The sequence below is a fragment of the Paramormyrops kingsleyae genome, unplaced genomic scaffold (genome assembly GCF_048594095.1).
Source record: "Paramormyrops kingsleyae isolate MSU_618 unplaced genomic scaffold, PKINGS_0.4 ups66, whole genome shotgun sequence".
Taxonomy (NCBI): Eukaryota; Metazoa; Chordata; class Actinopteri; order Osteoglossiformes; family Mormyridae; genus Paramormyrops; species Paramormyrops kingsleyae.
In genome coordinates this window covers 107065-179153 of record NW_027326004.1, presented here as the reverse complement: position 1 = coordinate 179153, position 72089 = coordinate 107065, and the positions used below count along the sequence as shown (strand labels likewise).

At 42.4% G+C, this 72089-nt stretch overlaps 1 protein-coding gene across 6 annotated transcripts; it reads left to right on the top strand.

The window, feature by feature from the left end:
- The first annotated feature begins 11974 nt into the window (after window positions 1-11974).
- LOC140586467 (integrin-linked kinase-associated serine/threonine phosphatase 2C-like) lies at window positions 11975-47959 on the top strand. 6 transcript variants are annotated; one of them, XM_072708303.1, is made up of 11 exons: window positions 11975-12287; window positions 12693-12754; window positions 12898-13015; window positions 22999-23105; window positions 23340-23433; window positions 23635-23722; window positions 24650-24783; window positions 44989-45045; window positions 46733-46852; window positions 47142-47223; window positions 47586-47959. In XM_072708303.1, the coding sequence occupies exons 3-11, from the start codon at window positions 12951-12953 to the stop codon at window positions 47724-47726; spliced, it is 888 nt and encodes a 295-aa protein (XP_072564404.1). In that variant the 5' UTR covers window positions 11975-12287; window positions 12693-12754; window positions 12898-12950; the 3' UTR covers window positions 47727-47959. The 6 variants fall into 6 exon arrangements, with proteins under 6 accessions (XP_072564404.1, XP_072564401.1, XP_072564400.1 ...); XM_072708300.1 differs by having other exon boundaries at window positions 12693-12800; XM_072708299.1 differs by having other exon boundaries at window positions 12693-12806.
- The last annotated feature ends 24130 nt before the right edge of the window (window positions 47960-72089 follow it).

Below are 72089 nucleotides of genomic sequence, written 5' to 3'. Positions count from 1 at the left end.
CCGGTTTCCACCAGCGGGTTCGGGGATTGCCGACGCGACAAGCACCGACCACCTTACGGCCACAGCTCCGGTCAGCCGTGGAGGCATGGAACATGGCCCATTCGGACTCAATGTCCCCCGCCTCTCCCAGTACAAGGGAGAAGTTCTGCCGGAAGTGGGTGTTGAAACTCCTCCTGACAGGGGATTCCGCAAGACGTTCCCAGCAGACCCTCACTATACGCTTGGGCCTGCCAGGCCTGGCCGGCTTCCTCCCCCACCAGCGGAGTCAACCCACCACCAGGTAGTGATCAGTTGACAGCTCTGCCCCTTTCTTCACCTGAGTGTCCAAGACAAGGGGCCGCAAGTCTGATGACACGACTAAAAAGTCGATCATCGAACTGCGGCCTAAGGTGTCATGGTGCCAAGTGCACATATGGACACCCTTATGCCTGAACATGGTGTTCATTATGGACAATCCGTGACGAGCACAGATGTCCAACAACAAAACACCGTTTGGGTTCAGATTAGGGGGGCTGTTCCTCCCAATCACGCCACTCCAGGTCTCACTGTCATTGCCCACATGAGCATTGAAGTCCCCCATCAGAAAAAGAGAGTCCCCAGGAGGAGTGCTCTCCAGCACCCCTTCCAAGGACTCCAAAAAGGGTGGGTATTCTGAACTGCCGCTTGGCACATAAGCGCAAACAACAGTCAGAACCCGTCCCCCCACCCGAAGGCGAAGGGAGGCTACCCTCTCGTCCACTGCGGTAAACCCCAATGTACAGGTGCCCAGCCAGGGGGCAATAAGTATGCCCACCCCCGCTCTGCGCCTCTCCCCGCGGGCAACTCCAGAGATGAACTTTCTGATTCATTCGAAAGGTATTCAAGCAAATTTGCCTCCAGAAGTTAGTGTCTGGGTTGATGAGTAAATCCCTTTCCAGTTTGTGGGTAGGGAGTGAGAGTGTTGTATCAGATTCTGCTAGATGCAAGTAAATCCTAGACAGTAGTTTTTAGTTGGAGTTATTAAGAAGTTTGCTATTTTAGGTGAAAGCTCCAGATCTAATTGCTTATGGCACCATGTATTATGTATTATTGATTTAAGATATTCTAAGTATTTGTTTTTCTCAATGCCATAAGTTTCTGCTATTTTGTCAAATGATATCATGCAATTGTCTTGGATTATACAGTTGTGTTCAAAATAATAGCAGTCCGACATGACTAACCTGATCAATCACCGTTTTTGGTAGAAATTATATTTCTACATGGCAAATAATTTACTAGTAGGTGTAGTAGAGTAATGGAAAACCAACAGACCCAACAGTCATGCATGCTGCTGATTATGTGTAACAGGATCATTACTTGAAAAGGGCGTGTTCAAAATAATAGCAGTGTGAAGTTCAATTAGTGAGGTCATTCATTCTGTGAAAAAGTAGGTGCCAATTATGGGCCTTATTTAAGGAAGGAAGGCAGCAAATGTTGTACATGCTGGTTAGAGTGCATTTCTCTCTGAAATTCTGAGTAAAATGGGTCATTCTAGACATTGTTCAGAAGAACAGCGTACCTTGATTAAAAAGTTGATTGGAGAGGGGAAAGCATATAAAGAAGTGCAGAAAATGATAGGCTGCTCAGTCCCCATCTTCAAGAAGGGAGACCGGAGGGTGTGTTCCAAGTATAGGGGGATCACACTCCTCAGCTTCCCTGGTAAGGTCTATTCGGGGGTGCTGGAGAGGAGATAGTCGAACTTCGGATTCAGGAGGAACAGTGTGGTTTTCGCCCTGGCCGTGAAACAGTGGACCAGCTCAATACTCTCGGCAGGGTCCTGGAGGGTGCGTGGGAGTTTGCCCAACCAGTCTACATGTGCTTTGTGGATTTGGAGAAGGCATTCGACCGCGTCCCTCAGGGAGTCCTGTGGGGAGTGCTCCGGGAGTACGGAGTGCCGGACTGCCTTATAAGGGCTGTTCGGTCCCTGTACAACCGGTGTCAGAGCTTGGTCCGCATTGCCGGCAGTAAGTCGGACTCGTTCCCGGTGAGGGTTGGACACTGCCAGGGCTGCCCTTTATCACCGATTCTGTTCATAACCTTATGGACAGAATTTCTAGGCGCAGCCAGGGCGTTGAGGGTGTCCGGTTTGGTGACCTCAGGATTAGGTCTCTGCTTTTTGCAGATGATGTGGTTCTGTTGGCCTCATCAGACTGTGACCTTCGGCTCTCACTGGAACAGTTCGCAGCCGAGTGTGAAGCGGCTGGAATGAAAATCAGCACCTCCAAATCCGAGACCATGGTCCTCAGCCAGAAAAGGGTGGAGTGCTCTCTCCAGGTCGGGGAGAAGGTCCTTCCCCAAGTGGAGGAGTTTAAGTATCTCGAGGTCTTGTTCACGAGTGAGGGAAGGATGGAGCAGGAGATCAACAGGCGGATTGGTGCAGCGTCAGCAGTGATGCGGGCGCTGCATCGGTCTGTCGTGGTGAAGAAGGAGCTGAGCCAAAAAGCAAAGCTCTCAATTTACCAGTCGATCTACATTCCTACCCTCACCTATGGTCACGAGCTGTGGGTAGTGACCGAAAGTACAAGATCGCGAGTGCAAGTGGCCGAAATGAGTTTTCTCCACAGGGTGGCTGAGCTCTCCCTTAGAGATAGGGTAAGGAGTTTGGTCATTCGGGAGAGACTCAGAGTAGAGCCGCTGCTCCTCCGCATTGAGAGGAGCCAGATGAGGTGGCTCGGGCATCTGCTTAGGATGCCTCCTGGACGCCTCCCTGGTGAGGTGTTCCGGGCATGTCCCACTCGGAGAAGGCCCCGGGGAAGACCCAGGACACGCTGGAGGGACTATGTCTCTCGGCTGGCCTGGGAACGCCTCGGGATTCCCCCAGAGGAGCTGGAGGAAGTGGCTGGGGAGAGGGAAGTCTGGGTTTCCCTGCTGAGGCTACTGCCCCCACGACCCGACCTCGGATAAGCGGAAGTTAATGGATGGATGGATGGATACCGCAATATTACGTTTATCGTTACATCTCTAATAATGACTTGAACAGCTTTGGTCCAAGCCATCAGTAGACAATGCACACCAAATCTAGTGGGGATTGGATCAACAGCCTAGGATGAGTTTGCAAAAGTAGGTTTTCAGAAAAATTAAAAATGACAGAAAATCCAATATAGCAGACTTAAAGCCAAGGGGGCATTTCAATTGGGATGACCCAAGGATTCAGGGGAAAAAAGATCACAATTGTGCTGTCCTGCCCCAAAACCTTGCCAGGGTCGACAGCTTGTTAACTCCTCTCCAACAAACCACACGGACAACAAGTTTAGTCCACTCTTTATGGTGCTGAAGTCAGGTAAAACTAACAAAACAAATACAAACATTCAGAATAGGATTCAAGAAAGACTACCGAATTAGCTAAAGCGCCGAGTTAGCTTCGCCACGGAAAAAAACTTACAGATATCTTTCTCCTTTCTAAGTCTTAACTAAATTAACATAAATATCACTACAATACATAAACATCTCAAACATAAATAATAATCATATACATACCGACGATGCCTTCAAGAGCCAATTCGTGGCGAAGAGAATTATTACAACTCTGTGTGGACTGTCGCAATGCTTTTAGCTCAGAACTACGAGTCCCGTACATATGACCCATTGAGCAAGGTTCCAATATTACAACTACCACCTCTAACCGGTAGATGGCATCAAATAATTATAAACATTAAATCTTATCTTACTCAAACGCAAAATAATGCACAAGGCAGAACAACAATTCTAGGCCAAAGGATTATAAGCAAAAACATATCTTGAAATCTTTTTTCTGCTGATACAGACAGCCTTGCCATTTTGGCTAAGAAACGCCCCCGGTCAGAATTTTTGCTAATTTGCATAATTTACAAATCCTAATTATCTCTTCAAGTCCTAGCTTGTCCTACCAAATCAGACAAATGAGGTGTCAAACGAATCAGAACTCTGAGATTATCAAGAATTTAAAAAAAAATTCGGACATTTGTGTATCCTACGGCCATTAGCCACGCCCAAACAATGCCCAAATTTGTCCCATTTTGGTCTGACTGCCATAACTTGGCCATGCCTTGGCCTACCTCGACCAAATTGGAAATCCTATCTCCCTACAACATTCTGGGGACACGGTCCAAGGTGGGCCGCATTTCGTGCATAGGGGGCGCTACAACTAAAAACTGCCAATATCTCCTGACTACCTTGGCCAATCCAACTGAAATTTGGCACATATGTACTAGGACCCAGACCAATCTAAACCAAATTTGGATGGTACATTTGTCCTCTGACCCACAGCCCTCGCTGTAAAGGACACCTTACTCAGCCAGATGGGGGCGCAACAGTGCCCCCATCTGCATTTCTGCCTATTTCTCCAGAACTGCCAAGCCTACAGTTGAAATTTATTGCCAGTCCAATTCACTATGTCATGTCAAATCCAACAACATATAGAACTTGGTTCTCCATCTTTGCGTTTTTGCATGCTTTATAGTTGTCTGAAAATAGGTTATTTCGTTAACCTCCTAGGATTTTTGCCCAACCTCAAATCTGGTGTCATTCAAATCAGGAGAAAGTCCTTTTCAAGATTTATTCAAAAAACTTAAACTTTCGGTAAGGTATGGCCGCCAGCCACACCCTGACTGTACTGGTGCCTCGCCCATTTCAATCAGACAGCTATATCTCAGTCATGCTTCAGCCAATCATTACCACATTTCTCGCACTAATGTAGGGCTGTACCCCAGAGAAACCATCCTAATTTCGTGTCGATCGGTCAAACAGGAGTGCTACGGCCACTGTTTATATATGTCTAAGACCCACCTAGGCTAATTCAGCTAAAATGAGTATCAGGTCAGGTAGGAAGGTCTGTACCGATCTCATGCATCTTACATACAGCAGCGGGTGGCTCACTGGACACAGTGTTGGATCTCAAATCTTTTATTTGCCAAAAGCTGCAAATATATAACGAGACATGAGCTGTGTATGTTGAGCATCTCATACACATGGCTCCCCTCCGGCCATGTTAGAACAGGCTTTTTTTTTGTTTTAACAAGACAATACAATAAACCCAATTTGGTTCAATAATATCAAAGGCAGACAAAATACGGAACTGATCCCTCACATAGATCAATTGGAACTCTTACAAAAAATGAAGTCGTGGCTTCTCACGCCGCTCGCAAACCCATAGAATGAACAAGAGCGGTGTTATAATGATGCCCATTCTCGGGCACGGGCGGTAGTAGAGCGCACTGTAGGTCAGCTTAAAGGCTGTTGGCGCTGCCTGGACAAGACCGGTGGTGTGCTGCTATACAGTCCGCAAAAAGTGTGTCGCATTGTACATACATGTAGCATGTTGCATAATCTGGCACAAAATCGTGGCTTGCCGGTATCTGAAGAGCTTAGGCAAGATGAACCTGACCCTGAGCCACCAAATTTTCTGCCAAATGGAACAGTGTTACAACTTCAGTATCACACAGCGTATCATTTAGATGTTTTAATTCACTGGCAACATCTTACAGCATTCACAATTTCTTCTTGTGACTGCAGCACAGCTTCAGTCAGCACACGGCTGTATGGTCGCCCCCTGGTTTCTGAGGCACTGGAATGTGTGCAGCCAGCGCCCAAAGATGCGTCTGTTTCGTCCTCGGCACTGGGGGCACCTCTTGTACTATTGTTTGTAAGAATAAACAAACAAAACAAACAAAAGTAACATCGCATCTGCACCCTACTTGTTATTCATAAACATGCAAGTAATTCAAACAAGTATGGTAAGAGAAAAATCTTGACATCGGCGTCCCCCTCACCCGCAATTCCTGATAAAAGTGTGTCCCCAATCATTGCTTAAAGAGACCGGAAATTCTGCTACCTCCGCCTGTGGTGTTAAAACTCATGAGCGGCCACTCATTTTTTCATATCAACTTTAATGTCAGACCACTTCTTTTTAATTTCGGCCACCATGCTAATTTTGGAACGAACACTTTTAACTGACTCCGCCACGCTGTGCCACTCTGTCAACTTTCGTTTATTGCTGATGCCACTACTTAAACCACCAAATAATATGACATAACATGACCTCCACTTCACACTCGCTGAAATACTTCTTTTTCCCACATGGTTTATCCATTGTTGTTTAAGAAAAACATAGAACGAGCCAGGTATTTATACAGATTTACATATGCAAATATACATAATTATGGGTGGGTTGGGGCGTAAAATTTCACGCTCATTGGGATTTATAAAGGGAATGTGCATAGATCTGTGCTTACGCACAGTTTTGTGCATCTGGATTTTTTCTTGCGTGCGCACATTCCTAGTTTTGTCCGTACATCATGTTTTAGTGTGAATTCTATGCACGTCGTTATACATGAGGCCCCTGGAGTTGGAAGATGCTAGGTCAACCCAAATCACTCAGAATCTTGCTCAAGTATCCTCTGTCCCTGAAAACCTTGCATTGGTAGAACCAGTTTTTGATGTTGGTCAAAATATTCATATGTTGCCACCTTTTTCTGAGAAAGTGAAAAGTATAGAAGAAATGGAAAAGTATTTGTTGCACTTTGAGCGTGTCGCTCTTACACTGAAATGGCCTAGGGAGGTCTGGATGCTGTTGCTGCAGTGTGTACTAACAGGGAAAGCTCAGGAGGTATACTCTATCCTCACTGTGGAGCAGGGCTCATACTACAATACTGTTAAAAATGCCATTTTGCATGCATATGAGTTGGTGCCGGTGACATGGGCGCAGTCACACAAATGGGTAGCAGTATTGATTTGTTGGGCACTTTTATGTCTATGGGTGGCTTGTCTGATTCCCCACGAGAAAAATAGTTTTTTAATTTACTGTCGCCGGTCCCTGGTGCTGAACCGGATTTGGCACTACCTTTTGTCAAGCCCTGCTCGTCTGATCCTCATGTGTGCCACACCCCCTCATTAACTTTGTGTGAAATCCCTGTGTTTACCAGCTGTTTCCTGTTATTTCCGATTAGTCCTGTATATTTCAGTCCGCATTCGAGTACGTTTCCTGTGTAGTGCTGCCTGTTTTGCCTGTTCCATGTCCCAGCTCCTTTTTTCTATTAAATCCCTTTTTCCCCAATCTGTCGTGTTCTTCTCCAGCTTCCCCATTCTGTGCACCTAGCTACATCATGACATCTTTTGATAAACCTTTGATATCATTTGAACTAGAAAAGGATACTTGTTTAGCCAAATGCCAGGCGTCAGTTGTATCTAAAAATGACATTTTCTCTAAACCCGTCATGTATTACTGGGATGGTGGTGTGTTAATGCAGAAATAGACTCCGACCGATTCCGATGATCCATTGACCAGCAGGCATTGCTGGTCATCCCGTCCTTCATGTTAGTCTTTGAGTTTCCACTCTTCTATTGGCCTCATGGCTCAACACCTTGAGCGTCCGGTTGTCTTTGTACCTTCTGTCCTGTGTTTGAATCCCGCCTCCTGTTTTTGTATTTTGCTCCCTAGTGTTTCAGTTGAGTTTGTCTATTTATTGTATTTGGTGATTTTGTATAGGGTTTTTGGTTTTGTTCCTTGTGCCCTCTGCTTGTGTCTTTACCTGTTTAAATTTCCTAGTGTTGGTTTCTGTTTCCTTGGTTAGTTATTAGTTTCCCTGTTTAGTTACTTTGAGTATTAGTTTCACCTGTACCCCGTTTCCCTGGTCTTCGTTAATCAGCCTCACCTGTCCTGTGTTAGTGTCGTTACCCCTTAGTATTTTAGTTCCTACTTCTGTTCAGTTCCCTAGTGGTTCATTGTTGTTCTGTGTGTGTTGTAGGAGCTTTGTGCTGCTGTACTGGCTGTTGAAATAGCAGACTTAGTCACAGATGAACTAGATACAGATATCCAGAAAGTCACATTCTACAGTGTATTTGGCTATATTCACAACACAACCAGAAGATTTCATGTATATGTGGCTAACAGAGTTGCTCGCATCAAGAAGTCCACAAGCCCTGCACAGTGGCAATTTGTTGCTGCAGAATACAACCCTACTGACCATGGGACCGATCCTGTGCCAGCAACCGTGTTGAAAGACACCAATTAGCTTAAAGGTCCAATGTTCTTGTCTAAAGACACTTGTTTGCAGAGACATTTGAACTTATACACCCCGATGCAGATGTAGAAATACACCCACAGGTCACAGCCTTCACGATCAAAGTCTCTCAAGCTGTGTTGGGGTCACACCGACTCAAACGCTTCTCCAGCTGGAATACACTCAGTCGGGCCATAGCCAGACTCATACACAAGGTCAGGTCTTGTACAAAAAGCTCAAATCGCAAGACAGATGAACTGACACAGGCAAAATTAGCCATTATAAGAGCCACTCAGTATGATGCTTTGGCTGAAGAGATGAAGCTCCTTTCTGGAGGTGATGGTGTCCCAAAGTCAAGTCCTATGAGGAAATTACAACTTATTTTTGATGCAGATGGCCTGCTAAGAGTTGGAGGTCACCTTTCCTTGGCTGCTGTACCCAAGGAAGAAAGACACTCGATCATTGTTCCTAAAAAGCAACATATAGCTACATTACTAGTGAGGCACTACCATGAGTGGGTCACACATCAGGGCAGACATCTCACAGAGGGTTCTGTCTGCTCTGCTGGACTGTGGTTGATTGGAGGCAAGAGGCTGGTGTCAAGTGTCATACATAACTGTGTGATCTGTAACAAATTGAGAGGAAGAATGGAAGAACAAAAAATGTCAGACTTACCTGCTGAACAACTCAACCCAGGTCCTACGTTCACAAATGTAGGTGTTGATGTGTTTGGCCTGTGGACCATAAGCTAAAGACAAACCTGAGGTGGCTTAGCAGAGAATAAACAATGGGCATCTTCACTTGTATGGTTACAAGAGCTGTGCATATTGAAGTGCTCAAGTCTCTGTCAGCTTCAAGCTTTGTAAATGCATTAAGAAGATTCACAGCCCTGCCCTCCTCTTCTGTTCTTACCGGGGAACGAACTTTATCGGGGTGAGCAAGGATCTCACAATCAAATCTGAAGACCCGGAGCTGACTACTTATCTTCAAGAACAGGGAAGCACTTTGAAGTGCAATTCTCCCCACTCCACACACATGGGTGGGGTGTGGGAGCAGATGATAGGTGTCGCTTGCAGGATGTTGGATTCATTGCTGTTAAAGACAAACACCTCCCAACTGTCTCATAAAGTTCTGGTCACACTTATGTCTAAAGTCATGGCCATTCTGAACGTGAACTGTGTTGTCCGATGCAGACATTCCCACATTCCTGACACCTGCTATGTTGCTAACACAGAAAATTGAACGAGTGTTGTCACCATCAGGAGAGTATGACCTAAAAGACCTCTACAGCAAGAATTAAAAACAGGTCCAGGCTCTGGCTGACAAATTCTGGGAACGCTGACGTCAAGAATATTTGGTGTCACTCCAAACATGGAGATAGTGGCACATGGACAAACCGAACTTAAGTGAAGGAGATCTTGTACTTCTCAAAGATGCACAAGTCAAGAGTAGTGCTTAAAGTGCAGTAGTGCTGAAAGCCATTCCTAGAGAGGACTCCAGAGTTCATAAAGTTGATGTGAAGGTGATTAGGGAGGGTACTTGAAAGGTGTACTCCAGGCCTGTCTCAGAAGTTGTTCTACTTATGAAAGGGAAATAGTGTTATATTGTATTGTAACAGGTGGGGAGTGTGATGCCTTGTTGTCAATATTAGGATGGGGGGCCCTCTAGTGGCCAAATTCAGTGTTAAAATGTTTTTTGTTTGTCCTTTATTCTTGTTTGAGAGTTTCCATAGTTAGTCAGTCAGCATTGTGAATCCCGGCATGTTTGTGTGTTTATGCTGTTCACTACATAGCCAGGCCAGAGAACGTTTGTCTGTAAGTGTTTTTAAGTTCTATTGTTTAACAGCTGTAAGCAAAAGAAAATGTTGGAGGTAAATCATTGCTAATGATACAAAACCGTATCTGAATATTGAGTTAATTTGTATACGCTAACTTCTATAATGACTGCATATGCTCTGTATAACCTGTGTGATATTAATGCTTGTTTTATTAAGTTTAGATGAATGATTGAACACAAATGTAATTAATGTGTTTATTATGTGTTTGTTAGTTTTACAGTAAATCCTGAGTAAAATCTGGAAAAAACATTTAAGCTTCGGATTCTTCTTGGTAAACTGTTGTCTATCTGCCAAGCGGTTGTAACAGGCTAGGCCACGCCTCATACACACCAGCGGGGGCAGAATACAAACCTTAAGTTTCATTGACAACCTCTTGTAAATTGTCAGAAATGTGACAGTAACAACTTTTTCATTCAAACACTACAGTAATGCTTTTTGACAATGCTCCTCTGTGCAAAAACAGTCACCTTCAGTTCTAAGAAGTGAATGGTTGACTTGATTAATATTTTTGACATTCTGTTGAATTCATTCTGCTGAAATATTGCTGCTATTCTGTCATGTTTTAATGTAATACAGCGATTAACTTCATACTCGGCACTGTCACAACTGGAAATTATATGACATCGAACCACAGACAAAAGTCACCAAATTCTCATCACTAACTCTAAACCCTGTTTATACTTGTACAGTACAGCTAATAAGCTGCACTGCAAGTCGTCCAGCCATGACGCTGCCCTGCCCTTGTCAACCATCTAAAATACAGAAACCAACCATGCACCATGAGGACTAACAAGTGCGCCGTATTTCTACAGCAGACATTATTTTGAACTGGGCTGTAAGGAAAAATAATCTGGACAGGGGACATTTTATAGCAGACCACTCTGCCACAGAATGCCCCCTGCATAACTCTGGTTGGAAAAAATCTTACAGGCACCTAACTTGCACCAGTTACTGATATTTGTGTCTTATATGTATTCCACACAAATTATTTTGAGCTGGGTCATAAGGAAAAAATTCTCGGTAGGGGGCATGCATGTGATTATTATCTTAGCCTGCAGCTAGACATTAGGGTGCAATGCCCCCCATTCATGAAGCTGTTGTTATGAAGTACACATGCCTTCTTCTTCCATGCCCCCGACCGAAGTTTAGTGGTTGCCTTAACTGTTCAATGACTAAATGTTTTTGAAATGTTGATTACTGCACATACTTTTTATTGATTGCAGTGTTGTTACCCTTAATTTTATTGTTTTGGATTAAAAAAGTTAAGAAAGGTATTTAAATTCTGTATTTTTTCTATTTTTGAGATAATGGATAATATATCTCGGAGTACTTTCCAATCAGCGTTGAAAACGGCTCCCCTTGCCTAGATTTTTTTTCCTTACAGCCCAGCTCAAAATAATGTCAGCTGTAGAAATAATGTCATAGCCGGACGACTTAGTGTGTAAACGAAGTTTAGAGTGAGTGGTGAGAATTTGGTATATAATATTTTAATTATTTTTGGTGTGTGAGGTTAAAAGAAGCGAGCGGTCGCTTCTGCTGCGGCGTAGAAGCGACTTTGCCTTTAAAAAGAGCGATGACGTCAGGGGAAGCTGGGGGGCGCAGCTCGTGCCCGTATCTTTTGCGGAGTGATATGATTAGCGTGTCACAGAAAATAGTTCCTATATTAAACTGTTCACTGCAAAGTCTGTAGATTATCTTGAGTAACCAGGTCATGACTTCCTGTAAGAGACATTGTTGTTGAATTTTTCAAATGTATTTTGGTGCTTTAATTGCCACAAAAAGTTTGCCATACACTCCCATTATATTCGAGTGACATTTCTACGACCGATATCTCCAAAACTAGGCAACTCCCAGTAGAACAACCTGGATAAATAGCAATAATTAAAGCCCCTCTAAAACATGTCTTTTTAAGTTTTAGGGTGAACTGCCCCTGTAAAGAAAACAGTTTTTGGATTGTTGTATATGAGAACATGTGTGTTAATTGGCAAAATATTATGACTTTTGATTTTATAGTTCATTAATATTATTTTAATAATATAAACTTATAAGAACAATATAAACTTATTTAGGGAATAGTGTTACTAGGACTTTTATTTTAAAAAGGGAAGTTCGTAGTGTTGACGACGCCTCCTGGAATAACGCAACCGCGGATTGGTTAGTTTGATTACCTAGCTCCACATAGACATACGAGCTCCTTATCAATATATACATTTTTAATATACAACTTATATAGTTCTGTTTATTGTGCGTGATAAGTTTACAGTTGTGAACCAAGAACAGAACTATCCGGCAAATGTATTTCACTTTTAAAATCCCGTTGAAATATTTTGCGGAAGCTTACTAGCCACTTTTGCTTCTTCGTAGATTAAACGAATTTAAGTACAAAGGCACCAAGCAACCATTGTTGCTTGAAAAGATGGATTTGTTTGGCGATCTTCCTGAACCCTCTCAAACTGGTAATATAAACCTGTTAACATTCTAAATATTTAAACTTGTAATGTTTCGTACTTATATGTGTATCTAGTCTACAACAACGATAGCAATCGATAATTAAAACGCTACAAGGCCAGTGTAAATCCCCTAATGAACTAATGGTAGGTCTGTACCGTTACGTACCATTGTAGGCGAATCACTGACGTTGTTGTCGTAAATTATATTTGCATTTGTGGCCGTATTTGTTGGGTGTATTTATTCGCTGAGTTATCCATGTATATTTAGTATGCCCATGGTTAAACATCGATTTGGCGTGAAGTTCTAAGACAAATAAGAATGCTCAAAGAAACTTACTACGCCAATTGTCTATTCTAATTGTTGAGGAATTATACAAATGCATATGTGTGTGTGTGTGTGTGTGTGTGTAGGGGACGTTACTGGGCGACCTCTCCAAGAAATGGATGACAGGTCTGACAAAAGGAAACATGAGGTCTGCCGAGATGTTGAATCTGTGGAAGTGGAGAAAAAGAAATTTTGTAAAGGTTTTCAGAAATTTCATAAAAATTGTGGATAATCTATGCCTGTCTGCAAAATATGTTCATGATCTGTATTGACTATGTGTTTGTTCTGGAGGTTGGGCCAGGCTCAGAGCGCATGTTGCTGCCCGCCGAGGTGAGAGAGAAGAGATGCAGGATGCACACGTTGTCTTGCCTGATCTCAGCACCTCTCTGTCTTCAATTCCCCAGGAAGTGTAAGTTGACAGTGTTTGAAAGTATAGGAGACGATTTGTTTTTCCATTCTTTTCAGTTCTCTACACATAGACAGGGTGCTTCTTGGTGAGATTTTGAGTACTGTATTAACAGTCCTCACTGTGGAATGACCTTATAACCCTTCCCAGATTGAAAAGTAGCAACAGTTGCTTCTGAGGTCATGTCAATTCACCATGGCATGATCTAAAGATAACCCTGAGTGTTCCAGAACACCAAAAACTTATGCTTTTCACACTTCACTTCTTCCCAATCTCATTGTACTGGCATGTACGATTACAATAACATTTGAAACTTTTGACTTTTAATCTTGCACTTTTGATTTTAAAGACTTGCAGAAAGGCCAATTCATACTTAAGTTTCTGCATGTGCTTTTGGGTGCGACAGAAAAAGGTGATTTTTGTGATCAGGTGCCAGACAACTGTGGACAGTGCTAGTGTAGCCCAGGTTTTTTTTTTTTGTCCGGCAGAGATCATGCATGTTGATTACAAGAAAGTTGACTAGGTGTTTGCTGTACTGTAGGTAGCAGCAGTGACTTAAGCAGAGCAGAGGTCAACGAAGAAAGAGTAGAACAAGAATAATTGTTGTAGGAGGTGCGGAGATATCCACATTTCTAATTTTTAATGTACAGATAAATTATACTGTGCATACATTATACTGTGGTCTGTGGTATTTTCAAAAGCAGGACTATTCTGTGATTTTGAAATATTGGTTGATAAGATTTGCTGGGGAGGGGTCCTGGTTAATATTGGTAAGAAAGGTTTAGGATTTGAAAATGCCATGATGTGCCGTATTACTTTTATACTGCCCAAGCCCAGACTAACAACTATAAAACACTTTTAAAATGTTTTACCTGTTTACCTATTTCACAACACTGCTTTTCAATGTTCAATGTTTCTTGCCAGCTTTTCAATGTTCAATGTTTCTTGCAATATGTCTGTTCTCTCCTGGTCTGGTGGAATATCACTGCTGTATGCATGCACTCAACTATCTGCGTCTACTGACAGATGTGGTATGGTCACAAGTAGGGGTGCAATGATTATTCGACATTGTCGACAAAAATCGACAATAAAAATAGTTGCCGACGAATTTGATTGTTGATAATTGTCGCCATACGTATTTTTAAACAGAGTGAGACGTTTTCCTTCCTTTCTACCTGTGCAATACTACCGCTTTCCAATAGACTGCACCAATACACCACACTGATGAGATTCTCTCTTGCGCAATAGCATTCAACGACAGGTAGAAGAATGGCGGCCACAAATTAGGTATCATTGTGTATTAAACGCTCTAAAGTCTGGGACACATGGATTAAAGTTTTCCGTCGCTATGACGGATTTCTGTCAACTGAGTGCACTAAAGGTTAATAATGAGATTTATGTAGATCCGAAGGAAAAAAATGGGGGGGGAGGGGGCTGGAAAGTCTGTATTTCTTTTGTTTAATTACGATTGAATTATTCTTCCTAAAAATAAACATTATGGTTTCGGCAGTTCGCTTAAACATTGATGGCTGCGGAGTAGCCTACAGGCTGCAAGCTATTTCCCGACGCGTGTTTAAGATGCAAAACTTCATAGTAAGGAGAAAATTATTCCCCAGCATTTAGTGCCACATCAGTCTCAAAGGCTTTTAATGTCCCAAAACAAAGACGAGATCTGCAAAAGGGTGAATGGCACGGGCTTCTTGTTGCCTGTGGCCTGTACTACGAAGGGGGTTTAACGAAATCAGACTTAACCTGGAGGTAATTTGCGAATGCGAGGTTGACTCAATCGGGGCTAATCAGTACTATGACGCCAGTTAAGAAGTTGATTTGTTAAATCGGTGTTAACTTCATTGGAGTTTGTGCGCGTTCACATAAATGGAGCACGTTCGGCAGCGCAAGGCACCGTTTGACTCATGGCGCGATCTCCATGTTTCACGGAGGAAGATTGCATGCTAATTATGCAGGATTATGAGGAGTTTAAATCAACGCTGTAAAGAAAATCCAATATCACTGCAGCCAACAAAAGTAGACAGGCTTGCTGGCAACGTATTGCAGACAGAGAAAATGCATATGAACATTTTCATGGTCATAAAATGTGGTCTAAAATATCTCACGACCGAGTATTAGACAATGAAGTGTTTTATGAAAAGAATTGAAATACTGTTAATAATTACGGAGGCTAACAGATGCGACACAATTCAGAAGTCACCTATTTTATGCTGCTAAGTAGAGGTCGACCGATATGGGTTTTTCAATAGCCGATGCCGATGACGATATTTAGGAGTCAGGGTCAGCCGATGGCCGATATATGCTGCCGATATTTTTTGGCCGAAAATTGGACGTTTTCCCCTCTATTTGCATGATAAAATATCACATTAATAATAACAAACGATACACAAAATTTCTCAACTTAGCATTTATTGAATACTGACTTGTGTAAATTTAAATATAAACTTAAATAACAAAAACACAATACAACTTATAAACAACTTAAACTTATAAACAATAAAGATAGCAGCATCAGAATCTCTTTAGCAGCAAACTCATTCTTCAGCTCCCAAGCTCACCAGTCTGCTGCAGACATTGCACCTGGCTTTTCCTGGTGTTGGCTTTGTGAAATGCTGCCATACAGGATTAGATTTTTCTTCAGCCATCAGACAGCAATTACTAAAACAGAAGAATAAATGCAAGGTTAGAATTTGTATTATAGTTCCTTCATCTTCAATTCATTCTACAATTCCAGTATTCCATGCACATTAAAACAATTACACTCTAATACATTTTGAAGAAAAAAAAAAACACTAAGTGCATCATGGTATGATGAGTAGTGTACACTAACATGTTGTTTCTGTTGTTAGCAGACAGATAGCTTAAAGCCAAATTCACAATCAGAATCTAGTGATCCCGGAAAATAAAATAACTGTCGTATTGCACAGCCTTGTATGCAAGGACAACATAAGCCCCTAGTGATTGTGACGTTGTCTACGTATAAGCCCGTATAAAGGATAGACATGTTTAATGAGGAAACTAACTGCGCAAAGTCATGCACTTTTTATCTAGACGTCTGACAAATTGTTTGAATCTCCGGTCTCAAATGAAAAAAATTTGCACAGAAGGACCATTGTCAGCATCAGCTCAAGTAAATGGTAACCACGCTTTCGAACAAACACTTTTCTCCGCCATGCATTGTTCTTAGCAGCTCTGTGTCTCCGAGGACGGCGCTGTCTGTGATCAGGGCAGAGTAACGCAACTCTCACACACGCTGCAGTATTTGAGAGCTGCCTGCTCCGCCCCACACACTCACAGAGTGAAACTCTCCGACACAAGAAAAAAAACATAACTGATAACATCGGGCTGATATGGTAATAATTAAAATGTTAACAATTAAAATGATTTTTAACGATTAAAAAACGTCTGTGAGCCCACCAATAAGCGCACAAAACGAACTCCATTAGAATCAATGATCCTTAATGTTACCTGTAAGCTACAGTTGGTTGAAGGCTCATTATCATTACCCCAGTTCCCAATAGCGTAATTCGCGTTTTCTTTTAAAGCAACATTTCATAGCAAACTACTTAAATAAACAGGTCATTGAAAGATCAGAATTTAAGCCTTACCGTTTTATCCCAGGACTCTTCCAAAACTTCTGGCTGTGGTCCTGCACAAGGCAGCATGGGTCACGTGTTCCACAACAACAATAACACTGGGCTGCCCGCAGACGTGCCTGTCTGAAAATCGGCGTAGTGCACTCGGATATCGGCCGATGCGATACATTAAAAAATGCTAAATATCGGCCCGATATATCGGCCGGCCGATATATCGGTCGACCTCTACTGCTAAGTAATGTAATGCTCCCTGAAGTTCCATTACTGTAATGTTACTGATAATGTAAACCTGATGTTAACAATAACAGATCTGATTTCAAATGCATTAGTAGTGGAAAGCCTACATGGCAGCAAGTCAAGATGAAATATAAAAACATCATGTCAAGTGGTAGGGCTATGTATTTATATTTCTACTCATTATGAAAGATTTGTTGTGTCTAGCCTCCACTTAATAGCATGTTTCTATGTTTTACAGCTAATAATAAAAAGGTGTCTGTTCATATGACACTTATATAGAAGGTGAGCCATTGTTTAACAAACAAATAAATGATTTACAACAGGACAAAACAGAAGCATATGTGTAGTGAAAAAACGACTAGGAACCTGTCAATGCGGTTAAGTTAGCCTCATATTCCATATTCAGTTTTCTGGCTTTAATAACTTTACGCAAGTAAGGTGGGGCATTTTTAATGACAGAATTGTGATGTCCAGTACACAGACATCGATGCACACCGATTTTTTTTCCGCTTCAAAACATTTCGTGATTTGTGCCAAATCATGTTAATAGCTAATATAATAGGTCCTTTCAGCTGTAATGACATGGTGGTTTAGTATTTTGGGCTCATGGTGACTGTTGCACACCTCTTTGTTTCCCAGATTGCTTTACATGCGAATTTTAATTAATTTTTGAATGTTCGAATGTATCTGTATACTGTGCAATGGGGCAATTCATGAATGGGTTAATAACTTTAAAACTAGACAAGACAGCCACATCTAGTGAAGTGTGCTTTGATCAGTGGACAACAGGGAACAATGCACACCCCTTGGGTTTTCAGAATAACTTTCTCTGTAACAGTTATTAATACATTGTATGCACATTATATGCCATTGCTCCATTTCATACATATTAACAGAGAGAGCCCCTCACGATTCGTGCGCCAAAGTTGTACGGATAATCCAGGTATGCAGTCATTGTCTTCGGAGAAATTGTAGTTGGAGGGGCGGTGCTCATATAGGGCCGGCTTATGCAGAAACCTCGACTTAACCAAGAACAAAAACTGCTCGGAGCAGTTTTGAGACTTAGCATAAATTGCCATGGTAGCATGCCTCGACTAAAACCTACCCACCTTTCGTAGTAGGGGTTAATCGCGAAGTTACACCACACGTCATCAAGTTACTCGCAAAGTTACCCCGATAAGCCAGTAAACCCGCTTCGTAGTACAGGCCACTGGCGTATCCAATAATAATAATAACAACAACAATCATTATAATAGGGCATAATAATAGGCTAGTAGTAGTATATTTTACATTTTCAAAAAAGATCGGAATAGAACGTATTTATGTTTGGAAGTCAGTGGTGTGTCATTAAATGTCTCGTTTGCTAATAGTAGCTAAAAAAGCTCAGAAAACAGTGGAGAAAACCCATTGCTTAAACAGATAAAGAAGCCAAAACTCCGAAGCTCAAGATTCAGGACAGTGGCTCCGATGTCACAAGTGCTGCGAGAGCTTATGCTCCGTTAAAAATAAATAAATAACAGCAGTTTTGAAGTCCGTTTTCTTGCTGTTAACAGAGGAATGGCAATGGGAAGCTGCTCTAAATTTCCCGTATTTTGGGTCGGGATCTTGGGATTTTTCAGTCTGCTTTAAAAAATTTTATTTATAAACATAGGCTATATAAATAGCTGATATGACAAGAAATTACCGTGCATTTTAACCTCTATACCGCAAATGAAGTACGAATTAGCATATACAGGTTAAAATGCGCATGATAATTTCTTGTCATATCAGCGCAAATGCACATAAAATACGTACGCATTTGCACTGTCAGCAATGGATTGCCGCACGTATTGCTTTTAAAGGTGAATGCGTACTTGCCTACCAGTTATGTGCAGCCCTGATTATAACAAAGATTGTATCAGAAATTCGGATCCGTATAGGCGCCGATCCAGACCTATTTGACGGATCGGGTATCGGTCATGTGTGACCAATCCACATCCTATACTTATTTAGTTTTTGGCAGTCTCTAAAAAGCTCCTATTTCGTATTAAATCTATTTGCACAATCGATCGCACGACAGCTCTTTCCCATTTTACATGTGTTCTTTTGCGTCATTCAAGTCGAACAATAACCTCATTCTAAATGTAAAAGCTGGTAGCTAAATAGGAGCCATTTTATAATAATGCAATTTATAATCCGATTAGTCGACTAATCGTTTTAATAGTCCATGACTAGTCCACTATCAAAAAAGTCATTAGTTGCAGCCCTAGTCACAAGCTTCGGTGTACACGACCATCTGTGGGTTGAAAGTGCACACAGAAAAGTGAAATATGAACTAGGGATGGACCATTCCACATTTTTTCAGTTCTGATAGATTCCGATACACAACTGCCAAAACCGATACAGATTATTACTTTAATATTTTAATAATAAATTTGTATATACAGTAATATATATTAAATGGGAAATATATTTATACTTAGTATATAATTAAATACAAATGAAAAATGTATGCCAAAAAAATCTTTACTAGACTACTAGAAACATACATAATGTACTGTTCCACCTTGTCTGTACATCTTGTTTGAAGTGTTTTTGAGACATTTGCAGTTGAATTTGAATATCTTCCAAGAGAATATACGCAGGTGGTGAGTGTTTAAAATACCCCTTCCACTTACACTTCGTTGTGATAGCAACCCCTCATGTACAAGCTGTAGCGAGTGCGCAAAACAGCCCAAGCTACCAATTCCCAAATCATCTATTGCGTTTTTCATTTTGCTCACGTTGTGCACGCAATTGTGTGAGACTTTTAGTGGGATTTTCCACAAAATTATGAAAAAACCCTTTATTGCTGTTGCAATACCATGTCACTAGTCACAAGTACCAGCGAAAAACTGGCCATCAATCCGACCATACATATACAAACATCACATTATAGGGGGTAGACAGGTCAGGAAGATGGGGGATATAGGAAGAACAGAGAAAACAAAATTACATGAGGAGAGAGGAGGAGAATAAAAAAACAGCCTCCAGACTTTACTCCAGTAGGGAGTACAATGTAGGAACAGAAAAAAACACCTCAGCAACATAGGCACATAGTCACACCTTATCAACATAAAAAGTCGTGACTTGCAACAGGGCAGGGAAATGGGGAGGTGGAGGTAGTCCAGATCACAGACCCGCCTGTTCAAGCTGGGGGTATGAAGATATAATAGGGTTGTTTGGGTTTTCGGGCGAGAAGCTGTAATTTCTCAGCTCCTCTAATGTCCACTCTCGTCTCCGCCATCCAAAATCCTTTGCAGAGCCGTGAGCTTCTCCGTGATGTTATCCAATCTGCGATTAATAGTCACAGTGATGTTATCCGCGATCTATAGCCACAGTCAGTGCCAACAGCTCTGCCAACCCCGTCAATCATCCGGCCAGCCTAGTGGGGCTTTGAGCGGCTGTCACCGTTTTCTTCAATTTTCGATAAACCAGGGCAATGTCTAATCCAATCAGCATAAGACCTGTAATCATGGTTCCGAATAGGTAGATATCTTCAATGTCCTCCACGGAAAGAGCTGCCAGACACACGACCCTCCACTTCTCCCATCCGTCCATTGTGTAGCCAGCTGCGTATGTTCCTGCAGGACAGTCAGGTTCCCCCAAACCTGTGCTTCTCTTCGAGAAGATGGTGTCAATTGCATTGAGAGACCAGTTGATAAAATCCATGATTTTCTTAGTTTTGAAGAGCAGGGCTGAGAGCTGTAAATTGTGGGCTGCCTAGAAGAACTCTGCTTCAGTTTCTGAACATCTCATCAAGTGCACTGCAGTCATTCTCAGTATTTGTTTAATTTCACCACCAGCTCAATTAATTAATTTAATTAGTTTAATTAATCACTTCGTTATGGAGGAATTTTGGCCCACTCTTTTTTTTTTTTATTATTAGGTTGAGGTCTGGACCATTGCAGCACCTTGATTCCTTTTTTTCAGCCATTCTATTGTAGATTTGCTGGTGTGCATGGGATGATAGGTGCTTTTCTACGAACCAATTTTGGCCAGGCTTTAGCTTTGCATTTGACTCTACAATACTTTGATATATAGAAGAGCTCATGGTCAACTCAATTACTTCAAGGTGCCAAGCTCCTACAACTGTAAGCTGAAATCATCACCTCTCTACCATTGTGCTTGACAGTTTGTATGAGGTGTTTGTGCTGATTTGCTGTTTGTTTTTTTTTTTACCAGACATGGTGCTGTACATTATGGCAAATATGTCCACTTTTGTCTTATCTGTACCCAAGGACATTGTTCCAGTGGTTTGTTCAGATGCACTTTTGTAAGCCTAAGTCATTTTACCATGTTTCTTTTTTTAAAGAGAAGAGGTATTCTCTTTGCAACATTCCAAACAAGCCATACTTGTTCAGTCTTGTTCTAATTCTACTGTCATAACATTTAACATGCAAACTGAAGCCTGTAGAGTCTGAGTTAGCTCTTAGGTGTTTGACCTTGGGATGAATTTGCTGGGACATCCACTTCTGGGAAGATTGGCAACTTTCTTGGTTTTACACTTGTGAATAATATTTCTCACTGTAGAATGATGGACTTCAAATTATTGGAAATGGCTTTATACCCCTTCCCAGATTGATTAGCAGCAACAATTGCTTCTCTAAGATCGTTGCTGATGTCTTTCTTCCTTGGCATTGTGTTAACACACACCTGATTGATCCCAACCAGCAAACTAACAAAATTTCTGCTTTTATGGAGTTGGTCATACTTGACGATGATCACCTAAGTGCATTTGGGTAGTAACACCTTGCTGCTACTTTTCATCTTAATTTCTACGGAAGCAGTAAGGGCGTACTTAATTTCTCACATACTGTTTCTGCATTTTGGTATAGATTTTAAATAATGACACAGTGTAATATGTCATGTGATGTTGTTCATCTGAGGTTGTATTTACCTAATTTTAAGACCTGCTAAGGACCAGATGATTTTTTTATGTCCTGATATGGTAGAATTGAAAGTGGGTGTATTTTCTTTTTCATGAGACTATACTTTGGTTTTACACCAACACGATTAACATTTTTTTGACTGCCAAAGACTTTTACATAGTACTGTATATACATATGATTCTTCTCATCCTGCATTTGTACAAAATGACAATGTAAGAAGAAAAAACATTTTCCCCAATGCCCACTCTTTTGCATTAATTATTGTGCATTTCATGAATTTTCTTTAACAAAGAGCCAGAGGGTACTTTTCCACCACACCAGTTACCGTATTTTTGGTTCGGCACTTTTGGGATGCGATCTGGCCAGAAGAACAGATACAAGAAACAACAATATTTAATATAATAGGACAGCACATTTAGTATGCTGTCCTAGCGATGTGATTTTGTTGTAAAAAATATTGGGGTATTTATAAAGCCAAAAGGAGTTAATAAAGTTCTCACAAACCTGTCTTGGAGTGATTTAAGCAGCAAGGATGAAAATAATTTTGTGTATCATTAAGTGTAAGTGTAATCTCGGAGAACACATGCAGCACTTAGGCAAAAGGAGTGTTAAACTTTATCTAATAAACTTTATCTAATATATATAATAATATAATATATAATCTTTAAAATGAATAATAATTAAAACTGCAAAGCTAGCAAGTTTTTTTTTTTCTATGACAGAGTAAAAATGTAGCAAAACTGCCTGTGCTATAATGTCTGTACAGAATTGAAAGTAAGAAAAAGTCTGATATTAATCTACCTTACTAGTGATGTGAGAATTGCATGTGCATAACATGCAATGTTGGTATTAATATCGCGCATCGTCCAGCCGTATAATATAAAATACCATTTTTTAAAGATTCAGTTCAAAATACCCTGCATTGTGTTCTGATGTTGTTTGGCACCGTTACCAGTTTTTATGGCAGTTGAAAATCTACAAATTGAAGTATCAAAAGTACGGTACCTGATGCGGTGGAAAAGCGCCCATAGTAATCTTCATAGTGAATGTTAATAAGCTTATACTAAAACTGCTTTCTGATATTTCTGTGATGCAGTGCTCTGTAATTAGTTGTATATTTCTGGTGATTACCTATAATGCATAAGTACACTTGAGTAGCTTGTCTAACATGAAGAAAACCAGTAATTAAATCTCTGTCTTTCAGTGGAACCAGTTATTGTTATTATTATTTCAGCTCCCGCCTAGCATATTTCGCAGTATTTGATGGGCATGGAGGTTCTCGTGCGTCATGCTTTGCTGCCGAACATCTTCATCAAGCATTAGCCTTGAAATTTCCTAAAGGTGAGCCCCCTACCGCTGATGGGAACAAAGGCTGATTAGTTTTTATTAGTAATAACAAAAGTGTTAGCACTTATTATTTTTTTAATGTGTTGTCTCAACAATAATTATTTAAATATTTATTACAAATTTTAAGAAGTCCTTTTGTGCTCTTAATTCATATTTTTGTATACTAAAATGTGTGTGAACTTATTCAAAATTGCTGAATTAGAAAAATGAACAACACATACTTTGCAGGTGAGGTACAGAACCTGGACAAGCTTGTGAGGAAGTGTTTGGTGGAGGCATTTAGACAAACAGATGAAGACTTCCTGAAAAAGGCCTCCAGCCAGTGAGTTGATGGTTTCTTATGTGCCTTCCATGTGTAATCAAAATCTGATGCTGTTTCTGTTGGCAATGATTTTAAATTATAATAACAGTTCCACAGAGTTGCCATAAAACTAAATCCTTGTTCAACAAAACTGGCTAGTAAGACCTGAAATAAAACTATGATTAAGTGGGGGTGACTTTAATTGCTTTGACACCCCTATAGGAAGCCAGTCTGGAAGGATGGAACCACAGCAACTTGCATGCTAGTGGTGAATGATGATGTCTATGTTGCCAACCTTGGAGATAGCAGGGTGAGTATTGGGACTTGTGGTTATTATAGTAACACAAATATCATGGGAAACTCTGCCTTGTTTGGTTACTCCTCTGCCCAGGGACTGTAAAGCACTGCAGAGGGAGGTATGTTCAGCTGAACGCAAAAGCAAGGCTTATCTGCCCTCCCTGCAGGACATATACCTCAGATAATGCAGGAGCAGAGTTGCTAAAATCAACAGGGACACAATCCACTCAATTACCTGTTTACCAGGCTGAGGTCTGGTAAGCACTTCTGCTATCTCTTGTGAAGTGAGAGGCTCAGAGGGAGCTTCTGCTCTGTCCATCAGACTACTTACAGTAACACTTAATTGACAGTTGTAGTTAAACATAAGCTCCTTACTCATGCAGCTTGCAGTTTATGGGAGTCATGTTGCACATATCTGGTTTTCCTTTTGTTTTCTCTTTATTACCAGTACAGGTCGTTGTCGATCAGTTATGACTGACCAGTATTAAGTTAATTTGGTCATGTCGACCCTTTCTTTTATATACAAATATACAAAAAGTAGTATACTGTGTAATAAAATTATATTATCTTTAAGTTATATTGTCATCATTTTCATGTGGGGATTGTTGGGGCACAAACGGTCATACAGTCACTGGGCAACACTTGTGCTGTCAGTTGTGGCCGCATATTTGTGGTCTTGGAACAGTCGTGAAGTTGATCAGTCATAAGTCGACAACGACCTGTATAACCCTACTGTTCCTTATTTATTACATATTATACTTATGTGTCTATAATACTTTTTGTCTATTGCTTTTCACTAATTCTTACTATAGCAGAGTTGACCACTTTGAATTTCACTGCAGGTTATAGATGGAATGTGGATCTTTCATGTGACAAATAAAACCCTTGAGATTTTGCTTTTTGTCTTTATTCAAGATTGTTATCATTGTGGTTTTCAAAGGCTGTGCTGTGCCGAGAAGATCAGGAAGGGCAGGATGACAACAAAAAAATTGTCACTTTGGCACTTAGCAGGGAGCATAATCCAATCTGTTATGAGGAGCGCATGAGGATCCAGAGGGCAGGTGGCACTGTCAGGTATGGGAGGGCCTCTACTGGTAAAACATCTGAAGGGACCAAAGTTTGTGTGCAGTGTTAATAACCATGCAAATTATGGCTCATTTCTTTTTCTTTTGGGTGGTAAGAAAATACTTTAAAATGAATTATTAGTGCTGTTTTTCCATTATAATACACTACCAGTCAAAAGTTCTGACACACCTTCTCATTCAGTGTTTTTTATTTTTTATTTTTATTGTTTTCTTCATAGTAGATTAATATTGAAGACTTCAAAACAATGAAGAAACACATGGAATTATGCTGTAAACAAATAAGTGTTAAACAATCCAGGATATGTTTTATATTTTAGATTCTTCAAAGTAGCCACCAAAGTTGCATTGATGAATGCCTTGCACACACTTGGCATTCTCTAAATAAGATTCATCAGGTATTGCCCAGGAATGGTTTTCAGTGAACAGGTACGCCTTGTCAAGAGTTAATTTGTAGAATTTCTTGCCTTCTTTATGTGTTTGAGGTAGAGTTTGTACATGGTTCTACACAGTGAATAGCCCTGTTCAACTACTGTTCTACTCCACATGGCAAGAACCACTCAACTAAGTAAAGAGAAAAAACAATCCATCCTTACTTTAAGACATGATGGTCAGTCAATCAGGAAAATTAAAAGAACTTTGAATGTATCCTCAAGTGCAGTCGAGAAAACCATCAGATGCTATGATGAAACTGGTTCTCATGAGGACCGCCCCAGAAAAGGAAGACCAAGAGTTACCTCTGCTGCAGAGGATAAGTTTATTAGAGTTACCAGCCTCAGAAACTGCACATTAACAGCACCTCAGATTAGAGCCCACATATATGCTTCTCACACACACACACACACTGATTGGTACCTCAGAACTCGAATTAATCCGTTCAGAACTCCAGATCGAATCCTAAAAAGTTCGAGTTGTGATGGAATTTTCCCCATAAGGAATAATGGAAAACCAATTAATTGGTTCCCGACCCCAAAAAATTACATCTAAATATGTTTTTTTTTTTTAGCATTTAAACACAAAACGAACCGGATAAAACAAGAAGAGCATATAATGTACTAAACACATCTAAGCACATTTATCAAACTATTTGCAAAGATTTTTAATAAGTTTTGACTTGGAAACCGAGCAAGTCCTGGTTTACAAGCGCCAAGTATCATCAAAAATCATATGGCACACATGCGCTCCTTGTTTTTCTTGTTTTTACGTGCGCTCGGCTTCAAAACAGGAAGCGCATGCGTGCGCTTCTTGTTTTGACGCCGAGCGCACGTCATCACAACTGAACCAATGGTTATTCACTTTCTCACGCTGCGGAATTGTGGGTAATCATCTCCCATGCTCGGTTTCAGTCGGCATGCCTCTCTCGTTTAGTAGAAAAGCACCACCTGAATATGGGTGTAGCAGTGCGAGTGATGAATCTGTTTAACGACAATGCAATGTCCACATTTTTGCGAAATCCAAAAGGAGGCAAAAGAGGCTGTCATTGGATGGGTTCCTTGTTAAAGTCACACAAACAGAAATAGATTCCAGTCAGCCAACAGATGATAGTGATTCCATTAATTTTTAGTGAATGGATGGATGGATACTTTATATTTTGTATGAATAATTTTTATATGAATATTTTTGAGTTGTGGAACGGATCATATGAGTTTCCATTATTTCTAATGGGAAAATTCGCTTTGATATACGAGTGCTTTGGATTACAAGCATGTTTCCGGAACGAATTATGCTCGTAAACCAAGGTACCACTGTATTTACTAAATATATGTATTCAGCTAGTGTAAACATGCACAATGCTATAACAGCGAATGCAAGGCTTATACTGAAGCGTTACCCTATGTTTCCGCTGAGAGACGTGCCGCGTGACTAATTTCCCCGCGTGTACAAGTTGTCTTAGGTCAGCGTTCACGGTTTGACTTCTGAGATTCAGATCAAGTTTTAGGTCATTTTTTTTCCCGAACTGGTTGGTTCGACTTTTAAGAAATTCGAGTTCTAATAAGTTCGAGAACTGAGGTACCACTGTGTGTGCATGTATATATATGTGTATATATATGTATATATATGTGTATATACAGTATATATGTATGTATACACTCACCTAAAGGATTATTAGGATCGGGTCAAGTCTGGGCTCGGCCTCGGGCAGAGAATCTAAACTCTACACTAAGGGGCCTAAAGTGTGCCAAGAAAACATCCCCCACACCATTACACCACCACCAGCCTGCACAGTGGTAACAAGGCATGATGGATCCATGTTCTCATTCTGTTTACGCCAAATTCTGACTCTACCATTTGAATGTCTCAACAGAAATCATCAGAGACTCATCAGACCAGGCAACATTTTTCCAGTCTTCAACTGTCCGATTTTGGTGAGCTCGTGCAAATTGTAGCCTCTTTTTCCTATTTGTAGTGGAGATGAGTGGTACCCGGTGGGGTCTTCTGCTGTTGTAGCCCATCCGCCTCAAGGTTGTGCGTATTGTGGCTTCACAAATGCTTTGCTGCATACCTCGGTTGTAACAAGTGGTTCTTTCAGTCAAAGTTGCTCTTCTATCAGCTTGAATCAGTCGGCCCATTCTCCTCTGACCTCTAGCATCAAGAAGGCATTTTCGCCCACAGGACTGCCGCATACTGGATGTTTTTCCCTTTGCACACCATTCTTTGTAAACCCTAGAAATGGTTGTGCGTGAAAATCCCAGTAACTGAGCAGATTGTGAAATACTCAGACACTTTAGGTGAGTGTATATATATGTATATATATATTATATATACACACTGCTCAAAAAAATTAAAGGAACACTTTTAAATCAGAGTATAGCATCAAGTCAATTAAACGTCTGGGATATTGACGTGGTCAGTTAAGTAGCAGAGGGGGTTGTTAATCGGTTTCAGCTGCTTTGGTGTTAATGAAATTAACAACAGGTGCACTAGAGGGGCAACAATGAGACGACCCCCAAAACAGGAATGGTTTAACAGCTGGAGGCCACTGACATTTTTCCCTCCTCATCTTTTCTGACTTTTTTCACTAGTTTTGCATTTGGCTACAGTCAGTGTCACTACTGGTAGCATGAGGTGATACCTGCACCCTACAGAGGTTGCACAGTACAGTCCAACTCCTCCAGGATGGCGCATCAATACATGCCAATTGCCAGAAGGTTTGCTGTGTCTCCCAGAACAGTCTCAAGGGCATGGAGGTGACTCCAGGAGACAGGCAATTACTCTAGGAGAGCTGGACAGGGTCATAGAAGGTCCTTAACCCATCAGCAGGACCAGTATCTGCTCCTTTGTACAAGGAGGAACAGGAGGAGCACTGCCAGAGCCCTACAAAATGACCTCCAGCAGGCCACTGGTGCGAATGTCTCTGACCAAACAATCAGAAACAGACTTCATGAGGGTGGCTTGAGGGTCTGACATCCTCTAGTGAACCCTGTGCTCACTGCCCGGCACTGTGGACCTCGATTGGCATTTGCAGTAGAATACCAGAATTGGCAGATCCGCCACTGGCAACCTGTGCTTTTCACAGATGAGAGCAGGTTCACACTGAGAACATGTGACAGATGTGAAAGGGTCTGAAAAGTCGTGGAGAACGTTATGCTGCATGTAACATTGTTCAACATGACCGGTTTGGTGGTGGGTCAGTGATGGTCAGGGGAGGCATATCCATGGAGGGACACACAGACCTCTACTGTGTACGATTTTGAGTTGCTGCAATGAAATTTCGGCAAAATGGACTAGCCTGCCGCATCATTTTTTCACTTTGATTTTCGGGGTGTCTTTGAATTCAGCCCTTTGTAGGTTGATAATTTTCATTTCCATCAAACAATGTAGTATCCTTTCATTCCTAACACATTACCTAGTCCATATCAGTATAGATATCCAGCAGCATATCAGTATAGATTTTCCCATTGAGATCTGATGTGTTTTCAAAGTGTTCCTTTAATTTTTTGGAGCAGTGTATATATTAGATTAGATTAGATTCAACTTTATTGTCATTACACATGTACAAGTACAAGGCAACGAAATGCAGTTTAGGTCTAACCAGGAGTGCAATAAGCAGTAAGTGCAGGATAAGGTATAAGTTATAAGTGCACTTAAATGGGATATGTGCAGGGAGAAAGTAAGGGTAATATTTACAGATGGATATACTGTGAGCATAATGTACAGATTGCTAGTGACTATAATCAGAAATTTAATAATAGATGAACAATATATACAGGTTGCTATTAACTGTGATCAGGAATTGCCGATAGATATGAACATAATGTACAGATTGCTATTTCTAGATACAAATTGTTATTTCTAGAAACAGGAATTTACAAATAGACATTTACAGATATATATAATCAGAAAATTACAACTGTATTGTGCAATGGATATTGCTTTCCAAATATGTATGTACAGTGTAGTGCATTAAAAATTAAATAGTGCAATGATAATGGACAGGTGTCAGTGGGGGGCAGAGTTCAATAAGGAGACCGCTCTGGGAAAGAAGCTGTTCTCTAGTCTGCTGGTTCTTGACCTGGGACACCTGAAGTGCCCACCGGAAGGCAGGAGAGAAAACAGTTTGTGGGCGGGATGAGAGTAATCCTTAAGAATACTGCATGCTCGACGCATACAGTGTTTCTTCTGGATGTCCTCAATGGCTGGAAGTGGAGTCCCTATAATGCGCTGGGCAGTTTTCATCACCCGCTGCAGTGCCTTATGCTCAGCAACAGAGCAGTTTCCGTACCAAACTGTTACACAGTTGGTTAGGATACTTTCTATTGTACAGTACAGCGATAGAAGTTCACCAGGGTGGCTGAGGACAGCTGGTTCTTCTTAAGTGTTCTCAAGAAGAAGAGGCGCTGGTGAGCCTTCTTGACCAGGCTAGAGGTGTTGGTGGTTCAGGATAGGTCCTCCGAAATGTGGGTCCCCAGGAACTTGAAGGATGAGACAGGCTCAACAGCCATCCTGTTGATGTAAATGGGTTCATGTGAACCTCTTCTTCCCTTCCTGAAGTCCACAATGAGCTCCTTGGTCTTAGTGGTGTTAAGGAGCAGATTATTGTCCGTGCACCAATTGGCCAGGTGCTTGATCTCCTCCCTGTAGGCAGTCTCGTCGTTGTTGCTGATGAGACCGATTGTTACGCCCCTCTTTGGGTTTTTGTTTATTTTGTTTAGGACTGCATTATAGGTTTTCTTAGATTGCAGGCGGTGGTTTCAATCTCTAATTGTTTACAGGTGAGACCTGTTGGATGGGTGGAGTTTTCCCTACTAAAGCCCTGGGCCCTGGGTCTACCTGGACCGGAGAGAGATTTGTAGGATATTCGATGCCACGCTGAGTGTTCCTGCTGCTGAGATTTTTGTTGAGTTGATCTTTTGTTTTGTTGTTCTCTCGTGGTTCCTGGACATTTGCGTTGGTGTTTTATATTTATTATTTGTTGTAAAATAAAAACCCTAAAACCAGTCGGTTTTGGTTTTGTTTATGTTGCGGTCATTGCTTTGGCCGTAACACCGATCACCATAGTATCGTCTGCAAATTTGATTATGGTATTGGATACATGTACAGGCCTGCAGTCATGGGTGAAGATGCAGTAAAGGAAGGGGCTCAGCACACAGCCCTGTGGTACACCAGTGTTGAGCGTGATGGTAGCGGAGCAGATGTAGCCTGACCTAACATGCTGAGGTCTGTTGGTCAGAAAATCCATAATCCAGTTGCAGATTGAGGTATTAATGTCCAGGTCTCTAAGTTTGGTGGGTAAGACAGTATTGAATGCTGAGCTAAAGTCAACAAACAGCATTTGTGCATAGGTGTTTTTACTGTCCAGGTGTGTGAGTACAGAGATCGAATTTATCGACGGCAAAAGCCGCCGTGCCTTAGCAATTTGCCGTGCTGCCCTGAATATTTACAAGTTCTTGCCGGCAGATACTTGCAGTGCCCTCTTCCTCAGTTGCCTTTGTGCCCTATTGTGTATGTTTAGATCATAATAAATTCAATAAACTTATGAAATCAAGAACAAGTTCTTCCGTTTTTTACTTCTCTGTCGCCATGTCCATGATATCTGGGTTGATAAGCGCATCCCATAATTTTACGTTAGCCACGCCTCCATGGTTAAATTATTCAGAGCGGCTATTCTAGCCGATGCTTACCTCCCTCCGAAACTAATAGCAACATGTTCATAGAATAGGGAGGGTGAGAAGGTTTAGAAGTTCTTTTGAAAGTGAGGCTGTATTGGGGGTATTTTTGGCACGTGAACAATCATCGATTTACATCGACAAATACATGTTAAGGACCTGTTATAAGGCCACAAAGTTCCAATTAAAATGCCTACGAAAGATCGGGTGAAAAAAAGAAAGCAGGCTGAGATGCTTCTAAGACCCAGAAAATAACCACATTTTTTAGGTAATTTCGCTGGTTATGCATGTCTTTCCCAATCATACCGCATCTATTGTTATGGAAATTATCTGTCATTACTTGACGTTGTAATAATTTACAATAGACTGTAATAATTCATAGAAGATTGAAATAATTGATACCAGATGTGCATTGAATTTTAGTGAAAACGGAGAAGGAGTTAGAGCATAAACTGTAATGTCCTGCAGCTGCTGTCACGGGACAGTTCGTAGTGGCTCGCGGAAGTGTTGCGGGACAGTTCGTAGTGGCTCGCGGCACTGGGCGGGACAGTTAGCGAGTGGCTCGCGACAGTGTTTGAGTGTCTCGGGACAGTTGGTGAGTGTTAGTTAGTTGGCTTGAATGTGGTCACTCATGCATTATTTTGAAGTTAGTTAGTCATGTTAGTGTTGAATGTCTCAGTAAAAAAAATGTTCATTAAATTAAAGTTTTTATCACTGACAATAGCTGGTTCTGTTTTTTTTTCATAAAACATTTCGTCATTACTGAGTAAGTAGGTGAATGAAGGCAACAGCATCTTTTTTTCAATAGCTAGTCTAACACTATTTCACAGGGTGCTAATGCATTTATTGCCCTTGAAAATGTCAGAATGCTAAATATTTCATGCGTCCGGCTATATACCTTTTTGCCTCAGTGCCCTGGCCAGTAATTCTTGATTGCCTTGGTGCCCTCCGAACCTACGGGAAAATGCCTTAGTGCCCTCCTATATTTGAGGGGATAAAAGGCAAACATTGCTGTGCTCCCCGAACAAAGTAATTCTAACCCTGTGAGTACAGAGTGCAGCGCTATGGAGACTGCATCATCTGTGCTCCTGTTGCCACGGTAAGCAAACTGGTGTGGGTCCAGTGAGGATTGGAGAAAATCCTTTAGGTGTGTCAGGACCAACCGCTCAAAGCACTTTATAATGATGGGTGTGAGTGCTACAGGGCGGTAGTCATTCAGGCATGTTGGGCTAGAGTGTTTCGGCACTGGCACAATAGAGGTAGATTTAAAGCTTGCTGGTACAGCTGCTTGGGCAAGGGACATGTTAAAAATGTCTGTGAATACCCCAGCGAGCTGCTCTGCACATGCCCTCAGTACGCGCCCAGGGATACCGCCTGGTCCAGCAGCCTTGCGCACATTGACCCGGCTCAGTGCGGTGTAGACATCAGAGGAGGTAAGTATGATGGGTGAGTGGTCGGTTGAGGAGGCGATCTTGGTGGCAGTTTCTTCATTGTCTCTCTCGAAGCGAACATAAAAGTCATTAAGCTCATTCAGAAAGGAGACATTAGTGGCTGCGGGGGTGGAGTGGCTGGGTTTGTAGTCACTGATGGCCCGGATGCCCTGCCACATGCGTCGAGGGTCAGAGTTTGAGAAGCGCTCCTCTACCTTTAGTTTGTAGCAGTGCTTAGCTTTTTTGATGCCCCTCTTCAGATTAGCCCTGGAAGTGCTGTAGGCTTGTGCATCACCTGATCTGAAAGCAGTGTTGCGTGCCTTTAACAGGATACGCACCTCCCTGTTCATCCATTGCTTCTGATTTGGGTATATGGTGATCTGCTTCTGGGTTGTAACACTGTCTATGGTAGTGTTGATGTGATCCAGAACAGAGGAAGTGTAGCTGTCTATGTTCGTGTGAGAGCCACAGGTGGCCTGAGTAGCAAACATACTCCAGTCCGTGTGCAGAAACCGGTCCTGGCCACACTTTGATGGTCTTCACTGATGGCTTCACACGGTTGATGAGGGGTGAATACTTGGGGGTGAGGAACAAAGAAAGGTAGTCTGATTGTCCCAAGTGGGGGAGGGGGGTCACAGAATATGCTTCAGCTATGTTTGTGAATACATGGTCTAAAGTTTTGTTTCCTCTGGTGTGACAGAAAATGTTTTGGTGAAATTTCGGGAATACTGTCTTTAAGTTGGAGTGATTAAAATCCCCCGCAACAATAAAAGCAGCCTCCGGGTGACCAGTTTGTTGTTTGCTGATGGCCGCGTGAAGTTTGTTCATAGCAAACTTGGCATCAGCGTCGGGAGGAATGTAAGTGGCAGTTATAATAGTGGAGGTGAATTCCCGTGGCAGATAAAACAGTCTACACTTAACCATGAGAAACTCTAGGCTAGCTGAGCAGTGTCTCCCAATAATAACAGAGGTAGTACACCAAGCATTGTTAACATAAATGCACAATCCTCCGCCTCTGGTCTTACCGGAGTCATCCGCCGTTCTGTCTGCCCGGAATGTTTGGTGCTCAGCTAGAGCAATAGCATTGTCCGATATATCGCTGTTTAGCCATGTTTCAGTGAAAATCAGGACATTGCAGTTCCAGAGTCTCTTGCTGTGGTTGATACACACACATATACACTCACCTAAAGGATTATTAGGAACACCTGTTCAATTTCTCATTAATGCAATTGTCTAATCAACCAATCACATGGCAGTTGCTTCAATGCATTTAGGGGTGTGGTCCTGGTCAAGACAATCTCCTGAACTCCAAACTGAATGTCAGAATGGGAAAGAGAGGTGATTTAAGCAATTTTGAGCGTGGCATCTTTGGTGCCAGACGGGCCGGTCTGAGTATTTCACAATCTGCTCAGTTACTGGGATTTTCACGCACAACCATTTCTAGGGTTTACAAAGAATGGTGTGCAAAGGGAAAAACATCCAGTATGCGGCAGTCCTGTGGGCGAAAATGCCTTGTTGATGCTAGAGGTCAGAGGAGAATGGGCCGACTGATTCAAGCTGATAGAAGAGCAACTTTGACTGAAATAACCACTCGTTACAACCGAGGTATGCAGCAAAGCATTTGTGAAGCCACAACACGCACAACCTTGAGGCAGATGGGCTACAACAGCAGAAGACCCCACCAGGTACCACTCATCTCCACTAGAGGCTACAATTTGCACGAGCTCACCAAAATTGGACAATTGAAGACTGGAAAAATGTTGCTTGGTCTGATGAGTCTCGATTTTTTTTGAGACATTCAAATGGTAGAGTCAGAATTTGGCGTAAACAGAATGAGAACATGGATCCATCATGCCTTGTTACCACTGTGCAGGCTGGTGGTGGTGATGTAATGGTGTGGGGGATGTTTTCTTGGCACACTTTAGGCCCCTTAGTGCCAATTGGGCATCGTTTAAATGCCACAGCCTACCTGAGCATTGTTTCTGACCATGTCCATCCCTTTATGACCACCATGTACCAGTGTTGTTTTTGACAACCATCTTAGATTTAGTCTTAGTCTTAGTCTTTTGGACTAAAATGCTTATTAGTTTTAGTCAAATTTTAGTCACTTCTATATGTGATAGTTTTAGTCCAGTTTTAGTCGACAAAAACTCAAAAAGGTTTTAGTCTAGTTTTAGTCAAAAAAAAGAAAAAAGAAGTATAGTCTTTTAACAAATTAATTTAGGTCAATAAGTATTGGAGATTGCTGCTGGGCAGTGTCACACATAAGTTGTGAGAATAGCAGCAGATCTATAAGTTCAACACATTGTGAGCTTGCAGATCAGATATTTTCACCAATAATTACAATAATAAAGGAATGGTTTTAGACATATAAGGTTTCCACCCAACTGCAAATACTTTCTGATCTAATGATTGTGCATTACACACAGATAAAGTGGTAACAGTGGAATCAATGTTCATTACTCCAAAAAAGCCAAAAACAAAAACATTCTACTTCAGCAATTGTGGCTTTTAGACTGAAGCTAGCAGACTCTTCGTATAACAATAACTCGACCTGTTTAACATATCAAGTTACACGCTGACAGAACATAGACACACAAAGAGATGACCACACCGTCACTGAATGTAAACATGGCTAAACATGCTGCTAAAGTAACACACACACAATGAACTGACGTTAGCGTAACAAAAGCTAACTTTAGCCTGAAGTTAGCAGCCCATTTGCGGCAGGAGTATGTGGAAAACTTACTAATTTATAAGCTTACTATGAAATTTATCACGAGCCGATTGTCGAGTAACATTGTAACGTTACGTAGGCTATACGATATGTTAACAGCACTTGTAACTTACCTTCGAAAAAATATCCTTGTGGTGAGCCTTCAGGTGCCGCTTAAGGTTGGTCGTATTTTTTCCGCCTACTTTGTGGCCACATTTGTCACCATCTTCCTTCACAATACACTCTGTTTTATTATCTGCTGGGTTATATTTAAAATACACCCATATGTCGTCTCTACGTTTGCGACCACCAAGCCCCTGTGTTGAAACTGCCGCCATTGTGGTCCATTGTCTGTGATGAGTGACAACAGTGTGACGTGTTGAGCACGTTGTGCGCTGCATGCCAGGTGATGGGCGTGACCAAACAAGGATAGAATGCAGCAACAGATACTTTTTAGGTTTTAATTGACACGCACAATAAGCAGAAATGTCATGCATTTTAAACGTCTGACAGACCACCCACTAACATTTTCGTCCATTCTCGTCTCGTCAACGAAAACTCACACAAGTCTCATCATGTTTTAGTCATCAAAGAGCAGTGTTTATCTCGTCACCGTCTCGTTATCGTCATGAAAAAAAGTGGCGTCAACGAAATGATTTCGTCATCGTCATCGTTGACGAAAACAACACTGCCATGTACCCATCCTCTGATGGCTACTTCCAGCAGGATAATGCACCATGTCACAAAGCTCGAATCATTTCAAATTGGTTTCTTGAACATGACAATGAGTTCACTGTACTACAATGGCCCCCACAGTCACCAGATCTCAACCCAATAGAGCATCTTTGGGATGTGGTGGAACGGGAGATTCGTGCCCTGGATGTGCATCCCACAAATCTCCATCAACTGCAAGATGCTATCCTATCAATATGGGCCAACATTTCTAAAGAATGCTTTCAGCACCTTGTTGAATCAATGCCACGTAGAATTAAGGCAGTTCTGAAGGCGAAAGGGGGTCAAACACCGTATTAGTATGGTGTTCCTAATAATCCTTTAGGTGAGTGTATGTACACACACATACACATATGAGTTCAGAGGAGACTGTGTGAAGTAGGCCTTCATGGTTGAATCGCTGCAAAGAAATCACTACTGAGGAAGAACAACAAAATGAAGAGACTTTCTTGGGCCATGAAACACAAGGAATGGATGTTGGACCAGTGGAAATCTGAACTTTGGTCTGAATTTGAGATTTTTGGATCCACCTGCCATGTTTTTGAGATGCAGAAAAGGTGAGTGGATGGTTCCTACATATGTGGTTCCCACCGTGAAGCATGGAGGAGGAGGTGTGATGGTGTGGGGGTGCTTTGCTGGTGATGCTGTTGGTGATTTATTCAAAATCCAAGGCACACTTAACCAGCATGGCTACCACAGCATTCTGCTGCGACATGCCATCCCATCTGGTTTGGACGTAGTGGGGCCATCATTTGATTTTCAACAGGACAATGACACACCTCCAGGCTATGTAAGGGCTATCTGACCAAGAAGGAAAGTGATGGAGTGCTGCGTCAAATGACCTGGCCTCCACCATCACCCAACCTAAACCCAACTGAGATGGTTTGGGAGTTGGACCACAGCGTAAAGGCAAAGCAGCTAACATATGCTCAGCACCTCTGGGAACTCCTTCAAGACTATTGGAAAACCATTCTTGGTCAATAACTCATGAATCTGATTGAGATAATGCCAAGTGTGCAAGGCTGTCAACACAAAAGTTGGCTACTTTGAATAATCAAAAATATAAAGCTTATTCTGGTGTGTTTAACATTTGTTTAAATGTGTTTACTGCATAATTCCACATGTATTTCTTCATTGTTTTGAAGTCATCAATATTAATCTACTATGTAGAAAACAACAGAAATACATTTTAAATGTATTGGTAACTACAATACATAGAGCGATGTGGGAGTGACAGTATAGCGGTTAATGACAGAGATTTGCAGTCTAAGTTTTGCTGTCCTAGAAGGAATTTTGCTGTAGTACTTTTGAGCAAGTTACTTAACCTAAATTGCTTTGGTAAATCTAAAGGCATGTATGCATGTGTATCTGGGGGGATGCTTATCATTGTATTTCTGGATGGGCAAAAAATTTGGTTTTGGAACCAGCTTGCTACCACAGAAGCTTTCTCATTAAGATGATAACTTTAAAAGTATTTCACCAATATTTTTCAAACTTTGTATTGGCATTGCATGGGTGATGAGCTGGAACTGATTCAATTTTGAGACATATTGCCACAAAATTGAAGCAGCGTTGCATAGTGATAGCAAAGAAATGAGCAGTTTTCACACTTGATATTGTTCAAGCAATACCTGAAAGTATTTTAAGGATCTACAAACTTTGTAGAGACATTGTATCAGACAGCAATAATGCTGCCCGATAAATCATATTTTCATCGTCATCTTGATATGACCATGTGCAATAAACACATTGCAAAATATTCCCTGAATTGCAATGAATAAGAAAAATAATTTCATTTACACTTGCCATGCACAGATCTATCAAGTGAAATCTCTTCCAATCTTCCTCTGTGAGGTTTCGATCAGCTGTTTGGCCGGTGATACAAATGTGAGTTTCAAGTTCATCCTTGCCGTGGCAACAAAGGTTTTGATCAATAAAATATGTTTATCAAAATAAAATATTTTTAGAAATATTTTAAAAAGGTGTGATTTTGTTAGTTATAATAAAAATTGTTTGTATTTAGCCTGATAGTATATCCAAAATTATATTATAGTTTGCCTGACCGGTTTTATTAGATTCATTTTATGTTCAGCTTGTGGAAGGCTTTGATGATAGTAATGGAAGACATTACAGTTATTTTAAATCACAATTTGATTTATTTTTAATTCCTTGTTTTCCCCCAGATATACTGATATTTTTTTATTTCAAGAGATGTTTTTGTTGAGTTTAGAAGTACAGGGGAAATAAAACTTTTATTTCTTTATAGTTTTAATGTCTTAATGTTCTGCTTTTATTTATTGCAAGTCATATCGTCATCGGAATATTGGATAGTGTTATTGCACATTGCAGATTTTCCTTAAATCGTGCAGGCCTAGTGTGGAACTAGAACTTATCAAATTTTGAAAACTCATCCCAAAATTGAAACAATGCTGCATAATGTCAGCAAAGGGAAGGGTGAAAGCAGACATACATTACCAGTCAAAAGTTTTTGCAGAACACAGGTTTTTACCACTTTTCCTTTTATTCCATAAAATGTAGATTTTTCTTCTACTTAAGCATAGGAAAGTTGAGTGAACAGCTATAAATGAAAATGTAAGTCAAATAAGACAAGTTTCCTTGATAACATGGAAGGAGTATGTAACCGTGCTTGTCTGATATTCTGTTGACTGGTTGCGTGGTGATGACATAGTCAAATTCTAGGCTGTCCATTAACTTTAAATACCCTAGTTAACTGGGAAAATATTTTTCTGACAGAAATTGCGATTACGATTTGATTTGCGATTAAATTTTTTTTATGTCAAGCTTCAGTTCAATATTCAGTGTGTAGTAATTTTAAAACCTATGACGCAGCATGAGATACCATCAGTATTAACTGGTCTTTATTCTAATGCAAGGATGAGAATTTAAAGATGTGATGTGTCAAGTTAAAGTAATGAAAACAATTACAGCAAAAAGAAAAATAGCGATCTTGCAAGAGTGGATGTAGTGGGTGATAAATGGATAGGAAGCAGCGAGTAGTTATAAGAGGCTCAATGTCACAGTGGGCCTGCGTTCATAGTGGGGTACCGCAGGGTTCAATTTTAGGACTTAATTTACATAAATGATATAGACACCAATATATACAGTAAACTGGTGAAATTTGCAGATGACACCAAGGTGGGTAGTGTAGCAGATACTGAACTAGCGGCTCAGCAGCTACAGCGGGATCTTAATTTAATTAGTGACTGGGCTGACACCTGGCAGATGAAATTTAACATAGACAAATGTAAGGTACTCCATGTAGGGAGCAGAAATATAAAGTACAGGTATTTTATGGGACCTACTGAAATAAAGGTAGCTGATTATGAGAAAGACCTTGGTGTGTATGTTGATGCTTCCATGTCTCATTCTCGCCAGTGCGGGGAAGCAATAAAAAAGGCCAATAGGATGTTGGGGTATATCTCCAGGTGTGTGGAGTTTAAGTCAAGGGAGGTAATGCTAAGATTATACAATTCCTTGGTGAGACCTCACCTAGAATATTGTGTACAGGTTTGGTCACCATATCTTAAAAAGGACATAGCGGCCTTAGAAAAGGTGCAGCGTAGGGCCACAAGAATGATTCCTGGTCTTAGAGGAATGTCATACGAGGAAAGGTTATTTGAGCTAAATCTGTTCAGCCTCAAGCAAAGGAGACTGAGGGGGGACATGATCCAGGTCTATAAGATTCTAACAGGTTTGGATGCTGTTCAACCGAATAGTTACTTCAGCATTAGTTCAAATACAAGAACTCGTGGCCATAGGTGGAAATTAGCGGGAGAACATTTCAAACTGGATTTAAGGAAGCACTTCTTTACACAGCGTGTAGTCAGAGTATGAAATAGTCTTCCTGATAACGTAGTGCAAGCTGAATCCTTGGGTTCCTTTAAATCAGAGCTAGATAAGATTTTAACAACTCTGAGCTATTAGTTAAGTTCTCCCCAAGCAAGCTCGATGGGCCGAATGGCCTCCTCTCGTTTGTATAGTTCTTATGTTCTTATGTTCTTATGTCCTGAAACTGTAAAGCTGGAAATTTTTAAACGTAGTATGCATTTTATAAAATGTTGAATAAATAGAAGTCGTTTATTGGTGATTTCATGTTGGTCGAAGTTTCCGCTTTTTAACAACTTTATACGGTTATTTTCTATACAAATCAATTCAGGTGAAACAAAAAATGTATGTGTTCATGATTGCAAACTCTTTCAGACTCTCACGCAAGAAATCTTACGGCAAATCTATATTCCATTCTGAACTTAAAATTAGCTGCATCAAAAATGTTATGGCAGTTTGCAAACCCTACAGACTATTTACAAGGTAATACAACTTACATACATGTAAATGTGTGTGCAGAACAGAGAACAGATCGAAAATCTCACTCCATGCAGCTGACCAAAGTTGCCAACCCTGCATTTTATTTTAAATGAGAAGTAAAATGCAGTTTTCGAATGAAGCAGCTTATCATTCCTTTGCTTTGTTACTTGGACAAATACAAAACAAATGATTAAACATTATACGTATCTCTTTTTGTAGTTTTCTAAATAAGACCCATACCCAACTGTAATAGTGATTAAAGCAATCTATTCTTTTAGTATTTTAGTATTTATGTTAAAGCTTTTATTTTATTACTGTTGTGGGATTCATCTTTGGAAAAAATAAAATTTAATAAGCACAAAAACATATGACATAAACACGACTGTATTGTGGGCTTTACGGTTTTTTTGGGGGTCACCAACTCCGCTGCTGTGAGAGTTACTGTCTGTCTCGTTGTTTTGATGGGTTAGCGGTATACTAATGCTATTGCCTAAAAACCAAAGGTTTGATACACTGAAGTATATTGCAGCTGGTGTTTAAAAGGAGCTTGCCGGTTCTATTGATGATAGGACCTTTCTGAAACAATCTCGGACCATGAAATAGGAAGGTAATTCACTTATAGCTCAGTAGCTGTTTATGGGTCTATACGCCTTCTTGGGCCACTTCTGATTGGTGAACATGACTGGCACACGAGAAGCACGGCGCTTGTAATTGGTGAGAATGACTGTCACACAGGGAACATGCCATGAATTTGTAAAACTATTCTCACAGCAGTTTTAAACCCTGGGTCCGACTTGCTGTATAATGTATATCCTAAATCGCAGCTTTTACCCCAGGGTTCAAATTTAGTTCCATTATTATTCTTAATTTATATAAACAATATTGACACTAACATATACAGAAAACTAGCAGGTTCTGAGTTATCAATAGAACCCCAAACTAATTAAAGACTGGGGTGATAAATGGCAGATGAAATTTTAATGGAGATGAATGTAAGGTAATCCATGCAAGGAGCAGAAATATAAAGTACAGATGTTTTATGGGTTCAACTGAAATTAAGGAAGCTGGCTGTGTATATTGACACTTCCATGTCTTACTCTCACCAATGTGGGGAAGCAGTTAAAAAGTCCAATAGGATGTTGGGTTACATCTCTAGGTGTGTGGAGTTTAAGTCAAGGGAGGTGATGCTAAGATTATGCAATTCCTTGGTAAGACCCCACCTAGAATATTGTGTGCAGGTGTGGTCACCATACCTTAAAAATGACATTGCTGCCTTAGAAAGGGATCAACGTAGGGCTACAAGAATGATTCCTGGGCGTAGAGCAATGTTTTATGAGGAGAGGTTAGCTGAGTTGAATCTGTTCAGCCGCAAGCAAAGAACAATGAGGGGGGACATGTTCTGGGTATATAAGATTCTAACAGGTCTGGATGCTGTTCAGGCAAATGGCTACTTCAATATTAGTTTAAATAACAGAACTCGTGGCCATAGGTGGAAATTAGCGTGAGAACATTTTAAACTGAATTTGAGAAAGCACTTTACAAAGCATGTAGTTAGAGTATGGAATTGTCTTCTTGCTAGTGTAGCGCAAGCTAAAACCCTGGGTTCCTTTAAATCAACAACTCTGAGCTATTATGTGAGTTCTCCCCAACAAGCTTGATGGGCCGAATGGCCTCCTCTTGTTTGTAAATTTCTTATGTTCTTTGGGATGAATTAGAGCGGAGACTGCTAGCCAGACCTTCTCATCCACCATCAGTGCCTGACCTTACAAATGGTCTCCCGGAAGGATGGTAACACACTCCTAAACCTTGTGGACAGCCTTCCGAGAACAGTTCAAACTGTTATAGCTGCAAAGGGTGGGCCAACTCTATATTAAAACCTATGTATTAAGAATGGGATGTCATTAAAGTTTGTGTGTGTGTAAAGGCAGGTGTCCCAATGCAGTGTATGAAGCCCTCTTGCACTTGCAGGAGTATATTTGGCTTTTAGAGTTCTTTTGGAGTAAAAGTATCGTAAAAAACTTTTAAAGTCATCCTTAGCCTCCAATGCAGTCTTCCTTTTGACATTGCTCTTAGTGAGTCTAATGTTATTTTTTATCTCAACCTGTAGACTTGGATACCCCTGCTTTATTCTGAAATCATTAATTGTTTTCCATTTGTGGAACACAGCCCTTTTCCTCTTGACTTTATTCTTAATTTCTGTAAACCACTTTGGTTACAGTTTCCTAGATTTAGTTTTGCTGGAAAGAGGTATGAAGTCCTCTTGCACTTGCAATAATGTGCTTTTAAAAAATTCCCATGCCTCTTCAACAGTTTCCTTATCTATTTATAGTTTCAGTTTCATACCATTACAGTTAGCCATCCTAACATTGTATATTTCTGTTTTGGACTTTGCTCTTTGGACAATAAAATTAACCTCCAATTTAACCATGTTATGGTTACTATTGTCAAGTGGATCTCAAACCTCAAATTTTCCAGTCCTATCCTGGTTATTAGAGAAAAGATTGAGAATGATTTTCTTGCCTATCTGGTCCCTATTCTTCTCTATCTTTGTCACTCAACCATGTTCCTGTAATGTAATAAGAGTCTGATGAAATAAACCTCTATCATGAATTTTAAATTCTAATTCAAAATTAGTTTTCAGGTACCCAATATTTAACTTGCCAGGGCAGACAAGTAGCTCCTAAGATGTTTCCCATTTTTATTTTTCAGCTTATTCATACAAACAAACAACAAACACATTTATTTAGGTATAGTGCGTTATCACAACATTATATTGTCTCAAAGCGCTTTACAGCATCCCCACCCAAAGCCCCCAGTGAGTAAGCCATAGGCAACAGTGGCAAGGAAAAACCCCTTAGAAGGAAGAAACCTTGGGAGGGACAAGACTCAAAGGGGCAGCCCATCCTCCAGGGACCGGCAAGGAAAGTCATATCGGAGAGGTGGCTAAGTGTCAAATCACACTATCTAAGTCATAAGATTTGAAACACAACTGGGGAGCAGGGAGGTGATGACAAGCCGGTGCCGATATTCCTTCTGATCGCCAGGCAACCAGTAGTAAGGCAGTGGGGCATACATGGAGGATGACACAGGCAGAACAGCGAGCTGGATGCAAGGACATCATGGGAAGAGGCGACGTCACATGTAGCAGGGTGTGCAGGATATCTTGATAAATTGAGGTCTCCAGGCAGCACACCCCAGGAGGAGTATGGGAAATAAAATGTGCAATTAGTCAAAGTAAGGGAGACTATAGGCAGTGCTAACAGTTAGGTGAGTGCAATATTAAGTGCAATGTGCAAACTCTGGCAGATATAGCTATGGCAGCATAAGTAGGAGGGAGAGGCAAGTGGGAATGCAGTCATGGGGAGTCCCTGAAATGTCAGCACGCCAATTCCACAAAGGATTGTGAAGCTAGAGTGACAGCACTGACAGTTCAATTTATCCTAAGCCAATGGCACCAATCCCCACCCAGCTCTACACCTCACACAATAGGTCTAACTGGGAGTGAGGAGTTAGCTAGAACTAGAACTAGTGTCCCTATAAGCTAAACTAAACAGGTGTGTTTTTAGTCCAGACTTGAATATTGAGAGTGAGCCTGAATACCGCACATTCGGTGGAAAACCATTCCACAGCTGAGGAGCTCTATAGGAGAAAGTTCTGCAGCATGCCGTAGCTCTTTCTACCCTAGGTACTAACAGATATCTTGCGCCTTGAGAACAAAGCAAGCGCAGAGGGTTGTATGAGGTCAGCAGATCACTAAGGTATTCTGGTCCCAGGCCATTCAATGCTTTATAGGTTAAAAGCAGTATTTTATAGTCAATCCGAGACTTAACTGGTAACCAATGAAGGGAGGATAAGACAGGCTGCTGCATTCTGTACCAGCTGAAGTTTATGTAAGGATCCAGACGGGCAACCAGAAAGGAGGGCATTACAGTAGTCCAGTCTGGAAGTTACAAAGGCATGTATTAATTTTTCTGCATCATGAAGTGAGAGCACCTTCTGAAGCTTGGCTATGTTCCATAGATGATAAAATGCAGTTCTATAATACTTCTTATGTGAGCATCAAAACATAAATCTGAATCAACTAGAAGACCAAGATTTCTAAACACTATTAGGTTGTGTAGGAAGGCCTCCAATGTTGAGGTGGTGAAACTTATTTCTTGCATCCTTGGGACCAATTACCAGTACTTCTGTTTTTTCTGTGTTTAACATAAGGAATTTTTTTGCCATCCAGCACCGGATATCTAATAGATAGTCTTCTAACCGAGAGAGCAGTGATATATCATCAGGGATATACACTCACGTAAAGGATTATTAGGAACACCATACTAATACGGTGTTTGACCCCCTTTCGCCTTCAGAACTGCCTTAATTCTACGTGGCATTGATTCAACAAGGTGCTGAAAGCATTCTTTAGAAATGTTGGCCCATATTGATAGGATAGCATCTTGCAGTTGATGGAGATTTGTGGGATGCACATCCAGGGCACAAAGCTCCCGTTCCACCACATCCCAAAGATGCTCTATTAGGTTGAGATCTGGTGACTGTGGGGGGCATTTTAGTACAGTGAACTCATTGTCATGTTCAAGAAACCAATTTGAAATGATTCGAGCTTTGTGACATGGTGCATTATCCTGCTGGAAGTAGCCATCAGAGGATGGGTACATGGTGGTCATAAAGGGATGGACATGGTCAGAAACAATGCTCAGGTAGGCTGTGGCATTTAAACGATGCCCAATTGGCACTAAGGGGCCTAAAGTGTGCCAAGAAAACATCCCCCACACCATTACACCACCACCAGCCTGCACAGTGGTAACAAGGCATGATGGATCCATGTTCTCATTCTGTTTACGCCATATTCTGACTCTACCATTTGAATGTCTCAACAGAAATCGAGACTCATCAGACCAGGTAACTTTTTTCCAGTCTTCAACTGTCCAATTTTGGTGAGCTCGTGCAAATTGTAGCCTCTTTTTCCTATTTGTAGTGGAGATGAGTGGTACCCGGTGGGGTCTTCTGCTGTTGTAGCCCATCCGCCTCAAGGTTGTGCGTGTTGTGGCTTCACAAATGCTTTGCTGCATACCTCGGTTGTAACGAGTGGTTATTTCAGTCAAAGTTGCTCTTCTATCAGCTTGAATCAGTCGGCCCATTCTCCTCTGACCTCTAGCATCAACAAGGCATTTTCGCCCACAGGACTGCCGCATACTGGATGTTTTTCCCTTTGCACACCATTCTTTGTAAACCCTAGAAATGGTTGTGCGTGAAAATCCCAGTAACTGAGCAGATTTTGAAATACTCAGACCGGCTCGTCTGGCACCAACAACCATGCCACGCTCAAAATTGCTTAAATCACCTTTCTTTCTCATTCTGACATTCAGTTTGGAGTTCAGGAGATTGTCTTGACCAGGACCACACCCCTAAATGCATTGAAGCAACTGCCATGTGATTGGTTGATTAGATAATTGCATTAATGAGAAATTGAACAGGTGTTCCTAATAATCCTTTAGGTGAGTGTATATATATGATCATTTCCGCTCCTCGCTCACGAGGCTGTTGGCTCTGCCCGCTCCTCCGCTCTAATTCGCACTACGCTGCTCCGCTCAACATCGCTCCTCGCTCCACTAAAATTTCCTCCCGCTCCAGTCAAGTGGATCCACGCTTGCTCCAGTTTAAGAGGGACAAATAATCTACATGCCTACCAAATATCACCTTAAACCGAAGCCTTATATCATAAAGAAATATGAGCAACGGCAACATTGTCACTCAGAACAGAAAATTTGTATTCTTAAACAACATATAGGCAACAACGGATAGAATATACAGGCTAAGCATTCACATTTTAAATTCCTCAATTTTTTCTGTTGATGCTGCTGCTGCCTCTCTCTATAAAATAAAATTTCACTGACAGCGTTACGTGAAATAAAAAAATCTTATTAGACCTACTTTGAATGACAAAACTAATTTATTTGATTACCAATATTTACTTTATAGGCTTTTATACTTTTATTTACTTTATAGACTTGATATGCTACAACCATATAAAACTTGCTCACGTTTTGCTCTGACTTCCGCCTGTTCGCGTAGAACACTCTCATGTTTCTGAGAAAAGTGATTCCAAAGTGAATTTTTTGTCACTGAAACAGTTTCACCACATTGTTGTTCTTGCTCTAAATTATTGTCATCTATACGTTTGTTAAGAATAGTACACTTGTATGATCTGTCAGTTTCCTTTCGCAATACTTTGCGGCCCAGTCTATAGTTTGTGTAACGGTCTTGATAATTGTACATATGAATTCTGGGTAGATTTGGGCACGCCTCAGAGTTGTAGTGAGCGGTATCGGAGCGAAATTGGAGTGAGACAGAGCGACCGCTCCAGCCTTAATTTAAAAACCGCTCCGCGCTCTATATATGTATATATATACATTTAGAATTATATGTCATGAATTAGAATTCAAGTAAAATCACATTTACTGGTTTTCACATTTCCATCCAATAATTCTTAATCTTAAAAATTGCACAGTTTAGCAGTTTGGAAGGATTAGATAGGGAGAGGGGGTGGCGAGGCTTCCCGTGGAATATGTTGCTGTTGTTCTGGCCGAATCCTTTCTAGTTTTTTTTTTTTTTTTGCTGCAGGGATGGGCGTGTTTTCGGTACATTGGAGGTATCCCGGTCAATTGGGGATGGACAATATAAACGATGTGGTGTGATCTCCACACCTGACCTCCGACGCTGTCAGCTCTCTCCTAATGACAAGTAAGATACTATCTCATGTACTACTTCTGCTGCGAAAAGAACGAAAGTATATGCTAACAGTGTAAAGACAATCCAGAATTATTTTTTTTAATTAAGAAATTAATAAAATTCTACAACTTTTAGTGCTTTGTTAGGAATTAAAAACTTTTCCTCAAATAAGAAAGCATTCTTCTACTAAGATTTGACAAATATAAATGATTCTTGAATATAATCCTTTGTGCATCCTAATATTTAGTTTATAATGGTACATTTTTAATGAACTAAAATGAATCTAATTTTGGTGTATTAGGTTTTTCATTTTAGCTTGTGATGGCCTCTTCAAGGTGTTTACGCCAGAACAAGCTGTTACTTTTGTCCTCAGTGTCTTACAGGTAGGCTGCTGTTCGGAATATAGATTTGTGAATTACAGAGAATGGAGCTAGAAATTGGAAAAGAGTGGTTGTAGGAATGGTGTTGGGTAATTTATACAATTTTTAAAATAAACTTGCTTACACAAATACCTGTAAATCTCTTCCTGGTGCATTACACACAGTGTTATAAAACAGGGTCTTTCCAGATTAGTTGGGTTTATGGGCAGCTATGTTTAACACCTTACAAGAACTCAGTGCAGTGAATTGTTCAGGAAGGTAGATTAACCCACATAACAACAATTATAAATGTCATTCTTTCACGGGTTGCGTGTATTCTGTGGTACTTAGTGTTGACGTTACCGACATTGGTATGTGTTTCTTAGAATGATACAGCAGAGTGGAACAGAGACCAAGCTTGGAAGGAAGCAAGCTTTGAGGCAGCATGCCAGCAGCTAGCCAGTGAAGCAGTGCGACGTGGCTGTGCAGACAATGTTACAGTCATCCTAGTCTCTATTGATTTCTAAAAGAGTACAGTTTGCAGTTTGTTTCCCAGCCTGTCCAGACCTCTGACATTTCCATTGTCCTGTCCCCAATTCTACCAAAATAATAGTGATGCTTTGGTATTATGTGGAAATAAATGTGCTTTTTTATACATCTTAAACTAAATATGTTTACTTGACTTGTTGTCTTGTAAAAACTGTCCACCATCTGTAAAACATAAAAACATTTTCTGAATAAAACAAAGGACATAAATCTGTTCACTTATTTGGTTTTTGATTCATTTTTCTTATTTTTAGTATTTTTCCCTACTTGTTCTTCATAATAAGTAGAGTAAATAAGTTATAGAAATGACTACAGCAATATTATATGAACCCAATCTCATGTCTTGAGCTGACTGAGAGTATTTTATTTATGAAAAGGGTTGGGTCAATTACCTTATGTAATCCGGTACAGTTATTAGTTACCTGTTTAAAAACGTAATCAGTAACGTACAGTCGTGGCAAAAAGTTTTGAGAATGACACAAGTATTGGTTTCTACAAAGTTTGTAGATCTTTTTGTCAGATGTTTCTGTGATATAATTACAAGCATTTCATAAGTGTCAAAGGCTTTTATTGGCAATTACATTAAGTTTATGCAAAAAGCGTTGAGATAACCAATGATCGAGATAACCGAAAACCAATATGGCAGCAATATATTAACTTGAAATTTATTTATGTGCGTTAATAACTGAGAATGTACATGCACGGGTTTTTGGTGTTTTTGGCATTTGTTTGACGCGATCGGCATGCTATAAATATGTACATACATGTTGGCTAACAAAAGGCATATGTGCACCAACTAACAGCAGAGATTTACCAGTATACAATGAAAACCACTGTCGTTTCTCGATACAAACCTTTAATTTAGTGCTGTCAAACGATTAAAATTTTTAATCAGATTAATCACAGGGTTGCTGTGGATTAATTTAGATTAATCACGATTAAATATCATTCATTTTTAATCTATATTAATCACAATTCATTTTGCATGAGCAAACGGACTCAAGAAAAAAGGGAATATATATGCACTGAACATGTTTATTGAACATCTTGAACACGAGTCGGATGCATTCCATCTGCCACAGAAGTGCAATACCATGGACCCATATCAAAAAACAAGATTTTTTGCTTAGCCGGACAACTTGTCGGATTTAAGGTACTTCAGTTTAAGTGGTCTTTATCTTCGTTCAATTACAATTAGCCCGAACTACCATAAATCCGACAAATAATCCGATTAATCATGAAATCCAGTTCTAGCCCAGTTAATTGCCATTGTTAGCAATAGCAGTTAACACATTATGCGCGGTGCTTTACGTATAAAACTCCGTAGCAACACGTCCACAGATAAGTTGGACGGTATAATGTGTGCGACCAGTTTAATGAGCCACAAATGAGAAGTAGTGCTTAAACAGTATAAAACTACAACTTTCCCTTCTGTTGATAAAAGGTGCAGCCATCTTGGATTCTGAACTCGGGATCCTCTCTGCTGCTCCGAGATATTTCTCAGATCTCCGAGAAACGGGAGCGCGTATGTTGTCACTTCCGGCTTCAAAACTACGGAATGCAACTCGGAATACGAGTTCCCAGGGCAAATGGAACGCACTAAAACTGCCCAAAATGGGTTGACAGAGACATTTCAGGGATTTTATACTCAATTATACGGGTTAATTGCGTTAAAAAATTTTAATCAGATTAATCATGATGATGGATTAATCCGTGTTAACCCGTTAATTTCGACAGCCCTACTTTAATTATATTCTCCAACATTGCAAACACAAAGATCGCTCACAAAATCACAAAAAAGTTTTGTGTAGTTCTGTACTGTAGTTCGTTTTTACAAAAAGCTAACCAGTATCAAAATTAAATTGACGAGTCATTTCACTCTGACACAGCTCTGAAAAGTATCATAACAGTCTTTAATAGTCTGCTTGAAAACAAATGCTGTCTAAAAAAGTTTTACCTGGATCGCTGCGTTGTTCAGCAAATTTCCATGCAAATGCGATTTGAATACACGCTGTTTAGCACTTGTGATACATTTTTAAAAGCCAGCGAATCGTCACGGGGATCGAGATAACCGATGTTAAGTGCCGATTTTGGCCCTCTTTTGTGCTCAAGATATTGTTGTTAAGCAACATAAAAGAATCGACATAACCGATGAGAAAATGCTAAGACAAAGAGGGAATTTGGCGGTTCCACTTCAAAAACTTCGACTTAATAGGGTTGGCGAGTTAACCGAGGACGAGATAAGTGGGTTCGACTGTACTTTTACTTTTGGATTACATCAATGCCATCTTAAGATGAGTAAAGAAATGTCAAAAAGATCACTTTATTACTAGGCAATAGAACATATGCTGTTGAAATAATATACAGACTTGGACAAATTTGTTGGTACCCCTCCACAAAATCAATAAGCAAAAGTAAAGTCTGATATGAGTTAAATATGGAAAAAACACTAAGGGGTGTCATTCAACTTCTGTCTGTTTCAAGTTATTTCAGAGATAGTTGCGTTTTTTTGTTTGAGTTGAATAATTAAGCAAATGAAAATTCCATGGACAGAAAAGATGCTACCCTTAATTTTATATTTTGTGGCACCACCTTTTGTAGCAATCACTGCCAACAAGCAATTTCTGTACTTCAAAATGAGATGTCTGCATTTGCCAAGAGATACTTTGGCCCACTCTACCTGAGCAAACTGCTATCTCAGGTTTGAAGGGTGGTATCTCCGCACTGCAATTTTTAGATCTTTCCATAGATGTTCAATAGGATTAAGATGTGAGCTCATGGAGGGCCATTTAAGAATAGTCCAGTGTTTTTTTTTCTCAGCCATTCTTGAGTGCTTTTAGCGGTTTATTTTGGGTCATTATCCTGTTGGAGGACCGATGACTTGAGAGTGAGGCTGAGTTTTCTGATGCTGGGCAGTATGTTTCGCTCCAGGATGCCTGGGTAGTCTTGAGACTTAATTGTACCCTGCACAGATTCAAGGTTCCTCGTGCCAGATGCAGCAAAGCAGTCCCAAAATGAAACCAAGCCCCTCCATGTTTCACAGTAGGTATGGTGTTTTCTTTTAAAGCTTAATTATTCTTTCTGTAACCACAGAGTTGATGTGACTGGCCAAAAAGCTCCAGTTTTGGCTCATCAGTCCAAAGGACATTCTCCCAAAAACTTTGGGGCTTGTCAACATGCATTTTGGTGAGTTCCACTCTGGCTTTTTTATGTTTTTCTGTCAATAGTGGAGCCCTCCAGGGTCTTCTTCCATGGAGCCCGTTATTGTTCAAAATGCAACGGATGGTGTGATCGTACCTTGACCTTGGAGCTCAGCTTGAATGGTTTTGGATGGTTTCCTGGGCTCTTTTTCTACCATCCGCACTATCCTACTGATCAACCTTGGGTTAGATTTCCTCTTGGATCCACGTCCTGGGAGGTTGGCTATAGTCCCATGAACTTTATGCTTTTTAATATTGGCAACTGTGGTCACAGGAACACTATGCTGCAACATTAGACAGTTGTTTTTAATTGAATCACTTTTCAGGAGAAATGAAGCACTGGTTTAATGAACTGTAATGGTACCAACAAATTTGTCCATGTCTGTAGATACATACAATACAATTCATGTACCTTAGATGTCAGTGACATTGTCACTGCTAGTGTCTGAAAAAATGCAAAATCCTGATTCTTTGTTTACAGCATCTGTAAGCTTTTATGAGTTTTTCTATTTTTCCTTTTTCTTTTATGTCACCTTTGTGATTCACAATGTGTGTAAGTATAAACACTCAACACAAAGATCAACCATGCCACAGTGTTCATGATGCATGTCTAGGGTTGGAGCCTAACAAAGTGAAAGGGAAGGAGGGATTGGGAAGGACAGGACAACCAGAGCTAGGAGAAGGGAACACGGGACACAAAAGGAGTCTTATTTTATAGTTTTTTTTATAGTTTTTCAAAAACACTGTACAAACACTAGGTGTAACGAACGTCAGGAGTGACAAAGGCCAAAGAAACAAACAAAAACACATCTACCGAGTATAACCACAAGCTAAGCTACCTAAGTGAACACAAAAGGGGTGAAACGAAACAACAATGCATACACCTATCTCCCTACCCAAACAAATAGTAATCCCCACGTTGACGAAGAAACAAAAAGGCAAACACTCCTTACACACACCTAGTGGAACATGAAACACACAGCTAAAGCAAAGGTATCAAGAGGGGAGATCAGAGAGGCGAAGTCGAAGTACAGGCGAAAGTTCAAAACCAAGCAAGCAGCCAAAACCAGGGCGAAGGTACAGTAAGGGATGAGGCGAAAATCGGAAGTCAAGAGCAAAACAGTCATACACGAGCATTCAAACCAAAAGCAAAGCGAACGAAGAGCGAGCTAGCAGGCGAGAAGCAAGTAGCGGGCAGCCGAAGGGACGAAGCGGCAATCTCTTCAGCCTATGAACCGGAAACTGCTCCGAGGACAAGGGAGGCGGGGTCAGGTCCAGAGGGCGGAGTCGAGGGGGCGGTTGACCAATCGGTGAGTGGGCAGGACGTCCGAAGGACCTGCAGGCATCCTCCTAAACTTACGGCACGTACCCGAAACTTACGGCACATATCCCTTACGGCATGTAACCCAAACTTACGGCACATAACACTGTGTGAATAGTAAACAAGTGTTGCTTCAGTTTTACATCACTATCCCTTTCCAAACTCGGCACTACCTTTACCGAGCTGACCTTTCTGCAGTGGAAAACTGAAGCAAGCTGAAACATTCTGTAACTAGTATCTCTAGTTACACAGGTTGGGTATGGCTTGATTCCTGTATGCCAGTGAAAAGCACCAATAGCGTGAGTTTTCATTGTTAAACAGACAACACATAGCTAAGGGCTGTTTCCTGCGTGAGCGAGACTGGTTGCTACCGCGCGAACTTTTAAACTATAACTATAACCCAAATAATACTTAGAGTTAGAATTAAGCAATCGGATAAATCTTGGCAAGCTTAATAGTCTCCTGATAATCTTCCAAATCCACGACGGATTAATCGCCTCCGCCCCCGGAGTTTTTCCCCGCTAAACGTAAGTATATCACTATGGCTCCTGTCGTTTGCTCCGAGTGCAGTATGTTTAGTTATTCTTCTCCCGTCATTAGCGGTACGTTTGTCTGCGATAAGTGTAAGCTAGTTGCCAGGCTGACGGAGAAGATCGCAGTCTTAGAGGGACGCATCCGGACGTTACGGGAGATTCAGGAGAGTGAGAGTTTTATTGACGCAGTGTTAGCGGCTCCGGATATGTCCGCTATAGTGAGTCAGTCTCCCCCCGCTCCGGCAGCAGGGCCTTCGCAGCAAGGCGAGTGGGTGACGACCCGGCGGCATAGCCGTAAGTCCAAACAGGACTCACACCGGCACCATTCACCCATTCGCGTTTCCAACAGGTTCTCCCCACTCAGTGAAACACCCACTGAGCCGCCTGTTGAAAGCGCTCTGGTAATCGGCGATTCTATGCTAAGAAACGTGAGAGTAGCGACTCCAGCGGTCGTAGTTAATTGTCTCCCTGGTGCCAGAGCGACCGACATCTTATCAAACTTAAAAGTGCTGGCTAAGAGTAAACGTAAGTATTCGCATATTGTTATCCACGTCGGCACAAATGATGTCCGATTGAGGCAATCGGAGATCACTAAAGCAAATTTCATAGCGGTGTGCAGCCTTGCGAGGAAGATGTCTGCGTCAGTAACATGCTCTGGCCCTATCCCTGCTAGACGTGGTGACGAAATGTACAGCAGATTATCGTCGCTGCATCGCTGGCTGTCGGAATGGTGCCCGATAAATGGTGTGGGTTATATAGACCATTGGCGGACATTCTGGGGTAGGCCTTGGCTTTTGAAGAGGGACGGTATTCACCCCACGTGGGCTGGTGCCGATCTCCTGTCAAAAAGCATAGCTCACAGTCTTAGGGCAGATTGCTGACTAACCAGAGCCAAGCCAAGGCGGCAGGCAAAACGGCTTAACCGACCGCCTGCTAGTCGCTTAGAGTCGTCACCCAGGCTTCATATTATTGAGACTGTGTCTGTTCCCCGCGGTTTTAATCGTGGGAGGTCATTCCATCGTAGTTCATGTAAACCTTAGAGAAATTAGACCTATTTCAACTCTGGATAGTAGGTGTAATGCAAACCTAAAACTTGGACTCCTGAACATTAGATCGCTGGCTCCTAAGACATTGCTCGTAAATGAAATCATTACTGATTCTAATCTTAGTGCCCTATGTCTTACTGAGACTTGGCTAAAACCGAATGAGTTCTTGGCACTAAATGAATCCACTCCAGCTGAGTATAGCTATAAGCATACTCCTCGACCCGATCGCAAAGGTGGCGGAGTTGCTGCAATATTTAAGACCGACCTAGGAGTGCGTGAAAATACTGGTTATAGCTTTAGTACGTTTGAATTTATTATTCTAAATCTTGCAAGCACATCTAAGTGTAGTTCTACACCTCCAATCACCATTGCCATTGTGTATAGACAGCCAGGCCTCTATAGCAATTTCCTTAAGGAATTTGCAGATTTCTTAACAAGCTTGGTGGTTACTACTGACAAGGCCTTGATTGTTGGTGATTTTAATATTCATATGGAAAATGAAAGTGATCCAGTAACAAAAGCATTTACTGCCATTCTTGACTCTGTCGGTGTACATCAGAATGTAACTGGGCCAACTCATCCCTGTAACCACACCCTAGACCTGATTCTTAGTCATGGTGTCCTGGTAGAACACATATCAATTATCCCTCAGAATCCTCTACTTTCAGATCATTACCTTTTAACATTTCAAATACAACATAACTCCCCTAAGGCCCCAGACCAGAGGTACGATACTAGACGTTCCATAGCCTCATTATCCGCTGCAACTTTTCTGGAACAGCTCCCACAGTCCTTTAACCTAACCTCTGAAGTGTCATGTGTAAATGAACTTGAACAGGTAGCCGTGAACATGGTAGAATAATTTCGTACCACTCTTGATCATGTAGCACCACTCAAGAAAATAAAACATAGAGATAAGAAACCTGCCCCCTGGTACTCTAACCGTACACGTGAACTTAAACAAGCTTCACGAAAGCTAGAACGCAAATGGCGGTCAACAAAATTAGAAGTTTTTAGATTTGCCTGGAAAGAGAGCCTGTCTAAGTATAGACATGCACTAATGACTGCTAGGTCTATGTATCTCTCTAAACTAATAGAAAATAACAAAACCAATCCTAAATTCCTATTTGAAACTGTATCTAGGTTAACAAAGAATCGTTCAATGTTAAACTCACAAGTCCCAGAAGCTCTTGGTAGTGATGCCTTTATTGCGTTTTTTAATAATAAAATAACCACGATTAGACATACCATCACGAGCACGCCCACGGTTGCACACAACCACCAATCCTCTGCTAGTGCTAGTGTTATTAGTACTAATGATAACATCTTTGAATGTTTCACTCCTGTAGTGCCGACAGAACTCCTTCAGTTAATTTCCTCTTGCAAACCCACTACTAGCCTTGTTGACCCAATACCGACCAATCTACTTAAGGAAATTGCACCACTGATTAGCACTACATTGTTAAACTTGTTAAACTCATCTCTTAGTCTTGGATATGTTCCTAAATCTTTTAAAATGGCTGTTATTAGACCTATCCTAAAGAAACCAAATCTTGAACCTAGTGACTTAGAAAACTATAGACCCATCTCAAATCTTCCCTTCATTTCTAAAATTCTTGAGAAAGTTGTTGCTCACCAGCTGTCCTCCTTTCTTCAAGATAATAATGCTAACGAGCTATATCAGTCTGGTTTCAGACCCAATCATAGCACAGAAACGGCCTTAGTCAAAGTGATAAACGACTTGCTTATGGCTTCCGACCGTGGCTGTATATCGCTATTATTCTTACTGGATCTAACTGCAGCATTCGATACTGTAGACCATAATATTCTTTTGGACCGGTTGGAAACATTGATTGGCATTAAAGGGACAGCACTACTGTGGTTTCGCTCGTATTTAACTGATCGTTACCAGTTTGTCCATGTAAACAATGAGTCATCCATAGCCACTAAAGTAAGATATGGTGTCCCGCAGGGATCAGTGCTGGGCCCCCTACTGTTCAATCTATATATGCTACCGCTTGGTAACATAATTAGAAATTACAGTGTTAATTTTCATTGTTATGCTGATGATACACAATTGTATATATCTGTTAAACCTAGTGACGCATCCCAGCTCTCTTCTTTAGCCGACTGTCTGCTAGACATCCGTTGTTGGATGGCAAGGAATTTCCTCATGTTAAATACTGAAAAAACTGAGGTTCTTTTAATCGGTCCTAAGGAGGCCCGCAATAAGTTTGTAAACCCCAACCCTAGCAGCCTCCCTACTCAATTTAAAACAGTGGTCAGAAATCTTGGTGTACTGGTAGACTCCAACCTCTGCTTCAGTGCTCACATAAATAGCATTACCAGTACGGCATTTTATCATCTACGGAACATAGCCAAGCTTCGGAAGTTGCTGTCCTTTCAAGATGCAGAAAAACTAATACATGCCTTTATAACTTCTAGATTGGACTACTGCAATGCCCTCCTTTCGGGTTGTCCATCTGGATCCCTACATAAACTTCAGTTAGTACAAAATGCAGCTGCCAGAGTTCTAACAAAAACTAAAAAATTTGATCACATTAGCCCTATCCTGTCTTCCCTGCACTGGCTACCGGTCAAGTTTAGGATTGACTACCAATTATTACTATTGACTTACAAAACTCTGAATGGCCTTGCACCACAATATCTCAATGATCTTCTGGTCCCTTACAACCCTTCTCGCCTGCTTCGTTCACAAGGAGCAGGATATCTATTAGTTCCTAAAGTAGACAGGGCTACGGCAGGCTGCAAAGCATTCTCTTACAGAGCTCTGCAGCTGTGGAATGGTCTCCCGGCGGATGTGCGGGATTCAGGCACACTCTCGCTTTTCAAGTCTAGATTGAAAACGCACTTGTATAGCTTAGCGTATAGGAAACCTAGTTCTGGTTCCAGCTAGTCCCTCACTCCCAGTCAGACTAATAGTATGAGGTGATGAGCTGGGTGGGGATCGGTGTCATTGGCTTTGGATAAACTGAGGCGCCAGTGCTGTCACTCTAGCTCTACACTAGAGTGCTGATGTTCAGGGAGTCCCCATGCCTGTGTTCCCGCCTGTCTCTCCCTCTTTCTCATGCTGCTATATTCAGATCTGCCGGAGCCTAGACGAATATTGCACTCGATCATTTTGCTTGCACTGCCTCTGGTTTCCTCAACTCTGGCTAATACACAATTATTCTTACTTCCTCCCTCACCCCTTCTGGGGTGTGCTCCATGGAGCACAATGTCGTTGAAGAGTTTATGCCTCTGCGGCCTGCAAGACAACTACCTCCACCTCCGGCAACTACCCTCCAACCTGTCTGCCCTCGGCTCAACACGATGCCTCGCCATCCATCCGGCGGCTGTGTGTCTATTAATCCTTCCATCGTGCATCAAGCACCACCTGCCTGCACCGGTCGGCCGCTGCATTGAGACATATATTTCAACCCCTGTATTAGCTTAGTCATTTCATCTTGTCTGTATTAGCTTAGTCATTTCATCTTGTTTGTTTGACTCATCTGCCGGCCCCTGGAGGATGGGCTCCCCCTTTGGGTCTGGTTCCTCCCAAGGTTTCTTCCTCTTAGGGAGTTTTTCCTTGCCACCGTTGCCTTTGGCTTACTCAATGGGGGGTCCTTACGAGGCAGAAATGTAAAGCGCATTGAGACAATGTAATGTTGTGATAATGCGCTATATAAATTAAATTGAATTGAATTGAATAGCTGTACATAGTTTTTAATGTTGAAGAGGCATGTCAGCCAAGACAGCCCAACAATATTCAGAGCCTTCAGGAACTCTGGGCAAATCTCATTCACCTCTTGCCTTACCACTGAGCAGTATGTTTAACTACATCAGTGACCTGATGAGTTTTAGAAAGACTAAATTTATCTGACAAATCAAGAGAAAACATCTTCCTTGTAGAGGTCTTTACCTAGTTCCTGGGCCGTCTTGACCGGGAACTTTTGTAACTCTTGGCCACTTTCATGTGTGGTTTTCCCACCACACAACATAAATTGCGACCTTTATGGTAATAAACATGGGAAATGCAAAATGCTCATAGGTTAAATTTCACACAAAATTTCACATGAAACTACATCTCCACCCCTGAACAGTGGGCGATGAAAAAATTTTTTTCAAAAAGGGCACAGCATTTTGTTTATGTTCCTTACAACATATTATTAAATCTGGTCACCCCCAAGTTTCTTAAACGTTCTGTAAATTTTTAAAGGGAAAGAGATTAGCAGAGTAGTTCAGTTAAGTAATTAATGGGTAAAAGCTCACACTTTTGAAACCTCCTAAATTATTCAGGATATCAAGAAAAGCTGGCAGAGAGGTGGTGGGATTGGATGTATACAGAAGGAGGTAGTGCTGGGCGATAAAACGATCTCGATTTTTTTATCGATAAAAAATGAAGACGATCACGATGATACACACAGATTATAAAACTCGATCAACCAAGTTTGCTCCGTTATAGAGAATGCCCTGTGACGGACAACTCGATGGCCTATCGAGCAGAGGTTTACTGAAGGCCAGCACAACAGCCAATCACCGACAACATTGTAATTTTGCTTATCCTTCCTTAAAGAAGCAATGGGTGCGTTCAACTTGGGCTTAGGTCTGTCTGCAGCTGATGCGACGTGGAACGTGATCTTCCGGCGGCTTCAGGGGTGGAGTATAAACTAACTGCAGCCATGTCGGACAACTTCTACTCCTCGTAGTCTGCGAGACCTGACTGCAATGGCAGCACTGCCAGAAGGGAGTAGATAAATCTATACAATTATCACCTGCTTGCACATTACTTCTTTTACAATAACCAACTCCTGATACAAACTGTTAGCAGTGAATAAAACTATTGTGTATAGTGGCTCTGTGTAAAGAGATAGCTGCCAGGAAAAAGATCAAATACATGTATTTCAAGGATTCAAAGTTATTATTGTCATGTACAGAGTACAATGCAATTCTTACTTGAATGCCTTCTTCACAGACTGGACGATTAAACAAATAAAGCAGCGCAACCTGGGGGCTAGGTTGTCGGGGGCAATAGCTCCTGGTAGGGTCTCCCAAGGCAAAAAGGTCCCAGGGGAGGGGCCAGACAAAGAGCAATCCAAAAGAACCCCATGAAAAAGTTAAAAACTAAAGTCCCGTTTCCCTCGCCCGGACTAGGGTCACCGGGGCCCCACCCTGGAGCCAGGCCTGGGGGAGGGGCCCGTTGGCGAGCGCCTGGTGGCCGGGCCTTGGCCCGTGGGGCCCGGCCGGGCACAGCCCGAAAGAGGCACGCGGGACTGTCCCCAGGTGGGCCCACCACCCACAAGGGGAATGTCAGGGGTTCGGTGCATTGTGGATCGGGTGGCGGCCAAGGGAGACCCTGGCGGTCTGATCCCCGGCTGTGGTCGTGGAACGCTGGACCAGCTTTATACCCTTGCAAGGGTACTGGAGGGGGCCTGGGAGTTTGCCTATCCAGTCTACATGTGTTTTGTGGATTTGGAAAAGGCTTACGACCGGGTTCCCCGAGGTGTTCTGTGGGGGGTGCTTCGAGAGTATGGGGTCCGGGGTCCACTGTTGTGGGCGATCCGGTCCCTGTACAAACGGAGCAGAAGCTTGGTCCGCATTGCCGGCAATAAGTCGGACATGTTCCAGGTGCGTGTTGGGCTCCGCCAGGGCTGCCCTTTGTCATCGGTCCTGTTTATCATATTTATGGACAGGATTTCTAGGCGCAGCCAAGGCGTTGAGGGTGTCCAGTTTGGTGACCTCAGGATTGCCTCGCTGCTTTTTGCAGACGATGTCGTCCTGCTGGCTTCATCTGCTGGGGATCTCCAGCAGGCACTGGGGCGGTTCGCAGCCGAGTGCGAAGCGGCAGGGATGAGGATTAGCACCTCCAAGTCCGAGACCATGGTTCTCAGCCGGAAACGGGTGGTTTGCCCTCTTCGGGTTGGGGAAGACGTACTGCCTCAAGTGGAGGAGTTTAAGTATCTCGGGGTCTTGTTCACGAGTGAGGGTAGGCGAGATCGGGAGCTGGATAGACGGATCGGAGCGGCGTCTGCAGTTCTGCAGGCGCTTAACCGGTCCTTCGTGGCTAAGAAAGAACTGAGCCAAAAAGCCAAGCTCTCGATCTATTGGTCCATCTTTGTCCCTACCCTCACCTATGGTCATGAGCTATGGGTAATGACCGAAAGAACGAGATCGCGAATACAAACGGCCGAAATGAGGTTTCTCCGCAGGGTGTCTGGGCTCTCCCTTAGGGATAGGGTGAGAAGTTTGGATATCCGGGAGGGCCTCAGAGTAGAACCGCTGCTTCTTCATGTCGAAAGGAGCCAGTTGAGGTGGTTTGGACATCTGGTGCGGATGCCTCCTGGGCAGCTACCCGGAGAGGTTTTCCGTGCATGTCCTACAGGGAGGAGGCCCCGGGGCAGGCCCAGGACTCGCTGGAGGGATTATATCTCTCGGCTGGCCTGGGAACGCCTCGGTGTCCCCCCCGAGGAGCTCGTGGGGTTAGCTGGGGAGAGGGAGGTCTGGGTGCCTCTACTGAAGCTGCTACCCCCGCGACCCGAACCCCGGACAAGCGGCAGATGATGGATGGATGGATGGAACATTACCGTAACAATAAATAAACCACTAACTTACGTGTACTTTTAGAGCATTTATGTAATTTATTTAAACTTTATTTTACCAGGTAAATTAACTGAAAAACAGTTATAACTGCTTTACGTGATATTCGGGAGAAATAGCAGATAACGCATTGGAACTTCCTGGGATACAAACGTCATGCATGTGACTAAAATCTTCAGCCAATAAGGGCAAAGTTGTGTCGTCACGGTGGCAGTTCCAGTTTGTGCTGCACGGTCTGTCTCAAGTCGTCTTGCTCTCGCGAGGATTTTGTGCCATGTGACATGGTGACGCGTGGTGAGGTTTTGCAGCGCCGGACAAAAAAGTCTAAGCATGATTTGGCATTTTTATGAATAAGTGTTTTTTGTTTGGTTTAGATACTTTTCTACCTCAGAATTTAAAAAAGTTTTTAAGGGACCAAGAATAGAGGAAGATACTTGTTGCAGGCAGTTCTGTCCTGCTTTATTTTATGTTTGCCCTTTAACATATTTGCAATATTATACAGTTTTGCAGAAAGAGGACAGTGTTGGCATGTACCACAGGAAAGCTGCAAAGGTGCAGAATGAATGTCATTGGTATGAATTGACAGTCCTGGTAATGTGATGTAATCGAATCCATGAAATTAAGTTGAAGCTAAAGCCAAATTTTTCTAGAGTGAAAAAATCATATTTCCATTATACTCTGTAAAAAGCATTTTTTTTGACAAAATGTATGTATATTCAGCCCAGACACATTTCAGCGTTATGCCTTCCTCAGTGTGCTACTAGCACTGTGTACTTATAGTTTATAAAGACACATCCATGCTGGACAACTAATTATAATACAACAGGTGTCATGGGCACCATCAGGGTATCATCCCCAAATAAGTGGTATCACACCACATTACTGACAAAGTATTCCAAACATCAATGATTGATAATATGTATATCATGTGTCATAACAAAAGAATATATCACATCAGTAAGCCAAGAAACCAGCTGAAATCTGGAAATCAGTGCAAAATAATACCAGCTGGTTTAGTCCTAATTGATGCCCTGTAAAAAGGTTTCTCATTACCAAGGTGTCACATAAAAAGCATCTCATGATGGGTAAAAGCAAAGAGCTCACTCAAGACCTTTGCAACGTGATTGTTGAAAAACATACTGATAGCATTGCTTTCAGACGTATTTATAAATTTTTGAATGTTCCGGTTAGCACCATTGGGCTCATAATCCAGAAGTGGAAAGAGCATAATTTCACCATAAAACGGCCACAACCAGGTGCTCCTCACAAGATTTCTGACAGAGGAGTCAAAAGAATAATCAGAAGAGTTGTCCGAGAGCCAAGGAGCATGTGTGGAGAGCTTCAGAAAGACCTGGAATTTGCAGGTACAGTTGTTTCAAAGAAAACAATAAATAATGTACTCAATCACCACTCACCGCACAAGACTCCATTGCTGATGAAAAACCATGCTGAAGCTTGTTTCATGTTTGCTGCACAACATTTGGACAAGCCAATTAAATACTGGGAGATTATAGTCTTGTCATGGATCGCTCTGGGGAAGCCCCTGTGACATCACGCAGGGTTCTCCCACCACGCCCCCAGGGTTTCCCTAGACGGAATCAAGCAAGTGGCTGGAGCGCTTCTTCCACACCGATCCCGTGAACTGGCAGGACCGGTTACCGTATGCCCTCCTCCTCCAGCTGATACCGATCGGAGCGATTAAGAGGCTTTTTATTCGCTTTTGGCTCGTCAGCCAAACGCGAGATCTTCAGCCTTTGTTGCGAATTTCCTGCCTGTCTGTATCCTTGACCTCTGTTCTGTTTTTCTCGACCACCGATTCTTCGCCTAGCCCTCTTACTACCGACGCCGATCGCCTGACCTTCTGCCTGTCCCCGGATTTCGAGCCCTGCCTACTCCCCTGGATACCGACGCCGATCGCCTGATCCCTGCCAGATATATTCCCCGTTACTTCTGGACAATAAAGCTTTTCCCCTTGGGCAGATCCGCTTTCGCGTCCTCCTTACTTTTCCGTCAGCGCCCCGTGACAAGTCTGGTCAGAGGTGAACAAAATTGAACTCTTTGGTTATCTTAGCACACACCATGGAGTAATGGCACTACAAATCCCCCCAAAGCACCATACCAACAGTGAAGTTTGGGGCTGGGAACATCATGGTATGGGGCTGTTTTTCAGCATATGGCACTGGCAGACTTCATATAATTGAAGGAAGGATGAATGGAGAAATGTACCAAGATATTCTTGATAAGAATGCCATCTAACAGGGTAGACATTTCAGCAAGACAATGATCCCAAACACACAGCAAAAGAAACTCTCAATTGGTATCAGAGAAAGAAAATAAAGCTGCTAGAATGTCCCATTCAATCACCTGACTTGAATCCAATTGAAAATCTATAGAAAGAACTGAAGATCAGAGAGAGCGAGAATGCATGCCGCTTCTTTCAAAAAGATTTATGACCTAAAGATCAAAGGGTTAGGGGTCACAGGGGTCATGTGATGTCACAACTAGTGGCCAGTGTTGTTAATTATTTATTTATTTTGACATTTGTCAAAGTGATATGAAGTGGAAAATGGCTTGGTGTGTGGGTGCTTATTAATACGAGTACTTTCAGACACTCTTTGAGCTCCTTCTGCACACGCCTCAGTTCAGTTAAGTCACCATTCTTAAACGCCCTCTTATTATTATTAAGGAGGTTTTTGACATCACTGGTCACCCAAGGTTTATTATTAGGGAAGCAGCGCAAGGCGTTGAGGGAACTACAACGTCCATGCAGAAGTTCAGGTAGTCCGTTGTGCAATGTGTGACCTTCTCTAGATCCTCTCCATTCTGTAGTACACTCCAGTCAGTGGATTCAAAACTGGGGCATGTAGCAACTGGCAGCCTCTGTACTTGTGGCTTGTACCTTGGCTGAAGATGAATGAGGTTGTGGTCTGACTTTCCCAGTGGGTGGAGCTGTATTCATCCCATACGTTCGCATACATGAGGTCTATTGTCCTATTTTTCCTAGTCGGGCATTCAACGAACTGGTAAAAATTAGTGAGGGTAGAATCTAGTGTTACATGATCGAAGTCCCCAGAGATCGCAAAAAAAGCATCTGTGTGTTGAGTTTAGAGCCTTGCAATTATAGAGTGGATGACATCACACGCTGTGTCTGGAAGGGCTCGTGGCAGAACGTAAACACAGACAGCAATGGCATGCGAGAACTCCCTCGGCATGTAGTACGGCCGGAGACTAACCTCTAGTAACTCCACATCCTTACTGCAAACAGTCTCTTTAACTGTAACATGACTGGGATTACACCATCTGCTATTTATGTACAGTGCCAGTCCACCTCCCTTCTTCTTGCCAGAAAGTTTGTTATCTCTGTCCAAGCGAACCATGTTCGCAGTGGGAATGCAGTTAGCCACGTCTCCGTCAGGCATATCAGACTACATTCTCTGAACAACTTCTGGTTCATTACCAAGGCACCCAGTTCGTCAGTCTTATTAGCAAGTGAGTTCATGTTCCCCATCACTATCGATGGAATTGAGGGCTTGTATCTCCACTTTCTCTCCCATTGCCTCGTCCTCACCTTCACTCCAGCTAGGCAGCCCCGAAAACACCACAATTCCTCGGGGATGTTAAAGTGAACGTCTCCAGCATTCTTTCGTAGCACGACCAGCTGATTCCTTGTAAAAACAAGTTTCTTGCTGCCAGAGCATTGCAATTCTAGTTCCATATCCACAGGATAGAATAAAGACACTCCTCAGATTGTGTAGTACAAGAGTTACAAAGTAAAAAAAATAAACAACAAAACACACAAAGACACAGAGCTAAAGGACATGCTGCCACTCACGTCGGCGCCCAGGTCGTATAAACTGACTGCAGCCAAGTCGGACAACTTCTACTGCTCATAGTGTGCGAGACCTAACTGCAATGGCCGCACTGCCAGAAGGGTGTCGATAAATCTATAGAAATATCACCTGCATCAGGACTGTGCAGAGACGTTTAAAGGGGCGGGTGCTCAAAGTTAAAAAAGATAGAACATGCTGAATAACAACGACTCACATTCATGATGAATCTAATATGGAATTATGTGGATATCCATATTAGATCATTTTTAGTGAAATAAAAGCCCTCCAGAAAAGAAGGGAAAAGTCCTGTAACTTACTTTAAAACAAAACATGTTCCCTAAAACGGTGGACAGAGCTACAGACCCCCTTGTAACACCCTTACCCAGTTAGCTAGCAGTTAATGACCACCACTACTTGTGCAGTTCATAAAAGGACAGGTAATGTTTGTCGCACTGTTATACAAACAGCACGCTCATTTATTTAAATTCATTTGTTGTTATAGACTATAGTGTGCGCTGTACACCCTATTTACTGTTTTGTTGCAGTCTGCACCTTCCAATTAATTTGCCTGCTTCTCCTCCAGCTCCGCACCACCCAGCCTGCAGAAAATGCGCGTGCCTTTGCGAACTCGTACCCGGCTCGTAACGAGCGCGCTCTGCCCTCAAGGGCGAGCATTAGTTAATGACAGTCATGTGACTGATCCAAGCCAGATCCTTTTATTTAGCAAAATTGAGATTAATAGTTACACTTTATTGTTGAGGGGCAAAGAAGATCCGTACGATCCTCGTGTGATCCTGATTGTGATCACCTGTGTCCTGTTCTTTCTGGCTAGTTTGGTGTATATTAGTCCGCATCTCCCACTGTTTCCCAGATCGGTCATTGTGAATTGTCATGTTGTCATGTCCGCTGTCTGCCCGGATCCCTCAATAAATCCCGGTTTCCCGTCTGACTGGCTCATTTCGCCTGCTTCCCCGGCTCGCCTGCCTTCCGAATGTGACAGAATGACCGATCTCCTGGAAAGCACAAAGCGGCAGACCGAGCACCACCGGCTCTGTCTGCTGCAAGAATTTGTGTACTGGCGGTCCCAGCCCAAGGTCCAAGAAGACCCTGTAGCCCTGGAATCGGCCAACCGGGGCATGGACCTCCTCGCGGAGGAACGGCCTCCCGTGCAGGACTATCCCCTCCGTAGAGCAAGACAAAGCCTCCGATGTCTGAGGCAGCGCATTACGGAGCGGCGGGTAAGGGCGCGTCACCTGGAGCCTGGGCAACCCGAACCGGATCCGCCTTCCGCAACATGCAGCCGGAAGAAGCGGGGAAGGAGAGGCAGAGAGCAGCAGGAAGAAGCTTCCACGCTCTTCCTGGGAGCTTGCTCTCTGTTCCCCGCCTGGGAGTTGGCCAGTGGGCACGGAAGCTCCCCGCTTACCTGGGGAGACACTGGCCCAACCCACCTAGGACTCTGGGGAATCAGGGCCGTATGGGACGCCATTCCCCAGGTCCCTAAAGCCCTTAAAGGGGCAGCTCCAGTCCTGTCTGCTTGGGACCTGCCTGCGGCGCCCGTGGAGGCGCCCCCTGCTGGCCACGTGTCGGCAGCGCCCGCGGAGGCGCCCCCTGCTGGTCATGTGTCGGAGGCGCCCCCTGCTGGCCGCACGCCCGAGGTGTCTGCTGCAGCACCCCCCAGGGTTCCTGAGCCACAACCCTGCCTGGAGGCTATAAGGAGGTTTCACCTTCTGCAGGAACTGTACTGGTGGGTGGTTGGGGAACCCGCTGTGAGAGACTCCCCAGAGGCAGCTCCGCTCCGGGAGCAGCTCCGGAGGGAGTTTGCCACCGTCACCCCTGACTCCCCGCTCCAGCAGCTAGCCCAGGTGGAGGAGACCCTGAGGCAGCTGCTCCGTTTGCGGCCTGCTGCCGCCGCTCTGCCCGTGGCAACCCCTGCTGCAGCTGCCGTCGCCGCTCTGCCCGAGGCGCCTGCTACGGCCCCACCTCCGCCTGCTGGCCACGTGTCGGTGGTGCCCGCCGAGGCGCCCCCTGCTGGCCGCACGCCCGAGGTGCCTGCCGAGGCGCCCCCTGCTGGCCACACGCCCGAGGTGCCCGCCGAGGCACCACCTGAGGCCGCCGCTCTGCCCGTGAAACCGCCTGAGGCCGCCGTCCAGCCCGGCTCGTCCGCCCTGCCCGGCTCTTCCGTCCTGCCTGGCTCGCCTGTCCCGCCTGCGGCCACGCCCGCGGCTCCAGCTACCCCGCCTGCGGCCACGCCCGCTGCCTCTCTAGAGGCCGACACCCCCCAGGACCCCGCCTTTCCGTGTTTCCTGCCCCCTGGCTAGCCCGTTCAGCCCCTGGCTGTGGCTTGGTGGCTGCCTGCGGGGCCTGTGCCATCGGTCGCCTCCGGGCCCTCCCCCGGTTCCTCGGTGCCAGTCCTTGGCCTCTCTCCGTAGTTGTGAACACAGCCATGACTGTAGTGAGAACTGGGTGGAAGAACGTTCCATGTGGACCCAGGCCAGTTGCTCTGTGTCCCTGTCAACCCAGTATAATAAATTGTGAATATTAGCTGCCCAATAATAGTGCAAAATATTGGGAAGAGCAAGGCCACCTTCTCTTTTGGAGAGCTCCAAGATCTTTTTCTGCATGTGCACTGATCTGCCACCCCAAAGAAACTTTAATATTGACTTGTCTAATTTGACAAATATTTTCTTTACCATGAGCATCGGGATATGCTGAAAAAGGTATAGGAACTTAGGCAAAACTGACATTTTAATCAAATTTACTCTGCCAGCCAAAGACAGCGGAAGAGTAGACCATCTTTAAAAATCCCCTTCAACTTTTTTAAGCAAAGGAATAACATTATTATTAAAAGTGTCGGCTAAACTTTTCGTAATAAAGATGCCTAAATACTTAAATCCTTTATCCACAAGTTTAAAGGGGGCTACACTATGTCCCCCAACAACATTGTTAACAGCGAATATCTCGCTTTTTCCCAAATTGAGTTTGTACCCAAAAAGCTGTCCAAACCAGTCAAGAATATTTAAAACAACTGGGAGTGACGTGGAAGGGTTAGATACATAGAGGAGGAGGTCATCAGCATATAGTGACAACTTATGTATTGTTACCTGACGGGAGATCCCCTCAAATTTCTCCTCTGGTCGCAGCAAAATGGCAAGTGGGTCAATGGCCATGGCGAACAATAGGGGGGATAGAGGACACCCTTGCCTTGTCCCATGATGAAGTTGAAAAGGGGAGGAAATAACATTATTTGTTTGTACTGCTGCTACTGGAGTGGAATATAACAACCTGACCCAGGAAATAAAGCCTACCCCCCAGACCAAATCTCCCCAATACTTCAAAGAGAAAATTCCACTCCACCCTGTCAAATGCTTTCTCAGCGTCTAGGGACACCACTACCTCAGGAACGGTGGGGATGGGTAAGTTGACAATGTTCAGTAATATTCTGGTGTTGTGGAAGGATTTTCTTCCCAACATAAAGCCTGTTTGATCTAGTGAAATTATTCCTGGTAATACTTTCTGAAGACGGCTGGCCAAAATCTTAGACAGAATCTTATAATCTACGTTGAGCAGTGAAATGGGTCTGAAGCTGCTACAAAGTGAAAGATCCTTATCTTTTTTCGGCAGAAGCGCGATCACACTGTTGGTCAAGGTTGAGGGAAGTTGACCAAGCCGAAAAGCTTCATTATACACTCACCTAAAGGATTATTAGGAACACCTGTTCAATTTCTCATTAATGCAATTATCTAATCAACCAATCACATGGCAGTTGCTTCAACACATTTAGGGGTGTGGTCCTGGTCAAGACAATCTCCTGAACTCCAAACTGAATGTCAGAATGAAAGGTGATTTAAGCAATTTTGAGCGTGGCATGGTTGTTGGTGCCAGACGGGCCGGTCTGAGTATTTCACAATCTGCTCAGTTACTGGGATTTTCACTCACAACCATTTCTAGGGTTTACAAAGAATGGTGTGCAAAGGGAAAAACATCCAGTATGCGGCAGTCCTATGGGCGAAAATGCCTTGTTGATGCTAGAGGTCAGAGGAGAATGGGCCGACTGATTCCAGCTGATAGAAGAGCAACTTTGACTGAAATAACCACTCGTTACAACCGAGGTATGCAGCAAAGCATTTGTGAAGCCGCAACACGCACAACCTTGAGGCGGATGGGCTACAACAGCAGAAGACCCCACCGGGTACCACTCATCTCCACTACAAATAGGAAAAAGAGGCTACAATTTGCACGAGCTCACCAAAATTGGACAGTTGAAGATTGGAAAAATGTTGCCTGGTCTGATGAGTCTCGATTTCTGTTGAGACATTCAAATGGTAGAGTCAGAATTTGGCGTAAACAGAATGAGAACATGGATCCGTCATGCCTTGTTAATACTGTGCAGGCTGGTGGGGGTGGTGTAATGGTGTGGGGGATGTTTTCTTGGCACACTTTAGGCCCCTTAGTGCCAATTGGGCATCGTTTAAATGCCACGGCCTACCTGAGCATTGTTTCTGACCATGTCCATCCCTTTATGACCACCATGTACCCATCCTCTGATGGCTACTTCCAGCAGGATAATGCACCATGTCACAAAGCTCGAATCATTTCAAATTGGTTTCTTGAACATGACAATGAGTTCACTGTACTAAAATGGCCCCCACAGTCACCAGATCTCAACCCAATAGAGCATCTTTGGGATGTGGTGGAACGGGAGCTTCGTGCCCTGGATGTGCATCCCACAAATCTCCATCAACTGCAAGATGCTATCCTATCAATATGGGCCAACATTTCTAAAGAATGCTTTCAGCACCTTGTTGAATCAATGCCACGTAGAATTAAGGCAGTTCTGAAGGCGAAAGGGGGTCAAACACCATATTAGTATGGTGTTCCTAATAATCCTTTAGGTGAGTGTACATTTCACAAAGAGTTGGAGAAAGAATTGCGGCAAACTTCTTGGAAAATTCAACTGTGAAACCATCAGGCCCCGGTGTTTTACCACTCGGCAAAGCTGTAATCGCATTTCTAATTTCAGTGATTGAAATCAAATTAGATAGTTCCTCCACCAGCTCATTGTCCGCTTGTGGAAATTTAATAGAATTCAGCATGCTGTCAATGTTTTCAGTGTCATAATGAGACGTGTATAAGTCTGAGTAAAATTTGACGAATGTATCATTGATAGCTTTTGGGTCGGTGTGAATGACCCCAGATGCAGACTTAATACTAGCAATAAACCTGGATGCCGCTACAGCCCTGACTTGTTGAGAAGCTTGCCAGCTTTATCTCCTGATTCAAAAAAACACTGTCTGGACTTAAGCAGTTGTAGCTCCGCTTCCTTTGTTGTTAAAAGATCAAACTCTGCTTGGAGTTGTAAAAGATTCGTATAGAGAGTTGAGTCTGGAGAAGTGGCGTAGGTGTGATGCACTTCCTGAAGCTTTTGTAACAATTCAGATTGTCTGGCCCTAGTACCTCTTTTAAGATAAATTGTATAGGAAATTATTTGGCCTCTTAGGTATGCCTTAAAACTTTCCCATAGTGTTCCTCTTGAGACATCTGGTGTGTCATTTATCTAAAAAAATTATTGTATGTTTGATTTTAGGTAGTCCACGAATGATTCATTTGCCAGCAGATGTGAGCTAAACCTCCACTGTTTAAACGAGGGGCTGTGTTCAGGAGCATGGTCTGAAATGACAAAGATATGATAGTCACATGAGTGCACTTTAGAAAGCAGTCTGTTATCAAGAAGAAAGAAATCTATACGAGAATAAGAGTGGTGAACTGGTGAGAAAAAGGAAAACGCTTTTTATGAGGGAATTTATGTCTCCATGGGTCTGACAAACCTAGCTCACTTGCAGTGGAGTTTAATAGCTTAGCAGAACCGGTAAGAGAATGTGGTTTAGAAGAGGATCTATCTAAAATTATGTCTTGTACCACATTGAAATCCCCCCCAATAATAATGTGATATGACTCAACATTGGGGATAGAGCTAAAAAACTTTGAAATAAAATGCCGGTCATCCCAGTTGGGCGCGTACACGCTAGCTAAAACTACAGATGTGTTGTACAGCTTCCCTGTCACAATGACATAACGACCAGATGTGTCAGATATTATGTTTTCTGTTTCAAACGGAATGTTATCACGTATTAGGATTGCCGCCCCTCTAGCCCTGGCACTTAACTTTGAATGAAACAAATGCCTGAACCTGCCCCTTTTTATGCACAGGGTCTCGTCAGTACGCAGGTGAGTCTCCTGTAGAAACACAATATCCCCTCTCAGGTCCCGTAGGTGTGACATGATCCTATTTATTTTAGTTAACCGGTTTGCCCCCTTAACATTCCACGATATAAAACGAATGTTATTAACAGATGACATTATCTTGTAGGCAATTTAAAGTGTGAGTGCAGAGTAGGGGAAAGAAAGAAAGAAAGAAAAAGAAAAAAAAAAGAAAAGAAAAAAACCCAACACAAACAATCCCCCCCCCACACACACACACACAGTGTCACCCTCCCCTCCCCCTGCAACAACGTGCCTCGTCGTACCTATCTAACTCTTCCGGAACTCCCCTAATCCCCTACTCCCGCCACACATCGAACAAAACATTCTTTCAAACATTCTAAACTTTTCCCCATATTCTTAAGGGAAACCAAGGCCCCACAAAACCTCCATTCTAATTTCAGTTGAACACTTATAGCCTTTAACAACTGTGGGATAACTGAACAGCATTATTATAGTTATCCACGCCCTCACAGTCATTTCCTCAAACTACAGATTAAGCGTGATGCATAACATCAACTGGAGATGGCCCTTATTGTCAAACCAAAACATATTTCAATACTTTAGGCTACCAACAGAAAAATCACAGCATAAAATGTCTACATTTGCATGTCTACAATCTCCCGGTCGTTTTTTACAAAATCGCCCAATGTCCGGAAATACGGAGCTGAAGCAGTCCTCAATAAACGGAATCTATACACAACCCCTGTACAGTCACCTTTCAGTCATCCACCACCGAAACCTTGCACTTCTTGTGTACAGCCAGGACCTGGAGTGCTTCTTTCACTGACGACAGGCGTCTTCTACCCCCGTTCTCCGCCGAAATGAACAGCCGCGCTGGATATAGCAGGGAAGGCTTCAAGTTGTGATCGTACAACTGACGCATAACATCCTTGTATGCCGCGCGCTATTCCATGGGGACAGTAGTCTTTGTATATATGAACTGGATTGTCTTTATAGTGTAGTTGCCCTCGCTTCTTACGTGCAGCGTGGATCACCAAGTCTTTGTTTTGAAATTTGTGAAAACATATCACCACAGCTCTGGGTCTTTCTCCCGCGGCCGGCTTGGGTCTAAGCGCGTGATGAGCTCTGTCAAGCTCGGGCGGAGAAGGGAGTACGTCAGACCCAAGCACGTCGACCAACAGGTTGGAGAAGAATGTCGTTGGTTGTGAGCCCTCGGCTGCCTCAGGTACTCCTATAAGACGTATATTACAACGTCTGTTCCTTCCTTCTAAGTCTGTAAGTTTGTCTCGTAGCTTATCGTTGGCCTCGGTCAGGCTGGTTAGCATAACCTCTAGGGGTTGCAGCTGATTCAAGCCGGCCTCCAAATCTGAAATACGTTGTTCATGGTTGGACATCGTGCTCTGCAATGCAATTAATTTAGAGTCTATAGCAGCGAGTTTGCTTTCAAATCTAACGGCTAGCGAGTCCGGTTTGGACAAGTCCGCTCGTAGCTCCACTAGCATGTTAGCCAGGGAAGGATTATCCGGGTTACCGTCTCCGATCTGAGGTGTATCCAATTGTCCCAGCTGTTTTGAGCTTTTACCACCTTTAGTCGC

Excerpts from the sequence above, each read along its gene's own strand:
- LOC140586467 (XM_072708299.1), top strand. The coding sequence starts at position 12,248 with ATGGATTTGTTTGGCGATCTTCCTGAACCCTCTCAAACTG. Across the intron at positions 23,434-23,634 it reads CTGAAAAAGGCCTCCAGCCA|GAAGCCAGTCTGGAAGGATG; the intron begins GTGAGTTGATGG and ends ACACCCCTATAG. Across the intron at positions 47,224-47,585 it reads TTGTCCTCAGTGTCTTACAG|AATGATACAGCAGAGTGGAA; the intron begins GTAGGCTGCTGT and ends TGTGTTTCTTAG.